Genomic DNA, 72,089 nt, shown 5'->3' with positions numbered 1-72,089 from the left:
CACACATAATCACATAAACCGTATCAACTACACAAGCCATACATATAACATATAGGGATGCCCTGGAAACCCTCCGAGGTCTTACTCCGGGTTCCATGGGAACCCCCACATGGTCTTAAATAAGGATGCCATGGAAACCCTCCAAGATCTTAAACCCTAGTGTCTCGGGAACACCCCTAAGGTCTTTACCTAGGATGTCGTGGAAACCCTCCAATGTCTTAAACCCTAGTGCCTCGGGAACCCCCCAAGGTCTTTACCTAGGATTCTGTGGAAACCTTCCAAGGTCTTATACCTAAGTGCCCCGGGAACCCCCGAGGTCTTTCATGCAAGTATCATAAATACAACTAGCATATCACATACCACATAATCAATTAGCATATCACATAGCACAAAATCAACTAGCATATCACATAATACATACTGGGCCGGCCTTGGTGCCTTCGACCCATTGGTATGGTGAGGAGACTCACATCAAATGCAGAAGCTTTCCGAATCAAATCCTTAGCTTCTGCCATGTCCACTTCCCGAGCTGTCATTAGCAACATATCACCAATTAGCAATTGGGTCTCAAACCATTATCCATGTTCCCATAATTGGGTTAAAATGACTATTTTACCCCTGGACCAACAAAAATCATAACTAAGGCCCAAGCCCAAAACTACAAAATCCATAAAGTCTACTATTGGCCCAATTTTCCAATTTCGGCCCAAACCCAAAATGGCCTACAAAACCCAATAAGGGCCAATCCATCATGGACCCAACCTAAGAAGGCCCAATATCCAAACAGGCCTGAAATACTGAATGGTCAACCCGAGTCAACACCTGGTCAAAGTCAAAGTCAAAGTCAATGCTCCGAGTTGACCCAACTCGTCCATTTGTACCTTAACTTGTCGAGTTCCCCTTAAAGACATAATTGCAATGTCTCAACCCAACTTGTTGAGTTTCCCTACTACTCAACGAGTTGTTGCCTTTTCATCAGAATCAGGATAATCGCATACCAACTCGTTAAGTTCACTCATGAACTCGTAGAGTTCTCCAGTCTGCCAAACCCACTTAACGTATTAAGTCATTTCTCTTGTATCCAAGGACTCCAAACCTCTGATCTCTTCCACATTGATGTCCAGAAGGGTAAAGTTTCCAACTTTACCCTCAATAACCACTCATTAAGCTTTAAACCCAAAACCCTAGGTTCCTTAACGAGGGTCGTGACCCATTAAGCCCTTAAATTCCCACTACAACGTTCCAAAACACAGATCTGGTGTCCCAAAGTGGGAAAATCATGTAAATTTTCCATCTTTACGCTCATGCATGCTAGAACCACCTTCTAGAGCTCGTTTATGGCTTCAAAATGGACATATTGCATGAATAGTACCTTGAGGCGAATAAAGTTTGCAACTTTAAGCCTTAAGAGGTCATGTAGGGGTCAGATCTACTCTATCAACCCCTAGAAACCTCTTCTCTTTGGACAACTCAACCAAATTCCTAAAACTCAATCTAAACTTCAAGAAAGGAGATCTAGTTAACTACAAGTCAAGGTGATGACTTTATACCTCAAAGATGTCGCCATTGGTGAAGAGTTTATGGATCTAGTAGCTCCTTCTTGTATCCCAAAGCTTTATTTTCTTCCAAATGGATTCAAACACACATAAAACCCTCAAAATGGCTCACAGTCACTCAAAAGTGCCTTAGGGTTTCAAGGTTAGATTTTAGGACAATAGAGGCTGGAAATGAGGCTAAGTCATGAGGTTTAAGTTGCTTAACTAGGGTACAAAATCCCATATTTAGGGTTTCCCAAACCTAGTCCAACTCGTCGAGTTGGTTTTCAAATCCCCACATGCCAACATAATCCTACTCGTCGAGTTGTCCCCCCCCCCCTTCCAACTCGGCGAGTTGACTTCTTGATTGGAAAATGTCTTTCCTTAATTAGCCTTCTACATTATGGGTGTTACAATAGAAATTTGCTCCTACTTCCATAGGGGAATCTCCAAAGACTGCAACTGGCAATGGGGGCGCTGGTTCTCTGCCTTGACCTGACGACAAGTCAAACATCTCTCAACAACCCATGCCACATCTCTCTTCGTACAAGGCCACCAATAATCCCTTTTTAAGTCCAAATACATCTTAGTGCCCCATGATGGATCGAGAATCTCGACCTATGGGCCTCCTCCATCAAAATCCATCGGGCTCCAAATGTATATTGCACCCATACTGGCCCATGAAAAGTCATAAGCCCCCGACTATCCGTCTTAAACTCAGAAATCTACTCGATCACCTACTCCCTCTTGCGGTTCTTTAATCTCATGGTTACCACTTGGGCCTCTAGGATGGTAGCCAACACTGGAGTCATCATCGTCATCCTCATACACAAGTTTCTAATCGGAGCACTCAGTGCTCTATGACTCAGGGCATCATCTACCACATTAGCTTTGCCCGGGTGATACAAAATCTCACAATCATAGTCTTTCACTACATCCAACCACCTCCTCTGTTTCATATTCTGGTTAGGCTGATCCATAAGGTATCTCAGGCTCTTATGGTTCGTGTATATGGTACATCGGACACCGTAAATATAGCAGCGCCAAATCTTGAGGGCGAATACCACCGCCCCAGCTCCAAATCAGGGGTTGGATATCTCGTCTCGTGAAGCTTTAGTTGCCTCGACCCATATGCTATCTCGTGTCCTCTATACATTAACACGACACCTAATCCGGATATGTATGCATCACAGTAGACTACGAAGTCCTATACTCCCTCCAGAAAGGCTAGCACTGGAGCTTCGCACAATCTCTGGCGAAGAGTCTCGAATGATGTCTGCTGCTCAGGCCCCCAAGTAAAAATAACACCCTTCCTGGTTAATTTCGTGAAAGGAACCGTAATCTGGAAGAAATCCCTGATAAACCTTCGACAGTAGCCTGCCATACCCAGAAAACTCCTGATCTCAGATGGAGACCTCAGCATCTCCCACTGTATAACTACCTCAATCTTGGCCGGGTCGACCAAAATCCCATTCTGGTTAACGAGGTGTCCCAGAAACTGGACCTCTCATAACCAGAAATCACACTTGGAGAATTTGGCATAAAGCCTCTCCATCCTCAATACCCCAAGAATCTCCCGAAGATGTTACTCATGCTGTTCCCTAGACCTCGAGTACACCAAAATATCATCGATGAACATAATCACCGACCGATCCAACATGGGCCTACACACCCGGTTCATGAACGTTGTTGGTGCATTGGTGATCTCGAAAGGCATCACCACAAACTCGTAATGCCCATAACGAGTCTGAAAGATCACCTTCTAGATATCCTCCTCGTAGACCCTCATCTGATAATACCTAGATCTCAAATCAATATTGGAAAACCAAGATGCTCCTTGCAACTGATCAAACAAATCATCGATCCTCAGTAGTAGGTAACGTTTTTTGACCGTCAACTTGTTCAACTCCCGATAGTCGATGCACATCCGGTGTGAACCATTCTTTTTCTTGACAAAAAGGATCGGCGCTCCTCACGGCGAGCTACTCGGTCTAATGAAACCCTTCCCTAACAGCTCCTGAAGATTTGAGGATAACTCCTTCATCTCGGGCAGCACGAGGTGATACAATGCCATGAAAATAGGCACCGCCCCCGGAATCAGATCGATTCGGAACTCCACCTGCGTCTCAGGAGGCACAACCGGTAATTCCTTGGGGAAAACATCCGGGAAATCGCATACTACTGGAACATCAGAAACAGAAATTGGCCTCTCAGTGACAACCCACGTATCCATTACATATGCTAGAAAGCCCATGTATCCCTGTTGTAGACTCTGCCTTGCCCTGGCGGCAGAGCAGGAAGCTGATCTCGATCTAGTTCCCTCACCATAGACCGTGAGTACTCCCCCACTTGGGTCTCCTATCGCCACCATATGACGCTCACAGCCAATCACGGCTGCAAATCGGCTCAACCAATCCATGCCCACTATGCCACAGACATCTCTCGTCGCTATCGGCACCAGATCTATCTGTCACACCCCAAAACCAAGAACGGTAGAAACGTTCCGGGGTGGAGGACTTCATGTACAGTATCACAACAGTGTAAAGTAGTAAATAAGCAACAACATCATCCATTGCATTATAAGTAAAGTTTTAATACATGTGTGTTCTTTCATTGTAATAAGACACCAAAAATATACAATCAAAATAAAAGACGAGACTTGTCTGTGCTCCGTCTTCTCAAAAACCTGGCCATCGTACCTGTCTACTGGTGACCTGAGAATACAAGTTATTTTGAAAGAGAGTATCAGCTTAAAGATGGTGAATTCATAAGTATTTAAGTGTCCTTGTCTTGTTTTTGAAAAGCTGTTATGAATGCCATGTAAATCTTCTAAATGAAAAGTTGATATAAATATTAAAAACCTAGGAAATCCCTTATTTCCTATTAGTGTGAGATGTAGTGTTCTACCAAGACCCGAATGTTTTATAAGTAAAATGATAGTTTTTCCCTTCTATTGACTAGTACTAAAGTACTTAGTCTAACTCCTCGTTTATGTGAATGTATCACAAAATAAGTAAATAGGAAAAGTACTAATGTAAGTGTTATCCCGAGGTACTAGGGCTAACACGACATCGCAGTAAGCGAAATGTATATCCTATCACAAAATAAAATAAATAGGAAAACGTACTAATGTAAGTGTTATCCCGAGGTACTAGGGCTAACACACCATCGCGTAAAGCGAAATGTATAACCTAATGAACATCCGAAGAATGTCCACTTGTCCTCTGTAGCAGTAGCAGGGCGGAGGAAAGGTTAGTCTCGTGAAGGTACTCCTAGTATAAGTAATAACCGTAGGCATCCGTAGATGTTCATCAACCACTGGTGCTAATCAGTTGGGATTCAGAATGGATAGTCCCGTCTAGATATCCCGAGGTACTAGGGATAGGCAAGTCAATTTACACAGAAGGTACTAATAAATCATCCTCGCAAATCGAGATACAAGTATTAATGTAAGTATACACAGGTAAATGTATCTACGTAAAGGTACTCCTGTAATGTATTCATGTAAGCGTATTCACGTATCATGTAAGCATATGTAAATGTACTCATGTATCAGGTAATGTACTGGCATAGACTCATGAATGAACTGAAAGGTAATTGGTTGGTCAAGTAGGTTTATACACCCTTAAAACACAAGAGTGTGGGATACTGAATGAAGGATGAAAACTATAACATCAATACATATATAAGAACATAAGTGTATAAGTATAGTTTTGTTCAAGAAGGTAAAAATGGTTTTGTAAGACATCTAAGAGTTTTGAAACAATAATAAAGAGTGACTTGATTTCATTTTAATATACATTTCAAAAGTAATACCTTTGATAACAAAGTATTTTTAAGATAGAAAACCATTTCGTGCATCACATTTTGTAGTATGTGAAATCTACTGAATGAAAACACAGTTATAAAATACATATGGATGACTTAATAACATGTTGTTTTCTACTTGTATTCCCCCCCCCCCATTAAAGCATTTAAAATCATTTAAAACATTGATTTAGGGGTATGAACTCATCTGTAGATGGTGGTTTGGATGGACTAAACGGTGTAGGATTGTTAGGTGTCAAGTGAGGACTTGTACACACACTACGATCCTAATGACCATATAATCACACATATATGCACTCAATTGGTCTTAAATTACTAATTAATAATGTTAAGACATCCTAGAACACAATAAACACCTTATATAAGTGTTATAAGCCCTAAGGATTGCATCTAAGTTGTTGTGGGACAAGGCTAGTGAGTTTAGGGTTCCAAGGGACCTCATACTTGAGTTTACTCTCCATATAACCCCACACAAGGAGTTTACGGTCGTAAACCCTTGTGTTTACGGCCATGAACCCCTAAGCTTGGTGTCATTTTGTGTTTTGAAGTTCTAAATGATCCCTAGAAGTATTCCAACTTGGTGGTTTAATTCTTGGAAGGGTTTAGAGCATAGATATACTCCTTTGAGGAGTTTACGGCCCCAAGGCCAATTCCATTTGAGTTTACTGTCGTAAACTCTTATGGAAGGGTGTTTTTGATGCTTTCAAGTCTCATGCACATGTAGGATAGGTTCTAGACTTTTACCTAAAGCAAATGAAGGCCTTAGGCACACTTTGGTGCCTTAATTTGATGTTCACGGCCTAAGCACCCTCTTAGGGCCGTAATCTCTCTTTGAGAGGGGTTTTGAGGTGTTAAAGTCCGTGATTTAAGTGGAAGTAATTCTATGTAAATGTCCAAGGCTTTAGGTGCATTAAAAGCACACTTTGGTCCAAGTTTTTGGAGTTCACGGTCCAAGATCTTCTTAGGCCGTGAACACCCAAACTTTGGTGTTTCTTTGTTGTTTTCTTGTCCCAATTACACCTATATACAAGCCTAAGGTAGTAACATATCACGGGGGAAAGGCTAGGCATCATTCCGGGAGTTTACCGCCTAAGAACACCTTGGGGAGTAAACTCCTAAATCTAGTTGTTTAGCTATCTAATCTATGTTATAAACACATTAAGAGCTATATACCACTACGAGAGAGAGGTACTCATGATTTGGGATGAAAACCTGAAGATCTGTGAGAGAGAAAATGGCTTTTCTCTAGTTGAAAATGTGAATAATGAATGAAATTGGTTTAGAATTCTATTTATAGTCCTGAGATTTTTGGCAGAAAATATTTTATTCCCGAAATGATCTCTAATATAATAGAGTGTTGGAATAACAGTGTTGCAGAAAACCCTAGTGCATCGACTCTCTTGATATTTCCTGAAGTGTAAACCCTGAATTACTCAAACTTATACGAAAAAGTCTGGAAATTTTTCTGTGACTGATATAACTGTTGGATAAGGTGTCTAAGTCCATAACTTATCTGGTATATACTTGACCCGACCGGCATGGTCCATTTGGGTTGCATCTCATCCAAACTTTTATGGATAATTTTATGAGAGTTATACACATATGTTTATTAATATATTATAAGTTATAATATATTAATATGAAGTTAGGTTATTTAATTAGTCTTAGTCTTAAATTAATTATGAATTAATTTAGAGATTAAAAGGAAGACTAATTAGATTATGGGCTATTGATTTTATATGGTGTGGGCTAACACTCATTTGTTAATGGGCTAGGCTTGGATGGAAGTCCATGGATGATCCATGGAGCTTTTAACCCATGGATCCTTGGAAAGGAAAAGACATGGGTTATTAGGGTTTCACCCTAACCATGCACACTATATAAGCATGCTTATGGAGCATGAAAAGTGAACTAGTGAACTAGTGTGTGTGAGCTTGTGTGTGGCCGAAATTATACAAGTGTGTATACTCTCTCAAAGTTTTCCAAGAGTTTGTGGTGTTTTGTGATTCCATTTGAGGCATTCACACTATTGGTGCTTGGCCCTCAAACTCCTAAGAACCAAACTCATCAAAAAGGTATGTAATCTCTTCTAACTCTTTTATGTTGAAATGTTCCCCATGCCATGTTAGATAGGTTATAAACCTTGGAAAATTATTATTTTGCATGTCTTTAGACAAACATAGATCCAAGGTTTATTAGGGTTGCATGCACACTTAGGAAGTGTTAGATTGCTCAAAACCCAACAATAACTTCTATGGAAGTGATATTGTTTGTACCGAATGGAAATTTTGGGTTGTCACACTATCCGAAACTCAACACCAAAAATCTCCAAAACACATCCCCGGAATACATCAGTGGCAAAAATCGCATGTTCTTCTTCTATAGAAACCCTCAATGGCCAACTCAAAGCCTCGCGTCTAACACTAATGTGACGACTAAAGGATAAAGAAATGAAGGATCGACTCACACCCGAGTCAAATAACACAAAGGCAGGCACCAAATCCACAAGAAAAGTACCTATATGGAACACAGTGTAAGCATAAACAAATCTCAAAATAACATGAATAAGGAGATATGTAATAGTAACAACATCAGGTGCTACGCGGACCTCCTCCACAGTCAGATGGAAGGCTCTCCCTCGAGCTCTCGGGGCCTCGGCCTTCACCGAATGGCCATCAGTAATTCACAAAGTAGCAGGAGCAGAAGCATGGGCTGGTCCCTGAGTGAGCTGAGGACACTCGGCCTTTCGGGGGCCAATCTGGTTGTAGAGAAAGCAAACTGAAAATCCCTTGGGGCAGTCCTTCGCTATATGCGCCTCCTTGCCTCATTTGTAGTAAATCCCTGATCGGCAAGATCCCTCATAACTCTTGTCGCAATTGCCACAAGTACGGACCTTCTGGCCTCCAGCTCTCGTATCAACGGGCTTAGCCCGCTTCGTCGTCGGCTATGACTGCATTGGTCTCATGTCTCTCCCTTGAGACTCTCCCTCCTCCTGGCATTGATCTGTAGCTTTGCCAATGTCCGATATGAGGAGGTCGCCACGAACTCCCGAATATATCGCCTCAAAATGCTCAAGTACCAGCTCACACGTGCCTCCTCTGGAGACACGTGCTTAGGGCATAACAATGCTCTCTCATGAAACATATTCATAATCTCTGCCATTGTTTCTGTCTTCTACTTAAGAGACAGAAACTCGTGGTCCAATCATTCCCTCTCCACCTGGGGAACATACTCATCTCGGAATAATTGGGTGAACCTCTCCCAAGTCACTAGTGTATGGTCTGCAGGAGAATAATCAATTGTAACAAACTTCCACCAGTCCTTCACTCCCAAGCGAAGCTGGTTCAGCATAAAACGAACCCTCAGGTGCTCCAGGTATGAACAAGTATAGAAACATCCCTCGATTTCAGAAATCCATCTCATAGCAGCAATCGGGTCTTGGGTCCCGTCAAACTCTGGTGGCTCTGTGTTGCTGAACTCTCGGAACAACATCGAATCAACCCCCCCCCCCCATATGGCCTCGCAGCTGCAAGGCATGCGACAGCTACAACTGCGGTAGCCTCCATGACAGCAGCATAACACTTATCAAAAGTCTCAATCAACATGGTCTTAATAGACCCAAACATCTCTGGAATGTCCTCCCTAATAGTTGAGACCACCTCCTTAGCAATGATCATGCGGATCTCCTCGTCACTGGGACCTCCCCCTCCCCCGGGGTTGTTGCGGGTAATCATCATAGTCTCTCTAAAACACAACACATAAATCATCTGGGACTGGCTAAAATTCTCACACCATTACCCACCCTTTACATGCTCCTTAGTATCCTAAGGTTCTTACTTGGGTCGCATTCAGATATGGTGCTTTCAATAGTACGGGCCCAATACTAACTTCCACACCAATTTGTAGTTGTCCCAAGTCCTCCTCCCAGGATCCTAATTCACAAGTACTCTACCCCTCACAGATATCTAGCTACTCTCTCAGTAGACCTCTTAAAATGAACATCTAGGTATCCCTCCTAGATTACTCGCCACACAGAGAAAATAGCAGATAATATTAATCAATAACATTCTCCTAGGCTAAGGCATCATCAATCAGGCAACTCTAGCTCTAAATTCTTGAAATATCTAGCCTACTATCTAGCATGCAGTTCTAATATCTCAAAAGATCTCATCTTATAATATAAACAAGTAAGGGTATTTTGGGAAATCACCGTTCAGGCTCTGGCTGATTGTACACACTGCTTCGTCTCGTTTCCTCTTAAAATCTTTTGCTCGTTTAGAAAATCATTTTTTGTAGAAACGTTTTCTCAAATCCTCAGTTTGAGTCCAGAAATACCCGAGGGTACATCCGAATCCCTCAAACCAAGGCTTTGATACCAACGTGTAACGCTCAAAATTTTCAAATAAATTTTTCATTCATAAATACACACAAAACACATGTTAAAATTTCTCATACTCGATTTATAAATTGTTTCAAACACAAGACATAAAACTATTTATCAAATATCCCAAAATCCTCAAAACACAAATCAACTAGCTGGTGTGTACAATCATGTCGGCGCCTTCCCGCGATCCTAAGATGTACGTTAAACACATTTCACACAACACTATAAGTACAAAAATTAGTGAGTTCCCCAAAATACCACACAAAAAATAGTTAGCCTCTCATGGATAAATCTCGATAAGGACCCTCTAGTCATGTGTCGTAGTGAAGACCCTCTGGTCTCACGGCTCGGTTTGGACCTGCTGGCCCGATCTCAATAAATGCACAAAATATACAGCATAAATCACAAGGACAAAATGCATAATATCACATATATCGGTATAAGCACATAAGACCCTCTGGTCGATAACACAGATAAGACCCACCGGTCACACAATAATTACCACTCAAGTAAGTATAGTGAGAAGACTCACCTCGTAAGTAAAGCAAGGATGTATCGCACTCGAACTGCCGGTCTAGACTCCACCTAACATATATCGTAATTATCTCTAATTAATAATTAATATTAACAACCCCCAAAAGATGTTAGGCTAATTCCCTTATTGAACCTTAGAAGGGTAAAAGGCCATTTTACCCCTCCATAGTCTCCCAAGTCCACAACTTGACCAAACCCTAAAAGTCAATGGGAGTCAACACATGGAGCGTACGTTAGGCGTACTAAAGACCATGCATGCACCATGGTGGCTCAATGCTATGCTGAGCGTAGCTGACAGTACGCTCAGTGTATGTCCCAGACTCACTTTTCTCACTCTCCTGGTCTTAATCTGTTAAGACCATAGCTAGAATCTAATATATGCGCTAACTAAAGTCTATTACTTCACAAAGTTGATGACTTAAGCCTTAGCATGGCTGGACAAGTCTAAAACTCATAAACTCTCAACATTTACTCACAAAAGTCATCATATCTCATGCATGGGGAGATCTTGACGTCCAAGATCCCATTTTTATAAGTCCAAACAGCTAGAAACACTTAAAAGGGCATGTATGATGCTCTGGAGTTCAACAAACTCAAAAAGCTTCAAGCTTGGGACATAAAACCCTAAAAATGGACCAAAACATGAATTAATCAAACAATGAGAAAGCTTTGAGCTTGATACCTCTGGGTGATGCACCCACCATAGGGAAACTCAGATCCAAAAGCTCGGACACCAAATCTTCTTCCTTCAAAGCTCCTTCTTCACAAAAGAATCCCACAAGATCACTCAATAAGCTTCAAATGACCACTCAAGCTATGAAAATGGGAATTAGGGTTTGAGGGGGGTTGAGGACTGGAAATGATGGCTGGGAATGAGACCATCACGTCCCTTAAATAGGGACAAACAATACAATTAGGGTTTTCATTCTAAGCCTAGTATGCCCAGCATACCCTGTAGTACGCCTATCGTACTAGGTAGCTTCCGCGCCCATATTATGCACATGAGTACGCTGAGCGTACACATGCATACGCCCCACATACTTATTTCCCACCTTTTTCATAATAAGGGCCAGATTTGACAATTCAATAAAAGTAAGGGTCATCGATGCATACCTTATCTAGGGATGTTACAGTATATGTCATCATTCTATCATCTCTTTATCTTCTATCATGTTGTTGCATCATGATATGTTGATTATTCTGCTTCTCTTACTGTTTCTACTATTGATAACCAAAAATGGGCAATGATGCGAATGCGAAAAGGCTTTTCAATTCGACTGGATGCGAACACTCACAAGCCATCGCAGTGTCTAGTCTATTGATGCCACTGGATGCTAAATAGGAAGCAAACCATTTCAGAACTAATCACAATGTATCACATCCAATTGAGGTTTTAATTTTCAAGGGGATAAATTTTTAAAGAAATTGTTTTGACATCATCAGATATGGAGATTTTAAGGCCACACTTTATGATCTGATGAGTCAAACACTTCATATTAATCATCAATGCCAATGCCAACATTAGCGTCAGCGCCAACGTTAATCCTAGTGTATATGCTTTAGTGTGAACTTCATAATATTAGTAATCTTTATATATTAGGAAGTTATATATATATATATATATATATATATATATATATATGTGTGTGTGTGTGTGTGTGTGTAAATCCTACTGTATCGGCTTTAGTGTGAACTTCAGAATATTAGTAATCTTTATATATTAGGAAGTTATATATATATATATATATATATATATATATATATATATATATATATATATATATATATATATATATATATATATATATATATATATATATATATATATATGATCCGTAATCTTGGTGATTGCGATCAGAACTTTAAATAGATCAGTCTATATGTAGATTAGATACAATCCCGGATTGAAATAGTTCATTAGAATAGATTAGTATATATATTCATGTATTCGGGTAAAACCCTAATAATATCTTTGTGAGGGCTTTGTGCCTTGTTCTCTTTGTGAGAACCATCTTTCTTAGTGAAAAGTATCTTTGTGATTATCTTGTTCTTATGTTCTTTGTTTATTATTTATTGTTTATACTTGAGTGTATCCGATCGATACAAACATTCAATAAGAAACCGTAATATTAACTTTTTATGAACAAATTAAACAATTTTAATGCATATATATATATATACATACATACATATATATATATATATATATATATATATATATATATATATATATATATATATATATATATATATATATGTGACATTTCATTACACGACACGACAAAAATACATGATACGAATTGAAATTGGGACGAAACTAAAATTCAAATTCGTGTTTGTGTCAAGTGCAAGAAACACGATGTCGTTTTGTGTCATCTTCAAAATCCGACACGAAATTGACACAAATTAGCATTTGTTTTTCGTTTTTTTAAGGTTCGTGTTACGTATGATTAAATATTAATTAAATAAACTAATTATTATATTATGTTATCTTAATTGTGTCGTGTCGTGTCGTGTTTGATATTATTTAATTGGTTCGTTTTCATGTTAGTTAAAAAATACGGCATTGTGTCGTGTCGTGTTAGACAAAAACACAGCACATTGACCCGATTTGCCTTCCTATATATATATATATATATATATATATATATATATATATATATATATATATATATATATATATATATATATATATATATATATATAGTCAAAAACAAAAAAGATTTGTGATCTCTAAGTTTTTTTTTTATGTATTTTTATGAGTTTTAGGGTTTTTAGTTTACTATAGAACCTATATATATATATATATATATATATATATATATATATATATATATATATATATATATATATATATATATATATATATATATATATATATATATATATATATATATATATATATATATAGGTTCTATAAAAAAAACTAAAAACCCTAAAAGTATATAAAAATACATAAAAAAAAATAATTAGAGATCACAAATCTTTTTTTTACATTATATTATGAAAAATCGTAGTTTTTTGTATAATTTCGCTGATTTTTTTTTTTTTGAAAAAAATACAAAAAAAATAAATAAATAAAATCATTTTTTATTTTTTTTCAAAGAATTTATAAAAAAAGTTGTGATTTTTCATAATATAATGTCAAAAAAAATATGATTTCCAAGTATTTTTTATGATTTTTAGGGTTTTTTTTTTTGTTTTTTTTTCCATATAACCCTTATCTCTCTCTCTCTCTCTCTCTCTCTCTCTCTATATATATATATATATATATATATATATATATATATAATATGATGAAAAATAGAAATATAATTTATTTCAAATTTCAAATTTCAAATCTGGCACATATCTTTATTTATTTGAATTTTAAAAATTGAATTAATTGTGAAAAAATTATAAAACTGTCACGTATCAACCTGGGAATAAAGAATGAATATTTGAACTGATACTCTAAAATAATGATGGCACAAGGTATTTTTATTTATTAGGTAAAAAATTTCCATTATATATATATATATATATATATATATATATATATATATATATATATATATATATATATATATATATATATATATATATATATATATAACGGAAACTATATGTCCTATAAAGTGGGCCAAAAACGAAGTGTAGGTGTGGCACCACCATCAATGGTTGCAATGTATTGATTAGAGTATCTATGTGTCCCTGTGACGTTAATGTTTGCCTAAATTTAGTTAAATATATAGCATTAGAGTGGACGGGTATGCATATGGAATTTTTTGATGACTTTCAATTTGATCCTAAAAAACTGTTTTGATATTCTGTATTTGAGGAAAAGAAAGAATCTCTAATATCCATTACCATTATTTTTAGAAAATTAAAGACGATACCAAACAAAATTTCATATTACATTATGCGGAACAGCTTATGAGAGACAATTTTTTAATAGAAAACAAAATTTGAGAAAACATTGAAATGCAATCCATGATTCGAGTAACTAATACTAGGGCTATTAATCGGGTCAACCCGATCGGGTTTCGGGCTAAACGGGTCGGGTTAGTTGGGATTTTTATAAAAATAATTTCACCCGGAACCCAACCCTATTAAGGTACGGGTTCGGGTTATTCGGGTTTCGGGTTTATAGGGTCGGGTTAGTCAGGTTAATCGGGTTACAATGTAAAACATAAATATTGTGTCATATTTATAATAAGGTTTATTTTTCAAAGGTTAAATTAGGATGTGGTAAATCCAAATGACTTTGAGTGCATATGGTTTATTTTTCTTGTTTGTACTATACAAGTAAAAAAGCTTTATGCATTTAATTTGAGGTTGTGTATTTTTTATTTTAGACCACCTAAACTACCATTGCATATTATTTTACTATTGCATATTGTTTTACTATGTTACATATTAATTTCCAATTGTACAAAGCAATATTTTGTTCTATAATTGTGTTACATCTTATTTTCCTCTTTTTTATGCCACATAATGTACAAAACTAGAAGATGTGATGTGGAATAAAATACATAAATATTGTAGTATATCTTTATTCGGGTTAATCGGGTTAACCCGAAACCCGATTTTTATAAAAAAAATCAACCCTAAACCCGACCCTAACTATAGTTCGGGTTTGTCGGGTTAACCCGAATAACCCGATTAAGAATTTTGACCCTATAAAACCCGACCCTAAATGCCTTAATTGGGTTAGGGTCGGGTCGGGTTAATCGGGTTCGAGTTTTGTTGACACCCCTAACTAATACCATTATATGAGCTACCTAAATAACATTATAATTGCAATTTATTTGCATGTATATATTTTCATAAAAAATTATAAATGTATCCACAAGATTTGTAAAATTTTATAATGTTAAACACATGAAACAGCATGCATTTATAACAAAATATTATGTTGTGTAACGTCAAGAATCCATGATATTATAATCTATAAACATGTTTAAAATATCATTTTGTACCACATGCATTACCGGTTGAATTGTTTTTACCATGTTGGATGTATAAGACCATAAATGAGAATTACGGGCCACAAGGGCTTGGCCTACATTGCCAGTTACTTTTATTTTATGTTTTTTTAGCCATTGTCTATGATTTTTTTTATAATCCCATTAACTATATAATCAATAAAGGCAAGTGATAGGCAAGTGATGGCCAGTTCAACTGGCTTGATGCATTGGGTTTACATCTCCACGTGGGTTTGAGGTCGGGGTTTCAAACCCGATAAAGCACAATTTGTGCGCCTCTTGCAAATATGCCCCATATGTGGGGGAATTTTCCCTGGAAATCCCCTTAGGGGCTGGGTTTGCCCGTTTTGTGGAGCTTGAACTCGAGGTCTACTCTGAAATATTGGATAGAGGCTTTCGTTAATTCATTTGTCGTTTCCAAAAAAAATATATATACATAATCAATAAAGTATTATCTTTTTTCTTAAATGTCATTCATCACATCCACTTGATATCTCATGCCAACTCCGAATTAGCCATAATAATTTCGGTTTTTTTTTTTTTCTAATATTTGTCCAAGTGTTTAGTTGAGTCATTTGCTTTTGATTTGTTGATAAATTTATCGTTTTTATGTGTGATGATGACATCATCAATCAATGGACTTCAAACAAATGAAGACTCATAAAATGTAATATAATATTTATGTACGATTTTAGATATTAAGCAATTTTTTGAAAACACTATTTGAATTTCAACTATGTTGATTCCTGTATTTGAATTTTTTGATCCAACACTACAGAGACGCTAGAAAATAGGGTAGCTGTGAAATTTTGGAGACTCTATGTAATTTAACAAAAAATATACCTTAAAACTAGAAAATCTAAAATTTTAAACAAAACAATTGTTGCTTATATGCCCCATATGTGGGGGAATTTTCCCTGGAAATCCCCTTAGGGGCTGGGTTTGCCCGCTTTGTGGAGCTTGAACTCGAGGTCTACTCTGAAATATTGGGTAGAGGCTTCCGTTAATTCATTTGTCGTTTCCAAAAAATATATATATACATAATCAATAAAGTATTATCTTTTTTCTTAAATGTCATTCATCACATCCACTTGATATCTCGTGCCAACTCCGAATTAGCCATAATAATTTCGGTTATTTTTTTTTTCTAATATTTGTCCAAGTGTTTAGTTGAGTCATTTGCTTTTGATTTGTTGATAAATTTATCGTTTTTATGTGTGATGATGACATCATCAATCAATGGACTTCAAACAAATGAAGACTCATAAAATGTAATATAATATTTATGTACGATTTTAGATATTAAGCAATTTTTTGAAAACACTATTTGAATTTCAACTATGTTGATTCCTGTATTTGAATTTTTTGATCCAACACTACAGAGACGCTAGAAAATAGGGTAGCTGTGAAATTTTGGAGACTCTATGTAATTTAACAAAAAATATACCTTAAAACTAGAAAATCTAAAATTTTAAACAAAACAATTGTTGCTTAAATACACTTAATTTTTTTATAGCATTGTACATTTACTTTTACAACATTGTATTTTTATTCTTAAATTTTATATTAAGCCATTGAACTTTGAAAACTACACTCAATTATGGCAATATATTTTCAGTTTATCTGATGACAATGATGTTATAGGAAAAATAGAAATAAATATAATAAACAATTCAACAAAAGTAAATTGGTGTTTATTACTAAGCCTAAGAAAAAAATCAAAGAAATCTAGATATCTTGATTATTCAAAAAGCAAGAAATTATCATAATTTTAATTAGTCGTTCAAATCAAGAAGATCATTAAACATGATTGTTCACAATTTTTTACTTATACAAGTAAGAATCAAGAAGTCATTAATCTTGACTTAATAAAACAAGAATCAAGGATCTCACAAAATATGATGATTCTTAATCGTTCTATCTATCTTTGAATCCAAACTTTAAAGCTACAATCATAGTTGATGTTTTAGCACTTGTTGTTTCAATGCTTCTGAACTTGAGTAAATAAGAATTAGAAAGAATGAAAGAAAAAAATTGATTCACTTCATATAAATAAAGAACTTATTATAAATACAAATAAAAAAAACAAAACAGAAAGGAGACAACATAAATTGATTTGCTTGTGCCTTCAAACATCATAAATCGATTTCCTTGTAATATTGTTCATTCTGAATTTTGAAACTGATTTAAGTGTCCCTTCAGAAAGCAAAAAAAAAAAAAAAAAAAAAAAAAAAAAAAAAAAAAAAAAAAAACTAAAACTTAAACTAAAAAGAAACTAGAAAAAATTAAAAAACAGAAACTCCTTGTAAGATTGTAAGAAGAACTATTGTAAGATAATAAGAACTCAAAACTGATTTTCAAGAAGACTGTATGATTGTGGCTTCTGATTTTCATGAAGAAAAAATGAAGAAGTAATATTGTAAGAACTCAAAGCTCCTGATTTGCCTTCGAAATTGTTTGATTTTAACCAAACAATGATGTTGAGTCTGTTTGTGTTGCGTCTTGGGCCTTAAGTTTGTATCCGGATCGGGCCTGTCCATCCGTGATTATCTAGATTAGCTAATAGGGTTTTACTATAAATATGCATGCATATATGCATGATAAGAAGTTGATTTTTACGTTTAATATTGTAACCCTAAACACCTCTACAGTCGAAGTTCTTTATCGAGCTCTTTTGAGGTGTTAAAGCATTAATCATTCAACATATAGATATATTATGATTGGAAGATATAACACATTTGATATATTGGTCATTGAGCATGAGATTTAATAGGAGTGAGATACTGATTATTGATTGGACAGGTATTTGATAGATAGATTATTACTAAAGAAATGAATCCTTTGATGAAATGATTACATATGTGATAATTATGTGGAATATACATGATTTACATTATTTGTATGATTTATGATTCATTTGATTATGTTTTGGTAGCTGTTATTCACTAAGCTGTGAGGCTTACATTTTTGTGATGATCTGTTTTGCAGGTAGATTTATTGTGATGCCCGACTCGATCTTGTGCTTGTTGTCAGCGTGATCCTTGTGATAACTTCTTGTATGCCAGAGTGTCATTATACACTAAGATTATTTGTAAAACTTTTAAATGATGTTTGATAAATTTAGGTGTACCTTGGTAGAAAAATCTGAGCGTTACATACTAACTCATTAACTCATATGACAATACTCGATTATTAATCTCAGTAATACTTGCTCCTTAACTCTTATAATAAAATACAATTATATGTCTCAATCATATTCGTTTATTAACGCATCTTTTGATACTCTATTTATATTTCGAATATACATGTTGTGAATATTATATTTAACGATGTATCTCAATCATTCTTGTCTACTTACTCAAATAGTAATAATGTACTATAATTCTTAATTATTCCATTTAATGACTCATACAAAATTAGACAGCTAAAATTCTCAATTTTCACAAATACTCAACTCATACAATATCAATAAATAACAATTCAAATATTATACTCAACTTTGAATATGTACAATAATTATCATATATCTAGATATCATTAATCTAGATAGAGGTAAGGTTACTCAATTGGTTAGTTAGTGAAGACTAACTATTATTTTGGTTTCTACCTCAGTGTTGCTTTCCAATTCATCACTTGTTCAACCCTATTTGGATAATATATCAAGTTCATTAGAACTTGTCTAATCTCATCACCATATCAACTATAGTGATCAACTATCTGATCATTAACCAGACTTGATAACCAGTTGTCACAAACTACTCAAATTTTCAAATATAATCACCTAACGACCCACTCCTATAAGCCGTTAACCCAATCAACAAATCTTGGTAAATTAGAGTATTTACTCTAGAATTACCAAATTAACATTTAACAATTCATCTGGTTCGTAATAACACCATGCCACGAAATCCAGTAACACATACTAGGGTCTAACAAACCTCTACGAAATATCACACATAAACGTAATTATGAAATAACGGGATAAAAGATACCTCAACTAATCTCGTAACTCAACCCTCGTATCCCCCATACACTAGTACAACTCTTTAGTTATAAGCCTCCGGGAACACCTCCCGAGACGCTCCCACGTCATATGTGCCAAAACCCTTAAAACGGCACAAATGACTCCTATTTATATACTTCGATGCGCCACGCCATGGCAAAAGACGTGTCACGTCGCGGTGATGAGGAAACTCCGGTTTACGCCATGTGTTCATCACTCGCCATGTGCCGCTCTGTAACTAACACATGTCATCATGATTCACTTCATCACTACTCCGTGGTGAGTATATCACCACGCCTTGGTGACCTGAGAGTTGGCCGTTTGACTTTGGCATTCGTTGACTTTCTTGAAATAGCAACGTACTTTAATATCAACTTCAAACGACCATAACTTTCTCATACAAACTCCGTTTTTAACGAACTTTATATTCCCGGAATCGTATCATGGTGATCTATCACTTTCTTCCTATGATTCTTGCTCATTCTCACATATTAATACATATTATGAAAATGGGTATCACACGTTATAAATATAATTGGCCATTTTACAAATAAATAAATGGCTAATAAACGTATGCAGGTTGGAGATGAAGAGGAAGGGGGGAGAGAAGGAATTGATGGTGGTGATGGTGATCAGTGGTATAAGGGGAGAAAAGAGACCCATATATTTTGTTAGTAATTTTTCATTTAAATTAATAGTGTAAAAATTTAAAAGAAATCAGTTTGAATGGATCGGGTTATTTTATATCTACTAAAGACAAAAGCTAAAATAAATTAAGAGGAATAAAAAACAAAAGTATAGACGAAATACATAGATTATACCATATCTGAGGGACTATTTGTGTAAATTACTCATTGCAAAATATAAACTTAATATACTATCAACTATACGTTAACGGAAAAAAAGCCCCTCGTGGAACAAAGCAAATAAGCTACAAAGTGTATCTAAGGTTTAGACCTGGATAGCTTTTTGAAAATGGCAAAGAAGTACGTAGATTTAACAACCCAATACCTTTTACCGCCGTACTTTTTTATTTTAATCCATACAAAATTAAAAGTAAATAAATAACTAAAGAAAAATGGTAAACGGTGTTTTGTTTTGCCGTCGTCCTTTCTTTGACTCATGACTTTACATTGACCAACGCGCTGACCCATACGAGGTGTTATTATTATACAGTATACACCACCGATACGCCCATGTGGTAGTTCTAGAACATTCACAACTTGTCTCGCTTCCCTTCATATATTCCATAAACTCACCCTATACTATTCGTTTTTTACATTCTGGACTAATATGTTACCCTTTGTTCTTTAAATCAAGTCTAAATTCATCCGATTTTCTATTCGGTTTTGATTTTAAATCAACATTAAAGCATACATTTATGTTTTCGGCCATAAAATAATTGGATTTTTATTTTAGGGATCGTCGTTTCTTGCTTTTATTTTGGTTCAAAGGTTTATTTTTTATTTTTTTTAACAAACTTTTAGCAAATAAAATCATTAAGTATGTGATCGACACGTATCTTTAGGAGTTTATAGATTTTAGCAGTATCAGAAAAAATTTGAAAACTAAAAAAAAGTTTTGTCTGTCATAAAAGCTTCTAACTTTTTAGCTTAAACAAAAGGCTTCAAAATAAGAAACGATTTCAAATAGCATTTAACAAAAGTTACTTTTATATTTTTTCTAAATGACTAAATTACCTTTTATTTAATTAAGATGTAGGCACTAAATCCATTACCTATGTGAAACTTAGGTATGATCAATTTTTGACGAAATAATAGCCTCAAAATTTTAATAAATCTGTTTTTAGATTTTTTTTTTTTTTTTGCAAGAATAATATGAATTGTTAAGTGATATAGAGGTTACTTGTGGTCATTAGTGTGGAGCTTAAAAGTAAAGGGTCATAAATGTTAAGTTGTTAACATAAGAGTATAACTGTAACACCCGATTCTTAGGTATATTTCTTCATGGTTAAAGATTATTTATTTTTTAGAATTGTGACTCTACACTAGGCTTAGTTAGTCATTTACGCAGTGCGTAACTCATTAATTGGACACGCGGGGGGGGGGGGGGGGGGGGGGGGGGTTATTGCTCTATGCGGGCCCTTCTTACCACCAGCCTAAAACCTCTTGAACATATAACACGAAACCCTAATCCCTTAGAGTAACTCATGAGCCTTATTGTATATTTTTGGTGCATCTTGAAAAGGATAAGTCCAAACTTGAAGATTGTTGAAGCTCAAGCTTCTGGATCCATAACCTACATTTCATTTTTCAACTTCGGGAGGTATAAAGCTTGTAACTTGTTGGTCCATGTGCTATATATCTTTAGATTCTTGATTTACATGCCCTTTTTGTCCCATAATCTTGAGTGTCTTATAAGTATAAAAGCTACTCCAAACCTTAAAGTTGTTGTCTTCTTTTGTTCTAAGGTTGTTAGGGCATAAAAATGGGATCTTGGTTGCTACCTTTTTTCCATGCAAGAGATTTTGGACATTAGAAGAAGTTAGGAAGCTAGGGTTTGATTTTGAATTCCATGTAGCCAAGCAAAGGCATAAAGTCATCAACTTTATCACTCTAGATGTTTATTAGGACCAAATATGAGCATTTGATGGCTTGTCTTTATGGATTAAGAGCTTGAAGTGAAATTGGCTTAACAACTTTCTAAGCGGGGCGTAATCTAAGCTACACCCAATATAGCTCGTTTTTGGCCTGTTTTCTGGAATCCGACCCTACGCCCAGCGTAGAGTATGATGTACGAAACGCGTAAGTCAACGAAAGGTTAACCATTAACATTTTGATCAATTTGAATTTTTGTTAATCGTGAGAGGTTAAGGACTCAGAAGGGAAAAATGGTTTTTTTTCCCAAATAAGGATTTATCTTGGTATTTGGACTTGTTGAGCTGGAGAATTACCTTAACTGCTAATTAGGGTTTGGTTTTTGGATATGTTTAATAGGAGAAACTTCAGAACCAAAGGCTCGTGTATGAGACCTACTCGTTGACCGATTGAGGTGAGTATCTTCGATATAATAGTGGGTCGAAGGCACCAATGTCGTCCCACTGGATTATGTTTGTAGGATGATAGTTGTCTTTGTGACACTTGTCGATATGCATGTATGTGCTTGTTGTCTTTGTGACTCTTTCTGATATGAATCTATGCTAATTGTATGTGGGGTGAAATAAACCCATTCGGTTAAAAAATATTGATTGAGTTGAAACAGACTCGGGGTGAAATAGACCCAGGGGTAAATAGATATGTACGGTTGGAAAACACCGATTAAGTTGAAATAGACTCAGGGGTGAAATAGACCCGTACAACTTCAAGCTGATATGTATGTATGGTATAGGGTATTTTTGGGAACTCACAAAGCTTTGTGCTTACTGTTTTTTGTTTATGGTTTTAGGTACTTCCGGTTCCAAAGGGAAGAGCTCGATATTATTCTACCGCATCCACCAATGTTCTGCATGATTTGACTTGTTTTATACTCTGATGATTACATGGCATGTTTTTATACTATGATGGGATTTTTAATTGAATGAATGGTTTTTTGATTGATTTAAAGAAAAATTTTCACATATATTTTTTGGGACGTTAAAATTTGGTATCAGAGCCTTGATTTGAGGGATTCAGGCACACTCTTGGGTGTCTCTGAACTCAAGGTAAGGAATTGGTATAAAATTTGAGAGAAAACGACTTTTCTAAAAATATTTCTACCAAGGGTTCGATGCGTGCAATCGGCCAAGCTCAATTAAGTATTTTTCAAAACACCCATATAATGTATTATGTTATTATTCTGATATGAGTATTTGAGAATTGCATGCTAGATTAGGGCTAAGGATCTACTCAGGATTGCATGGTAGAATGCTAGGAGAGATGCCTTTATATGCATGTTGTTTGAACTTGTAGAACTAGATGCTAGTATGGATTTTAGATGTTAGATAGAATGGCATGATTAGGTGATGCAATGGATTGGACTAATCGATGCTCGAATACTGCTTGCTTTGTGCTTTCAGAGAGCCCAATGATTTCAGTTAACTATTAAGAGAATACGTTAAGTTACATGTTGTTGGGACTAAATTTTAGAAGATTAGGTTCAACCCTATTGCGGAGCTGTTGTTTGAGTCTAACCGTTGTAGGATGGGAGCTAGTAGTTGAAAAAATATCTAGTGCTGGTGACATATAGTTGTATTCGTGAGGTAGTTAGAACGTATTGGAGGGAGTCTCTTCTGCAGCTGATGGTGGAGAGTGATAGGAAGGGAACCCTAGGAAATCCTAGGAGATATTTTAGCGCATAAGGCGCTCTACGGTGCAAGTAAAGTAATTAATAGTAGGGAAGTGACTTGGAGGATTTGAAGCGATCCTTGATGAAGGTATAGATAGGTGTGAAAGGTAGTATTGGGCCTGTACTACTGAAAAGCACACGATAATTACCCGAGACAAGGAAAGTCATGATGATTCTTAGAAACTTTGGGAGTGTGAACTTCTTCGTGTGTATAATGATTGTCTGTGTATTGTGTTTCAGTATGGTGATGCCACATGGTGGAGAAGAAGGATTTTCATGGATGTGGGGCACCAGAGTTCTCCAGGGTGAAAGACCCCATTGCAACCAGGTGGTAGATTGTTGTAACGTCTGGTTTCCTGGTACGTATTTAATTTAATTATTTATTTATTTTGAAAGAAGGACTCGATGAGTTGGTGGCCCTAACTCGTCGAGTACAAGGCAGAGTATGAACGGGGTTTAAGCTACCTACTCGGCGAGTCGAGGTCCCTGACTCGACGAGTAGCCCGACCAGGGTGAAACCCTAATTTCGGAGTTTTGCACCCCATTTAAACATCCTAATCCCCACCCATTAGCCTCATTTACGACCTCATTGTCCTAAACCCTAATCCACGAAACCCTAGAGTATTTTGGGAGTGTGTGAGCCATTTTTGAGTGGTTTATGTGTTCTTGAAGCCTAGAAGAAGAAGAAGGAGCTTGAAGATTCAAGGAGAAGGTTCTAGATCCATGGATTTTGTTCCATTCTCATCACTTTCTGGTAATCAAGATCTTAACTTGCCATATAGTTCATTAGATCTTTTTGTGGTAACTTTTATGGGGATTTTGTCCAAGTAGCATGACTTATGAGTCATGGATTTCCCAAGTCGATTATACTTTCAGATATGGAGTCATTAAGGGTTGTAAAGGCATAAAGGTGCAAACTTTATGCCATTTAAGTCTCATGCAAATCCTAAGAATGTTGTTATGGCCTTTTAAGCCCCAAAGGGGCCATGAACGGAAGCAAGCTCGAGACTTTACGTACTTAACTGGTATCTAGGACCTAGATCTAGGTTTTCATGCTTTTGTTTGGGATACTAAGGCTTTTTAGACGAGATCTATGTTCTAAAGGAATTAGGGTTTTAGCTAAACCCTTAAAAAAGGGTTATCAACGGGTAAAGTTGGAAACTTTACCCTTAGAAAGGTCATTTCCAGTGAACAAGCGAAGTATGGGTTTTAGATCTAGAGAACAAGGGCTTAATCTGTTAAGACGACCAAATAGACAGAAGGACTTGTCGAGTCCATGAGGGAACTCGACGAGTCGGGTCGTGTTGTCCCGTTCCAGTTTATGGTAGAACTCAATGAGTCTGTAGAGGGACTCGACGAGTTGATTCACCAAGTCACGACTATAAGCAGCTCGATAGGACTCAACAAGTCAGAGGAATGACTTGGCGAGTTGAGTCGTGATTTCAGGATTTCTGATTTAAAAGAGCTCGACGAATTGAAAGGTTGACTCGGCGAGTTGATCAACTCCAAATGTTGACTTTAACCAGAGCATTGACTTTGAACAGGGGTAAAATGGACATTTTACCCTTAGATTGATTTTTTGTTTTCTAACTAAGTATCATTGTATAGAGTTAGTCAGGGAGTCGTGGGAGAAGCCAACAGAGATTCCTCACGCACGATATTAGCATTTAGTTTGAGAGGTGAGTTTTCCTCCAGTAGGAACGGGTCGAAGGCACCAATGTCGACCCATTTATGTATGCTAGTATGTGTCGGGCTTTGGTCCGATATCGGGTCTAGCCCAATGTAGAGTATGTGTTCCGGACTTCGGTCCGATGTTGGGGCTGTCCCGAGAAGTATATATGTATGCTTGCTGTCTTTGTGATTCATGCATGTTATGTGTTATGTTTTCCGGGCCTAGGTCCGATGACGGGGCAAGCCCGATGTATGTTAGTTTATATGCTATGTGTTATGTGTTCTGGGATTCGGTCTAATGTCGGGGCAAGCCCGATGTATGTTATATGTTTATGTTATGTGTTTATGATATATGATATGCAATATGTATGTTGGGGTAAGCCCTATGCCAGGCGAGGCCCGATGCCAGACGTGGTCTGATACTAGGTTGAGCCCGATGCCGGGCAAGAGTCCAATGTCTGGTAAACCGATGCTGGGTTCGTCCCGATGCAGTTGGGTGGAGTCCTAAAGTTTATGTTATATGTTATATGTTATGTGTATGGTATGTGGTAGTTTGGGGGAGCTCACTAAGCTTCGTGCTTACAGTTTTCAGTTTTGGTTTCAAATAATTCTGCTAGCAAAGGGAGGGGCTCGGGATGATCGCATGGCACACACCACAGGTTTATAGTCTGGGATATCACACTCTGATATTTGAGATGATATTTTGATATTTTGACAGTTGATGTGATGTTTTTGGAGATACATGTTTTATGATGTTTACATGATGATGTTATTTATGGATTATTTAATGAATTAAAAACGAAATTTTTGGACCATATTTTTGGGATTTTTCAAGTTGGTATCAGAGCCTTGGTTTGAGGGATTCGGGCACACTTTCGGTTATGTCTGAACTCAAACTAAGGAATTGGTATAGAAATTTTCAAAAGAAAAACTTTTTTTTATATATAAGGATTTTAAGAAAAGAAAAGAGTTTTAGAAAAAGCAAAAAGAGTTTTGAAAATCAGAAAAGGGTGTGGTGCATGCAATCAGCTGAGCTCAAGTAAGTACTCCCAAATTACTCATACAAGTTTATGTTATGATATGTTTATGAACACTGCATGCTAGATTAGGACTAAGGATCTAGGAAGGATGCCTTATGTGCCTGTTATATGTGTATCAGCTTTATGAACTGCATGCTAGTACAGATTAGTCAGTATGATGGCCTAATTAGTATATGCTTGATTTTGTTTACTCAATGCTTGGATGTTGCTTGCTTTGTGCTTTTAGGGGTTCTAGTTGTCTTTTACTAATTAGTAAACGAATATGTTAAGTTACATGTGGTGAGGACTAAATAATTTCAGAAGGTTAGGTCTAGCTCTATTTCACAGCTCTTGTTTGATTCCAACCATTGTAGGGTAAGATCTCTCATTTGAAGAATTATCTAGTCTTAGTGATATGCAATAGTATTCGCGAGCTAATTAGGGGAAGATAACAGCAATTTCTGATGCAGATGATGGCGGAGAGTGGGATGGTGATTACCCTAAGGCAAGCCTAGGATGAGAGTAGCGCATGAAGCAGTAGTAGTAGAATGGACTTTGTGGAGTCAAGGCAGTTCTTGAGGAAAGTACAGATAGATGTGGAAGGTAGTATGGGCCCGTACTTGAAACGACCCAAAAATTTTTGTTTCTAATATAATCAAAACTGTAATCAGAGCATCATATAATAAAACCATACGTGATGTATTCCAAAACATAATAAAATACTGTGCGGAAAAAAACTGTATCATACTACATCAGATCAAACATCTAAATCAATCCCAGGCTAAAGCTGAGGCGGTGGTGTGTGCGATGCCATCATCCCGAGCTCTTCCCTTTGCTTGCGGAAGTACCTGAAACCCAAACTGAAACTGTAAGCACGAAGCTTAGTGAGCTCCCCCAAATTACCACATACCATACAATAATATATCAAGCACATACGAGGCCTTGCCCCCTCCATCGGACCGAAGTCCGAAGCTGACTGACGGGGACCTTATCCCCTACATCGAACCGAAGTCCGAAGCTGACATCGGACCGGAGTCCGAAGCTAACTGAGACCTTGTCCCCTACATCGAACCAAAGTCCGAAACTGACATCGGACCGAAGTCCGAAGCTAACTGGGACCTTGTCCCCTACATCGGACCAAAGTCCGAAGCTGACATCGGGCCGGAGCCCGAAGCTGACTGATCATAGCATAACATATCACTAACATGAACACACATACCCTTGTTCGAGCCACGAAGGCATCAAACATGCTAACTACTGCATCGGATAACATCCGGATACTACTGCTAGCTAAACGGGTCGGCATTGTGGCCTTAGACCCGTTCCTACTGGAAGGAAACTCACCTCGTAATCTGGCGGCTGAGTGTGTGCCTCTGAAGCTACCGGCTGCTGCTCCTGAATCTCCTCGGCTACAAGCCCATGAACACACTCAATCAAATACTAAACACTGCACTTGGGGTAAAATGACTCTTTTACCCTTGGCCAAAGTCAACTTACTTTTGGGGCTGACTCGCCGAGTTGGGCCATCCAACTCGCCGAGTCCTACTCTCACTTCTCAGTTCTACATGCTGCTACTCGTCGAGTGTGGCATCGACTCGACGAGTACCCTCTTGATCCAAAAACTCTGACAATCTTCATCCGACTCGCCGAGCCGTATGAACAAACTCGACGAGTTGTTCATGATCCTAAGAAGATTGCCTTGGACTCGCCGAGTTGTATGAACAACTCGCCGAGTCCCTCCATCACTGAGTCTACCCTCAACTCGCTGAGTCCACACTCTAACTCACTGGATTCACTCGACACTGGTCAAAATGAAGGACTCGGGAACTCGCGACCCAACTCGCCGAGTCGTTCTTCCCGACTCGCCGAGTTGCCGCCATGCAACTGATTTTTACTCGATTTTGTTTGAATCCAACACATACAATAGATAGATCTGAGTCCCATAAGCTGCTTTACCACGTAAAGTTTCCAACTTTACGTGCACAACCTCATGAATAAGGGAAATAAGGCTAAAAGATGCATAAAATGGGTAGATCTATGATTATTATGCAAAGTAACTCCAAAAAGACAGTAGATCTGGGCTCTACAACACCCCAACACTCAGATCCAAAGGTATTTCGACTTATTAAGACATTCATGCAAACATAAGGCTTTGAACAACAACAAATAACTCTTAGAAGAGCTCTAATGGAAGATTAAAACATATGACAAGAAGGGAACTCCGAAAATACCTCAATAAACTCAGATTTGCCCTTGGATCTTTGCAATACAACTCGTTTCCTTGCTTCTTTCTTCTTCTCCTTCTTCACACCTTCACAAAATGGCACCAAATCACTTATAAGCTTTCAAGGGGGGATTAGGGTTTCTCACTGAGTTCACAGGGTGAGGGAGGCGAGAATGGGGCTATAAGATGGTTTAAATAGTGGGCAACCCGGGGATTTAGGGTTTCATCCAGACGGATGGACTCGCCGAGTCCAGGATATGGACTCGTCGAGTCCCCGGCTCACGCGTGCTCCCAGCCGCGACCCCACTCGGCGAGTCAGGCTATGAACTCGCCGAGTTCCTCTTGCAAAACTCACAACAATTACCAATAGATTAACATACCGGGAACGGGTCGTTACAGTACTACTGAAAGCAGAGGATACGTACTCAAGTCAAGGAAGGCTTAGATGAATCCAAGGAACTTGTAGTGTATGTGATCCCTCGAGTTATGATTAGTATTATGATGTTTGTTATCATGTGTTTTTCAGAATGGTGAATTTACTCCCTATACCAGTTGGCAGTTCAGGTGCCAGTGAGGGATTAGGCTCAGACTAAGGAGTCGTGCAGCTAGACGACCAAACTAGGGAGTTCATCTCCTCTGAGATCATGCACAGTATCCTAGATCAGACTCATGTGATCTTTGGCATGATCAAGGAGGGCATTCAAGAGCTTTTAGATGAGAGATTGAGGTGCAACAGCTTGCCAGAGAGTTTCAGGATCTTGAACAGATGACAAAAACAGTGGCGGAGATCACCGCCAAATTTAGGGAGAGCCCTTCTCATTCCACAATACATGGGGGAGGGGGAGATGAAAAACGCCCGGTATCATGAGATGTTGCAGAGTGATATCCACCAGTTTGTGAGCCACTCCAACTGCAAGACGCTAGAGGACATGATTGCTAGGGCAAGAGAGAGAGAGAGAGAGAGAGTTGGATTTAGAGATGGAGAGGAAGAGGAAACCAGAGTGGGGTTAGTCAGGGAGTTCAGGCAAGAAGCCCAAGGTATCAGATCTCGGATCCAGCAGAGCCATAGTTGTTGTGGCAAATGCGACAGGATGCTCGAGGGAACGTGCAAGGCAGGGTGTTCGGGCTGCTACAAGTACGACCAAACTGGTCATGTGAGCCGAGATTGCACAGCCACTACCACCACCACGATAACATCAGATTTTATTTGCTTTCAGTGTAATCAGAGGGGACACAAGCGGTCCCAGTGCCTGAGTTTAGCATCCGTAGGGAAGGTGGCAACACCTTTTCCTGCCACATTGAGGATTATAGATGGTTGTTAGGGCCGCGCTGAGGCGCCTACGGCACAAAGCAGGGCTTTTTAGCTTACTGCAGAAGTGGAACGAATAGCTCCTGACATGGTGACGGGTATGTATCTTTCTCTTATCTCTTTATTGATATTTATTGTTACTTATGATTATATGTTTTGTTATAGGATCATTCTTAGTGAACGGTATATCAACTTTGGTACTGTTTGATTCGGGTGCCACCTGATCTTTTGTGTCGCTCGCGCTTAGCAAGCGATTTGTAGGAGCTCTAGGGGAGCTGGATTGCCCATTGGATGTGGAGATAGCAGATGACAGGACCATCAAGGTTATGAGGGTTCATAGAGGATGTACGCTACAGTTATTTGATCAGTAGTTTTCAGTAGATGTGGTTCCTATTCCCCTGCGTTGGAATAAGGTTATAGTGGGCATGGATTGGTTGATCCCCAATGGGGCAGTGACTGACTACGAGAAGCAACTAGTGAGGGTTTGCACTCCTAGCGGGGGAGGGCTAGTGATCCAGGGCGAGAGGCCACAATGCGGACTGGTTTTATGTTTAGCAGCGAGGGCAAAGCGCCACCTTCAGTAGGTTTGTGCAGGATACGTCGCCTATATCATGGATACCCCGGAAAAGGGTAAGGCGACAGTTGATGATGTACCGGTAATGCGAGAGTACCCGAACATATTCTCGGAGGATTTACCTGGAGTACCTCAGGAGAGACACGTTGAGTTTAGGATTGACCTAGTCCCTGGTGCGGCTCCGATAGCCAAGGCACCATATTGGTTGGCTCCTCCCGAGATCCAGGAGTTGTCTACGCAACTGCAAGAGCTGCTAGACAAGGGTTTTATTAGGCCAAACAGTTCATCATGTGGAGCCTCGATCTTTTTTGTGAAGAAGAAGGACGGGTCACATCGCATGTGCATAGACTACCGGGAACTGAACAAAGTAACGGTGAAGAACCGTTACCCACTTCCGAGGATAGATGATTTGTGTGACCAGCTTCAGGGAGCATCTTGGTTCTCCAAGATTCATCTATGGTCAGGGTATCACCAGATGTGAGTCAAGGATGATGATCTGTAGAAGACAACGTTTAGGACTCGATATGGTCATTATGAGTTTGTAGTGATGCTGTTTGGGTTCACCAATGCTCCAGCCGCGTTCATGGACCTCATGAATTGCGTGTGCAGAACAATGCTGGATCGGTCTGTAATAGTCTTCATTGATGACATCTTGGTTTATTCCAAGACTCAGGAGCATAATGAGGAGCACCTGTGGGAGGTGCTGGAGACACTGAGGAGGGAGATACTTTTCGCGAAGTTCTCCAAGTGTGAGTTCTGGTTGCACGAGGTGCAGTTTCTTGGGCACCTTGTCAACTAGAAGGGTATTCTGGTCGATTCGGCCAAGATAGAGGTCGTGATGCAGTGGGAGATTTCGAGGTCTCCAACCGAGATTCGGAGTTTCCTGGGTCTAGCGGGTTATTACCGGAGATTTATTCAGGACTTCTCCAAGATTGCAGTTCCTTTGACCCGACTGACTAAGAAGTCGGTGGTTTTCTATTGGGGGCCTAAGCAGCAGGCGGCCTTTGAGACCCTTAGGCAGCGGTTATGCGAGGCACCAATTCTGACCTTTCTAGAGGGAGTTGAGGACTTCGTAGTTTACTATGATGCTTCGATCATAGGCATTGGAGAAGTTTTGATGCAGCAGGGCCATGTGATAGCTTATGCTTCGAGGCAGCTGAAGCCTTACGAAGCTAACTATCTGACGCATGATTTAGAGTTAGGGGCTATGGTGTTCGCCCTCAAGATTTGGCAGCATACCTCTACATGGTCCGTTGTACCATTTACATGGACCATAAGAGTTTGAGGTACCTCATAGATCAGTCGAATCTGAACATAAGGCAGCGTCAGTGGTTAGATGTGGTGAATGATTACGATTGTGAGATCCGTTACCACTCGGGCAAGGCCAATGTCGTGGCTGACACCCTGAGCCGCAAGGCGGTAGTGGCCCCGATTTCCGAGTCCTGTCCTATCCAACTCACTGAGTCCCCACTCAACTCACTGATCCGAGTCTTAACTCGAAGGGTTTGGGGTTTCGCGACTTGACTCGCCGATTCCAAGAATAGACTCGCCGAGTCCAAGGCAATCTTCAACAGAGTCACCGAGTTGTTCATCCAACTCGTCGAGTTCAACCCCATCTTCATACTATTCGCCGAGTCCACTCGAAGGACTCGCCGAGTCGCTTCAGTTCTTAATCCGTATAGTGGCTTTTCGAGCCATGCTGGGGCTCCAAACCTTAGATCCACTCTTCCCAAGCCTATTCCTCACGTAAAGTTGCAAACTTTACGTGGAACCAAAGAGATATGGGCTTACAACACTCTAGGGCTAGGGCTTGGGGCAAAGTTGCTTTACCAACACACCAAAAACTGATACTTTATGGGTCTCTAGGCCAAGACACACCTAGAGCTGAAGGGATCCATCTTGAGGACGTCCAAATCCCGAAATGCATCATACTTGATCCAAAATCTCATAAAGAGGGACATGAAGAGATCTAACAAATAACAAGACAAGGAGGAAACTTGGTTACCAAAATGAACAGCAAAAGAGATGAATCTTCTGGATCCACAACCTTCCTCTTGAACCCTCAACTCCTTCTTCTCCTTCTAGGCTTCAAGAACACTCAAAATCCTTCAATATTGGCTCACACACTCAAAGAGAGAACTAGGGTTTCATGGGATAACTTCTAGACAATGGGGCTACAAATGAGGCTGATAGAAGAGGAATGAGATGCTTAAATAGGGTACAAGTCCCGGAACTAGGGTTTTCCCAACCCAGACCAGACTCGCCGAGTCGGTCACTTAAGCCGGGACACGGATCATGCTCCGACTCGTCGAGTTCCTCCTTGGACTCGATGAGTTAACCCCTTGACTTAGGGTTTTCCTTCCTTTCTTGGTCTTTCTGATTATGGGTGTTACAATGGCCAAAGGCTACATACCAGTGCCTAAGTGATGCTTATGTCATATACTTCGTGGTCAAAGGAATAGCTCCTTATCATAATAACATGGGAAAGCACATTGAACATATAACACATAACATACAATTGTCCATATATTGAACTCATCGTGAAATAACCGAAGGAATAAATAATAATTTGGGCAGCACTTCGGCTCTAAATATGACTTTCTGTGATGAAACTGGGGATTTTAGTTAAAAATCGGCCTTACTCGGGCAGAGTTTCGACTTGAAAATATAATTTCCTCGGGAACTTCGGGGCTTCGGGACTTGCTTCCGGCGTCGGGTATGATACCGGGACTTCGGGGTGTTAGAGGGGCTTGAGAGAGGCTAGAAAGTGACAGAGAGTGAGAATTTGTAACCTAAAACACGACAGCCTCGCATCCCTTTTATAGCTGGCCGAAGCCTCAAAGTACACTGAGCGTACGCGGCGTGGCAGCTGCTTGGTTCCCGGGTCTCGGACGTGTCACCTTGTGTGATATAGGGCATTACGCGAAGGAAGGGTCGACGTGGCTGGCTCCGGGTCATATACGTGCGAAGTACGATGGGCGGACCCTTCGGATAAGGCTTCGAATTTTCATTTATTTTTATTTAAAAACTTCAAATATTCATATATTTTGCATACGAACTCCGTTTTTGACGTTCTTTATATCCACGCATAGGTGAGATGATACTCTACAACTTTCGTTTAGACTCTGTCGGCTAACTTTGACTTTATTTTTAAAGTTATATTTTTAACGGGCCGGGACAGGAAAAGTCCGTTAAAAATTCATAACTTCTTCATCCGAAGTCCGTTTTCGTCTGTCTTTTTACCGTGGTACTACTATTGACAAGACCTTTGATTATCTTTTAGGTTGTGTCGGCTAAAAATTACTCGATCTTTATTTTGAGTTTTTAGATGTTTATTGCTATTCCGAAACTTAGAAAAATCATAACTTCTTCATACGAAGTCAGATTTGGACGTTCTTTTAATGAAAATTATCGGTTTAACGAATACTACGACTTTCATATAGATCATAAGGGCTAAAAAGTAGTTTATCGAAAACTTACTTTTTATGTCATATGACGTCGTGCCGGTTCTGTCGCGAAACTTCAATTAGTCATAACTTCTTCGTTATAACTTAGATTTCGATGAGGTTTTCACCTAAATGTTTCTAACGAGATTATTTAAAACTTTCAATAATAAAATCTTACTTATTTCAAATTTTATATGTTCGTTAAATTTCAATATTTGACATTAGATTGGAATCTTATAAGACTTACAATATTTTCCGAGTGATTCTAAACATAGTTTTACTTCAATTCTAATAAAAACTATCTGTTAGAACTCAACACTCAAAATTACATAATATTTCATAATATTATTCTCTTTTAAATTTTACATAACACGATAACTAGACGTGTATGTTATACAAGGGCTGCAATCTCTTCTCAATTTCTCTTTTTCCGGTAAACCTAACCCCACCACTACCATCCCTCAATTCCGACAAACACAACAATCACTTATAAGTAAACCACTAACACCATCACTTCCATCCCTTTTGTTCTTCCTCTCTATTGACATCCGACCCTAACTCTCGATTTTCTTGTTGGGTTTCATGACGATGATTTCATGGTCTATATAACACCATCACTACCATTGTAGGCATATATAAGAAATGATTGATTTTCTAGCAACGGAACAATTATTAAGCTTCCTCAAGCAAGGGAAGAGAAATGGCATCAACAAAAACGAGTTGGGGTCAGAGAAGAAGGTCGAGTTAAGGGGGAAAAGGGGTGGGGTCATAGTACGTAGGGGATATATATATATATATATATATATATATATATATATATATATATATAGAGAGAGAGAGAGAGAGAGAGAGAGAGAGAGAGGGGGGGTGGGCATATTTTTTGTCTTTTAAAAGAAAATAAAAGAAATCGAAAAAATATCCATAAGAGTATTATAGGTGCTGTTTGTTTTTTCGAAGCAAAAATTCAAAAAGTCTGCGGACCACCTTTGCAAACCTCTGCTGCAGAAGAGGTGGACCAAACGGCTGCAGACTGTAATAAGAAGCGTGTTTGTTTTTATTAACATCTGCAGACTGCTGCAGACATTAAAAAATTAAAATAAACTAAATAATAGACACTTATTTAAAAAGAAAATAAAAAAATGAAATTCTAGACACTTATTTAAAAAACAACATTAAAATTAATTAACTTATGTAAATTAAATGAGAGAAAAGAATTAAAGAGATATAAATTTAATGTATTAAATGTTAAAGGGATGAAAAATAGAATTTAATATATAAGTAAAGGACCATAAATGTAAATTTAAATATACTTCATGGAGAAATGTAATATTAAACACGTTGAATTTTTGGAAACAAAAAAACACTGATGGTTTTTTGGGGTTGGATTTTTTTAGTTTAGGTTTGAAGGGGTGAGAAGAGGTGGGAAGAGGTATAATAAGTGTTTCCCCAAGAAGCACACGGGTAGAGGTTTTAAGCCTCGAATACTTCCGAAAAACAAACTGCTGCGGGACAAAAAGTGTTGCGCGTGTGCTGCGCCGCACAGCAATAAGAGTTTTGAAAAGGTTTTTTAAGAAAAACAAACAGCATCATAGTCTTTTTATGTATGATAGGGACGAAAATGCAACAAAATTAAGCTATAGGGACTGTCCGAATGCAAAACAAAAATTAGGGACCAAACATATAATCTTGACAAACTATAAGGACTATTTTTGTAATTTGTTGTATTTAAAAAACAAAGAGATAATAAGACGGAGAATTACAGGATACATAATTGGTAGGGAGCATTCGATATTTACTATGAAAGCGAAGGAGTGAGAGAGACCGGAGAGTGAAAGAAGGGCAAGCAACTAGCAAGGAAAGAACTTTATATTTCGCTTTTTATTTATTTATTTATTTATGATGTACGCATCCATCCATGGCTCAACACTGAAACCCCACCACATTCACGGCTCACCCCCAAAATCAAATAAACATTCCCATGGCGATGGAGGTCAAATGACAAATGCTGATGTATAATAATAGATCAACATAAAAAGGTTTGCTTTGTCTCCTCTTATTTCTTCATCGATTCAAATTATTGTGCTCATTTAATTTCCGCTTCAAATCTCAACTTATGAACAAGATTTCTTCATGCTTAATTTTCTTTCTTCATATGGTTTTACTTTTCTGTTTTTTTCACAAATTCCAAGTTTTCTTGAATATTTGTTCTTGTTATGTTGTTAATTTTTTTTTTTTTTTTTTTTTTTTGGTTTGTTTTTATGTTTCATCATCTGAATACTTAATAACTTGAAGAACCCACTAAAAATGTTCATTTCTGGATTAGCAAAACCCAAGATGTCTTGAAACTGGTTCTTCTAATTTTGTTATTATTATTTTTTTTAATTAACCCGTACTTTAGATCTTAAAGAACCCACACAAAATGTTCATATCGGGATAAAAGAAAACACTAAAAATGTTCATATCTGGGTAATTAACTCGTTTTTATTTACTTTATTTTTTGTGGTGATTAACTTGCTTTTCTGTTTTAATCGATCATTAATTTTTTAATCCACCAAATAATTTTGAACTTTGTGGAGCAAAAAAGACCCAATATTTCTTGAAGACTTGGTATTATTATGATTTTTTTTGTTTTTAGTGCTTCAAAAAACAAATAATTTTTTGACAAAAAAGACCAAGATTTGTTGATATATTTTTAGTTTTTTTTTTTTTTTTTGGTGGTTGATAAAATATAAATGATAATTGATAGGTGAGAGGAATGGTAGATGAAGAAGTTGCACTTGTTATACAATCAAGCAATTTGAATTCGAATTCGAAAGAAGGCAGCAATAATAGTAATGGAGGACCAATCTCTGTTCTTGACACACGCCGGAGCTCTAGCCCTTCCACCTCTACCTCCTCTTTCACCACCAACGTAAACAACATTCACCAAAAATGGCCGGAGGAAATGGGTTTTCGTATTTCTGAGTCTGTGGCAAATCTTGCTGACTGGTCGGCGCTACACCCCATTGCACCGGAATTCTGCCTACAGCACAAAAGATTTGGGGTTGGAGTTGGATTAGACGACATGTTATCCGGTGGTTCTCATGAGCAAGACCACGATCTTCTCCGGTGGATCTCCGGTGACGTTGATGTTACCCTGTTGCAAATTGACGAAAATGCCCCTCCCAGCCCCTTAAATCTCCCCCCTCAAAACCCACATAAAAATTACAATTCACAACATCCGGGTCATCGAAAACCTCCTGCTTTCGATCAGAGTCATGAGTTTCTACTTAAGAAACAGAATCAGCAACTATCACTCCACCAACAGAAATCAATGATAGCAGCAATGGCAGTGGCAAAGCAAGAACCACCATCGCCACCGCAGAAACAGCTTATCTGTGACCAGCTATTTGCTGCAGCTGAGCTAATGCTATCTGGAAATTTCTCTCATGCGCAAGGGATATTGGCGCGGCTCAATCACCAGCTACCTTCAGCAATGTCATCATGTAATTATAACCCCATTCAGAGGTCCGGTTTTTATTTCAAACAAGCTCTGCAAACGCAAATGGCGTTTCTAACACCAATTCCAATTCCAAATCCAAATCCAAATCCGACACTCTCCAATGGCATGTTCAAGATGTGTGCTTATAAACTTCTTTCTGAGGTCTCTCCAATCATACAGTTTATCAACTTTACTTCAAATCAAACACTTCTTGAAGCCCTTGGTGATTCCGATTACATTCACATCATTGATTTCGATATCGGAATCGGTGCTCAATGGGCTTCCTTCATACAAGAGCTTCCTAGGAAAAACAACAATGGTTGTTCCTTGAAGATTACTGCATTTGCCTCACCATCAACACACCACCCGGTGGAACTCGGCCTCATGCACGAAAATCTATCACAATTCGCTCACCAAATCGGGATTTCATTCCAACTTGAAGTTGTAAACTTCGATTCTTTCGATCCTAATTCGTTTTCAGTTTCCGGGAACTATGCAATTGCTGTGAATTTCCCAATCTGGTCAACTTCCACCCGTTTACCCGCCATTCCCTCCCTTTTACACTTCATAAAACAGGTTTCACCAAGGATAGTGGTGGCCCTCGATCGTGGGAATGAAAGGACAGATCTACCCTTTCCACAGTATCTCCTCCAGGGTCTCCAGTACTATGAAGTTCTATTGGACTCCATTGATGCCGCCAACGTGCCGCCATACACCGCCAACAAGATCGAAATGTTTCTATTGGAGCCACAAATCAATAGCATGGTGACCGGAAAACTTCAGTCGCCGGAGCCAATGCCACATTGGAAGACGCTCTTCACAGCCGGTGGTTATTTTCCGGTGACTATGAGTAGTTTTGCAGAAGCTCAGGCGGATTGTGTGGTGAAGAGGAGTCAAGCTCAGGGGTCGGGGTTTCATGTAGAGAGGAGGCACTCCTCACTAGTGCTTTGCTGGCAAAACCGCCAGCTCATGGCGGTTTCAGCGTGGAGGTGTTGATGAAATTCCGAAAGTAACCTTGACAACTGTTTTTAATTAATTTATTACCAATTTCATATTAAATATTTGAATTGTCGTAAAATCTAATTGCTTGGAACTTGTTTATTGTCTTATTGTTTTCTATCTATTCTGGAGTTATATATAGTTACTTGTTATTTTAGATCCTAGCAGATCATCAATACCTAAATTAGGTATTTTTGTTTCATCAAAGACCCTATATTTTGTAGTTTTTTCCATTTCAGATCCAAAATATTTTTTTTTAATTCGATTTTAAAATTGATTATAGTCTTTAAGACCAAATATATAAGGTACTTTTTGATCGGAAGCAAATTTTTGGAATGCTCCAAATTCTACTTGAGCATCCAAATCTAAAAAGAAAAAAAAAAAAATATATATATATATATATATATATATATATATATATATAAATTAAAAAATGTTATCTAATCTATTATCTTTTGAACGAATATAACCTAGAAGAACTGTAAAATTTTATTTTTGTCTAAAATATATAATTAAACTTTATCTTGGATATATATTATATCATTAAACTTGATATATTGTTTTATAAAAAATATTATTATTACCGCTAATAAAAAGTTTGATGTTAATTTGATATTTTTTGGTAATAAAATAAACTTTTTTAGTTCGTCTATTATACTTATTTCGTGAGTTTGGACATATTTTCCTCTCACTTTTCTATATTATTTTTTTGGTTGAATTTTTTAATCAATTTTTTTAGAACAGTTAATAAATGCATTCACTATCATACCCTTAAACCAAAGCCATAGAATATTTTATAGCATTAGCCCATTATTGAATAATATGTCACAATTATATAAAATACATACACAATATTAATCCTAAACATTCGTAATAGTTTTGTTTAGATATATTACATTCAAGTTTAAGACATTCTTAAAAAATATTAACATCACATATAAATACATAAAACTATATTATGGGAATGAAACATTTAAACATAAATTGAAAATCCAAATAACAAAAATGATACTGTACACTTAAATATCCAAATAAAAGGTGTTTGTATATCGCCGTTATTGATTCTTAAGTATAATCATAATACTTACCAAAATAAAATTTAGGATTTCATTTTAATTTAAAAAAGCTTGAAGGAGTTTGGTACTCAATTGGTTATTGAATTCATGATCTTAAAATTATAAAAAATCTCTTTTGTGCTGTTAGGAAATTTGATATGCAACTCCTAGCTTTTGGTGATTATTTTATGTAACTGGAATCGAAAAACTAATTAAACCAATAATATAAAAAAAGGTTTTGGAGCTAGAAACTGTAAATTTTCCCAAATGTGGACAAACCATTTTGTTATTATTTATATTACACTCGTGAAAAAAAAAATACTATACAATTTTATTGTGAGTGTAATGGTTTAAAAAAAATGTTTCATGCGTAAATCAATACGATGCCAAAAGATGCGAAAGTTAAATCGTTATCTATTATTTAAACTAAAAGAATATAAGTATGTTTTTTATGCCTTGGCGAAATTAAGCTACATGAACTTGGTGTAGTGAAAAAATAACTTTTAAAACTACTTTTTTTTTTTATTATTTATAAATATACATGGACAAAGAATTGTCCAATCATAAATAAATGTAAGCATAATAATTACATGGTTTAAATAGATGTCTATGTTTAAACTAAAAGGATATAATCACGTTTTTTATACAACTAGTCTTGAAATAAAAAAACATTTTAGGTCTAAACTGGAAAAAAGTACTAAATGTAGGGTCTTTTATGAAATAAAAATACTTAATTTCCCTTTTGTGACCTGTTAGGGTCTAAAATAACAAGTAATAGGTAAAAATTGAGTTTTTTTCGGAAAAGAAAAAAGTTTTAGGTCTAAAAAGAAAAAAAAGTCAAAATATAAGGTCTTTTATGAAAATAACCCAATATTAAAACAAATTTATGTCTACATTAATAATAAGTGATTAAATACTTATACTCACATGTGATTAAATATATGAGAAATATTATTGAAATGAAAAATCAAAAATGAATATTGTTCATGTAAATCATATGTGATTAGATACATATAAACACATGTGATTATACGTATCTAATCACATATGATTAAAGTTGACAAAAAATAATATATTAAATCGGGAACGCAGTAATGACATATGTTATTAAATATATCTAATCACATTTGATTATATATATCTAATCACATGTGATTATATGTATCTAACCACATGATTTATATGGACAAAAAAGAATATTATCCATATAAATCATATGTGATTTAATACAAATAATCACATGTGATTATATACACATAATCACAGGTAGTGGTGATGGGTGGTGGTGGTGTGTAGTGATGTTTGGTGGTGGTAGATGGTAGGTGGTGGTAGGTGATAGGTAGTGGTGGTGATTATAGTGGGTGGCAGGTGACGGTGGCAAGTAGTGGTGATGGGTGGTGGAGATGGGTGAAAGTGATAGGTGGTGGTGGTGGGTGGGTGGCGGTTGGTAGTAAAGGTGGTGATGGTTTATGGTGGTTTTGGTGGGTGGTGGGTGGGGTGGTGGTGACGGGTGGTGAAGGTGGGTGGTAGGTGAAGGTGATGGTGGTGGGTGGTGGTGATAGGTGGTGGTGGTCAGTGGTGATGGGTGGTGGTTGTAGGGGTGGTGGAGGTGGGTGGTAGGTGGTGGTTGGTGGTAATGACGGGTGGTAATGGTGGTCGGTGGTGATGGGTGGTAGTGGTGGGAGTTGAGTGGTGGTGATGGGTGGTAGAAACAGGTGGTGGTGATAGGTGATGGTGGTCGGTGGTGATGGGTGGTGGTGGTAGGTGGTCGTGAAGGGAGGTGGTTGTGATTGATGGTGGAGGCGGGTGGTGGTGATAGGTGGTAATGGCAGGTGGTGGTCATAATGGTGGGTAGTGGGTGGGTGGTAGTGATGGGTGGTGGAGATGGGTGGGTGGTGGTTTTGATGGGTAGTGGGTGGGGGTGATGAGGGCAAGTGGTGGTGGTGGGTAATGGTGATCGATGGTGGTGGTCGGTGGTAATGGATGGTGGTGGTGGGTGGTGGTGATAGGTGGTGGGTGGTAATGGTGGTGGCGGGTGTTGGTTTTGGTGGGTGGTGGTTAGAGGTGGTGGTAACGAACGATGGTGATGGGTGGTGGTGGTGGGTGGTGATGTTGGTAGGTGGTAGGTGGTTGTGGATGGTGGTGGTTGATGATGATGGGTGATTAAGGTGGGTGAGGATAGTGGTGATAGGTGGTGGAGGTAGGTAGTAAAGGTGGTGGCAGGTGGTGGTTTTTGTGGGTGATGGGTGGGGGTGGTGGTGGTCAGTAGTGATGAGTGGTGGTAGGTGGGTGGCAATGGGTGTGGTGGTGGTGGCGGGTAGTGGAGGTGGTGGTGGGTGGTAGGTATTGGTGGTGGTGGTTGGGTGGTAGGTGTTGATGGTGGTGATGGTGGTGGGTGTTGGTTGTGGTGAGTGGTTGTTTTGGTGGGTGGTGGGTGGTGGCGGATAGTGGTGATGGGTGGTGGTGGTAGGTGGTGATAGGTGGTCATGGTGGTGTGTGTTGTTAAGTGGTGGTGGTTGTGGTTGGTGGTGGTGGCGGGTGGTGATGATGGGTGGTGGAGGTAGGTGGTGATGGTGGTGGCGGGTGGTGGTTTTGGTGGGTGATTGGTGGGGGTGGTGATGGTGGTGGGTGGTGATGGTGGTGGTGGGTGCTAGTCGTGGCGGGTGGTGGTTTTGGTGGGTGGTGATAGGTGTTGTTGGTGGTGGGTAGTGATAGGTGGTGTTGGTGGTGGTGATGCGTGATTGAGGTGGATGGGGGTGGTGGAGGTAGGTGGTGATGGTTGTGCCAGGTGGTGGTTTTAGTGGGTGATGGGTGGGGTGGTGGTAGTGGGCGGTGGTGGAAGTAGTTGGTGGTGATGAGTGGTGGTAGTCGGTAGTGATGAGTGGTGATGGGTGGTGGTGGTGGAGGTGGTGGGTGGTGATGGCGGGTGGTGGTGGGTGGTAGGTAGTGGTGATGGGTAGTGTTGGTTGGGTGGTGAGTGGTTTTGGTTAGTGGGTTTTTTAATTGTATGTAACAATTGATTGATTTTTATGAATATTATTTTATAGTTTTAATTAAAAAAAATATAAGTGGTCCAAATTTGTTCTCAAATATTCTCACAATAAAAAATGTTCTCGATTCAACACTCCCATATATATATATATATATATATATATATATATATATATATATATATATATATATATATATATATATATATATATATATATATATATATATATATATATATATATATATATATATATATATATATTCAATCCACATATCTTTTTATGGGTCCATCCTCAGCTTATTTTCCCCCTATTTTATCAAAGTGGTTTTATGAAATTGTCCTTCTTCTATTTTTTACACCTTGGTCATTTAATATGTCCTCTATATTCCTTATTTTTTGCAATCTAACATTACAAAATTTAAATTCTTCCCATTAAATAAAGAGAATATAATGCGGGTTATTTAAAATTTAAGAAGATATTTGAACTTTAATAGATTATTTACTAAGAACTACTGGGAGCATAGTGACATTCCTAATCTTGTATGAATGAGACATAGTTAATCATAAGAAATTACATTCTAACCATGCCATGCCTTTTCACCTTGACTCAGAATGTATTTTTAAAATGAAAGACTTAGGAAGTACAAGATACATTCTTGGAATGTAAAATCCATAGAAATAGATAAAAATGAATGTTAAAAGTTTTATATAATTATGCATATATTGACAATATCTTGAAAGAGATCAAGATAGAAGATTCCTTTAGAGGAACTTAGCATTGTCACATGGCACTAAGTTTGAACCAGCCGTAAAAGGATCTAACTCATAGGTTTGAACTAGCTGAAATGATTTATATTCGATTTTCTTGGCAAATGAATCCATCATTTATGCCATATTATGCATAACACCTGGTATATATCACATTATGAGCATATCATAATATACCAATTGAATATATGGTTAAGTCACCAGATGACTATAGAAACATTCTAAAAGTACTTTGTAAGAACTAAGAGAATGTATATGAGACAACTAGTTTAGACTAAAATCTTCATGTAAAGAGCTACATAAGATTTTGATTCTAAACAAATCTATATAAGTATGAATTATAATTGGATTATGACTTCATTATGAGATGAAGAGTAAGTTTAGTTGGAATGAGGTCCAAGCAAAACAAAATGACACAATTTACTACAAAACAAAAGTACACTACTATAGAAGTTGAAATTTAATATGAGTTGATGAATGAGTTCATTGAAAACTATGTTGATCTCTGTCATTCAAGGATCACATAGAAATCTTTGTGACTTTGAGAGTATACTTAATCGAGCTAAGAGACTCTATGCTACGAAAGAACACCAATCATATACTCCAAGGTATTTAACTATATACCTAGAGTGAAGTCAAATATGGAGATGATAGTATTCGCAAAATTCACACAAATTAAGCTTAGTCGAACCCATTAATAAAGTCCTTCTTTTAAGCTAAGTATGAATGATCACACTTCAGCTATAAGACTTTATTATTCTAGAAATGGGATTTTTATTTGGATATTGGAACATTATAACAACAAATATTATATAATGTTTAATATACTTAGATATGATCATAACATCAATACTTGTTGTGTTCTATATTAACATGTTTAATCCATGAATAATATTATTATTCAAAAAGTTCATAGTCAGTTATAATTGTGGGATAAATTATGAAGCAAGACTAATATGCATTGGATTGGTTGACTTTCACCGAATGAAGGAAGGCAATGGGTTGTAACCAAGTTTCACAGGTACTTTTCAGAGAACTAATATTGAACCGACCCACATCAAGATCATCTCATGGATCGCTATCATGAATGATACTTGATTAAAAGGTACTATTTTTGTATCCTTAAACCCTGACATACATAATAGGACTTAAGTGTAGGGAATGTTATGCTTAGATATGGTCAAATGTTGGTCCTTAACCGTGCAGTTATAAAAGCCATTTCCAGGTATGGTATGAACTATGCAAGAGGTTTATTTCGTCAAGATGGGATTTGTTCATCTTATGTGTTGAGAGTTAGACATCTAAGGCGTCATACCAAAAGTTGAACACCATATAAGATTGATTGTGATTCGTATCTCATGTTTATCATGATGTCTGTGACAAATGGATAACTGATAAACTTACCTTATATATACTAACTGTAGCTTGGAGCATTCTGGGAATTGGGCATTGATGGAATGACACAAATTTGTATGTTGATGAGGGTAGTAAAATGCTGTTAGATGTTCACCACTGTCTATATCAGTCTAATATGAATCTTACGCAAGTGGGAGATTGAAGGATCTTGCATGCTCAAGAATCATATTAAAGTGATATTGCTAATTAACATATGATACTAAAGGGTAACACTATTTGTATAATTAATTATTTATTAGAAATTGATTTTAATAAATATTCAATAAACTCTTATAATTAAAATTGAAAATTATTTATTTCTAGAAAATAATAATTTTAATTAGCAAGTAACATTATATATAATTCATATGGTATGAATTAATAAGTCATGCACAACATTTTTGGACTAGATAAATGCTTTTGTCTTTTACCAAAAAGTTAAAGTTTATATTTTATAAACTAGCTTATAAAATTTATAAACTTTGTCTTCTTCTTTGTCCTTATTTTCAAAATTAAGCAAGACAAAAGAAGGTATGGCCTTTTAATTAACTTAATGAAAAGCATGGCTAGTCTTACAAGCATGGGGGACATGTTTGTTTAAAGTGATAAAGTTCTATATGGTTAAAGACTTGTGGACTTTGTTCTTACTTTAAATATTGGCATCAAAGGCTTTCATTTTGTTCTTCTTAGAGTATACCAAAACTGTAACATATAAGAGTGAAGTGAGTTCTCTCTATTTTTTTCATTCCTTGAAGATTACCTGCATATTTATTTTGCTCTCTTGAAGTTCATATTAGTTATAAACTTCAAGCTTAAGAGTTAAGAATTTTAGACTAGCATCTACATCAAGTTGGCTTCTTGTTGCTGTCTCTAAAGTTTATCATTCTTCATCAACTTCCAAGCCTCCCAAGAGGATCCAACGAACTACAACGATTTTTATTTGTTGTTCTTCTTCTTCTTTGGTTGTGTTTGTTTTCATTCCAAACTTTGCAAGAAGATCCTTGGTGGGTTATAAACTTACTTGTAACATCCCAAAAATATAGTCCAAAAATTTCGTTTTAATCATTTAAGAAAAACCATAGTTCATAAAACAACATAATAAAATCACATGTCATGTATCTCAAACATCATATCAAAACTATGTATCAAAATATCAGAGTCTAAAATATCCCAGGCTGAAAACTGTGGTGTGTGCCATGCAGTCATCCCGAGCTCTTCCCCTTACTACCGGAAGTACCTGAAACCAAAACTGAAAACTGTAAGCACGAAGTTTAGTGAGTCTCCCCAAACTACCACATACCATACACATAATAACATACATTGGGCCTTGCCCACTACATCGGGCCCTGCCCGGCATCGGACGAATTTGGCATCGGGCCCCGCCCGGCATCGGACCGAAGTCCGGTATACATATAACATATCAACAAACATGTAATATAACACATAACATAAACATATAACTAAACCTTCATCGGGCTTGCCCCCGCATTGGACGATGTCTGCAACACATAACAATACATGCAAGAATCACAAAGATATCAAGCATAGAGACCTTCCTCGGGCTTGCCCTGGCATCGGACCGAAGTCCAGAACACATAAACATATAAACTACATCAGGCTAACCCCAACATCGGACCTAAGTCCGGAACACATAAACATATAAACTACATCGGGCTGACCCCGACATCGGACCTAAGTCCGGAACACATAAACATATAAACTACATCGGGCTAACCCCGGCATTGGACTTAAGTCCGGAGTATGCTAACATACATAAACGGGTCGGCATTGGTGCCTTCATCCTGTTCCTACTGGAGGAAAACTCATTTCTCAAGCTGGCTGCTGAAATCTCAAGTGAGGAATCTCTGATGGTTGCTCCAACGACTCCTCGACTATAAATTCACAAGGAACCCTTAGTCAAAAACCGAAAATCCTTCTAAGGGTAAAATGACCATTTTACCCTTGGTCAAAGTCAACGCTCTGGTCAAAGTCAAAGTCAAGATCAACTTCCAGTTGACCCAACTGGTCGAGTTACCTCCTAACTCGTCGAGTTCCTATACTATTCAGACTCGTGATAAACCGAGTTAGACATGCACACAAAAACTGGTTTGGGCTATAGGATCCGATCCGATCCGAAAACCGGTTTTGACTGAACCGGATCAGATTGAACCGGCCACCGAATTGAAACCGGATCGAGACTTCGGATAGCGAATCAGATTATACCCCCGGATTGAGAACCGGATTTTGTTGAAACCGGATCCAAAACCGGTTTGAAACCGGATTTTTTGTTACCGTTAAAAAACGGGAAAATTTGAATTTTTTTTAACTATCCGTTAGAACTTAAAAAAAACGGCTACTTTGACTTTTTGGCACTTTTAAACACCTATATATACCTTTCATTTGCTACATTTCAATTTTACACAAAAAATTTACTACTTATTTTCATAATACTCAAAAAAATGAGCTCGAGAAATTCAACCGCGGGTCAAGATTCGGATGCAACGGTGGTTAAAATCATACCAACCACTCGGAGTAAAGAAGTGTGGGAACATTACGATTTGTGTTTGTTGTCGAACGGGAAGGAAAAAGCGAGATGCAAGAAGTGCGGAATGTTTTTGGGAAAAGATGGCAATAGCACGTTAAGGAGTCATACAACAAAAACTTGTCCGGCTGTAAAAGGTCAAAGCGATCCAAGTCAACCAAATATTACTCCCGACGGGTCGATCTTCATTTACAACAATGATGACCTTCGTGAAAGATTTTGCAAGTTCGTGATTCAAGAGGGCTATCCTTTCAACCACTTCGACAACCCACGATTAACAAGGATTTTGCTGGAAAAAATGCAACCGCAATACCGGCAAGTAAGTCGCACTTCTCTTAGACGTGATGCTTTAAAGTATTGAGATATAGCCAAAAAAGATATGCAATTGGGATTTTTAAATATAAAAACCGGTGTTTCTTTAACCTGTGACGTTTGGTCCTCTGCCGGTAGTTGTCCCAAAAGCTATCTTTGTGTCACGGCACATTGGATAGATCCCTCTACTTGGGTAATGAACAAACGAGTTATTTCTTTTGAACTTTTTGTGCATCCTCACACGGGGGCAAGATTATTTGCAATTTTAGTAAGCGTTATAGAGACTTATAATTTACGCGACAAAATCTTCTCTATTTCGTTTGACAATGCAAGTAACAATACCGCCGCGGCAAAAAGATTAATTGCAAAATATAAACCTATTTTGGATGGCTCGTTTTTTCATACTAGATGTGTTTGTCACATTATTAATCTTGCAGTACAAGATGGTTTAAAAATGATAGATTTGACGATTGAAAAATTCAAAACTGTGTTAACTAGAGTTTTTGGAAAAAATAAAGCTACAATGGAAAAATATCGAAAGTTTGTCATTCCCATTAACGTAACTCCATATAGTCCTCATTGGGATTGTGACACTAGATGGAGTTCAACATGCATGATGTTTGAAAGTTTGACACGTCAAAGAATCGCTTTGCAATTATTTTACGACACAATTTCAAAAGGAAAAAACCCGGTTTCGGATTATGATTGGGATTTGATGGAAGAGTTTGTGGAAATGTTAAAAGTTTTTAAACAATCAACCACTTTTCTATCGGGTGTGTATTACCCTACAAGTCCGTTGTTACTAAATGAATTATGGTTGATGTCCGCACAATTGGAACGTTTTGAACAAAGAAGTGAAATATTTGTTTTGGTTACGAGACCAATGAGACAAAAACTAGTCAAATATTTCAAAGAAATGCCACCACTTTTTACTTGCGCCGCGGCATTAAACCCATGTATCAATGTTACGGGTGTAGAGGCTTTGATTACCAAAATTGCTATGTCTTTAAATTTGCACAAAGATAACTCAAACTACATCCGTAACCAAATAAACATTTTTAATGATACTTTTACTAATTTGTTTGACATTTACGCTACAAAATATGGCAATATGTCAAACACTTTTGCAAGTGTAACCGACTCTACTAGCAGTGCATCGGGTAGTGGTGGAGGTCGAACGGATTTTCATATCGACCTCTATAACTACCTTTTGGAGGAGCAAAACAAAAGAGCACGCACATTAACGCCTAGTAGCGAACTTGGAATTTATATGGGTTCAAACTTTTTAAAATTCATGAGTGCACCACAATTTAAAAATTTGGATCTTTTGGCTTGGTGGAGAGAAAAGGAAGCACAATTTCCTATTCTCTCCGTCATGGCCCGTGATTTACTAACCGTCCAAGCTTCCACGGTAGCTTCGGAATCCGCTTTTTCTTATAGTGGAAGAGTTTTATCAAAGTTGAGGACGAATCTTACCCCGGTTGCGGTAGAGGTTTGCGTTTGCTTGAAGGATTACTTGGATTCTGTGGAACGTATACAACACTTGGCATCACTAGAAGGCCCACTATCACAAAATGTTGAACCGGAGATCATGGATGAAGAATATGCACAAGGCTTGTCAACACCTCCGGAAGACGAAGACGATGACAATGAAGTCGAAGATGAAGACGGGGATGAAGAATATGGCATTGATGAGACCCCTAGTTACTTACGTGGCGGTTGAAGAATAATTAAATGAAGGCGACACGAAGTGGAAGACCACAAAAACTATTTCCATTTGGCTAAATGTTATAACGCCACTTTATTATTATTATTATTATTTAACTAGTTTAAAAACTCTTTCTAATTCGACGTTTGATGTATGTTTTAACTATTTTAATGTACCCATGTTGCATTTTGTGTTATATTTGAGGTCCAAAAAATGTGTATTTAAAAGAAAAAAAAAAGAGAAAATCGGATCGGATTTCGGATCAGATCCGGATCGGATTAAACCGAATCGGATGCGGGGCTCGGAAAACCGGTCAAATCCGGTTTGAAACCGGTTCGGATTAAAGGTTGAATCGGATTCGGCGTGACATCATCAAACCGGATCGGATCCGGATCCGGATCGGATCGGGTCTTTGTGCATGTCTAAACTGAGTCAACTCGTCGAGTCCCTTCACAGACTCGTCGAGTTCCACCTGGTCAGGAATCGGGACAAATCGACTCAACTCGTCGAGTCCCCCCTCTGGACTCGCTGAGTCCCCTTGTCTGTTTGGCTATCTTGATGGATTCAGCCCCTACACTTTAGATCCAAGTTTTCATACTTCACATAAACCCCGAAAATGCCCTTTTAAGGGTAAAGTTTTCAACTTTACCCATTAATTCCTCTCCTTAATGGGTTTAGCTCAAACCCTAACTCCTTGGGACCTAAAGCTTGGTCCTTAAGCCATCCATGCACCAAACTAAAGCTTATAACCACAGATCTAAACCCCTAACACTACTTGGACACGTAAAGCTCCCACCTTTCTCTTCATGCATGGCCTTTTTGGGCTAAAAAGGCCAAAATGACACTCTAGGGCTTGCATGGGGGCTCTAATGGCATAAAGTTTGCAACTTTATGCCCTACCAACCCTTCAAGATCTTAGATCTAGAAGAATACCCCCTTGGGTCGTCCATTCTCCAAAAGTTATCATTCCTGGGCCAAAATCCTTATAAAAGAGGAAGGAGGAGTTCTAATGAACTAGTGGTCAAGATAGAAACTTGATCACCAAAAAATGTTGCCAGAGAAGTGTAGTTTCTGGATCTACTCTCTTCCTCTTGAGTCTTCTAACTCCTTCTTCTTCAAGCTTCAAGAACACACAAGATTACTCACAAATGGCTCACACACTCACAAAATGCTCTAGGGTTTCGTGCATTAGGGTTTGGGACTTGGAGGCTGGAAATGAGGCCATAAGGTGGGGTTTAAGTTGCTTAAATAGGGTGCAAAACCCTGAAATTAAGGTTTCATTCTGGCAGGCCTTCTCGCCAAGTTGAGGGCTCTCAACTCGTGGAGTAGATGGCTTTAAACCCACGTCCAATCCCGCTTTTACTCGATGAGTCTGGGGCTCCCAACTCGTTGAGTAGCTCCACAAAAATAGACAAATTATAATTAAATGCGTACCAGGAATGAGGCGTTACATTGTTGTATGTTATTCAAATCATTAAGTCTTCCGTTGCTAAATATTATGTTTTTGAAACTAATTTTTGAATAAAAACCAAACATATGATTCTTTATGGTTCTCTTTTATAAAGTCTATTCATAATCTTAAACTTATTGAGGGAATACCTTTAGCAAAAAAATCTATAAAAGGTATTTGGCTAAATATATCTCAAATTGGCATATTTGTTTAAAAGAGTGGTTAGTGTTGGGGGTAAGACTTTTTTTGGAAGGACACATGGTGCGGTGATGTTGTTTTGAAGGACTTGTGTCATAATTTATAGGCTTTAGAAAAAATAAAGATTGTCTTGTCATGAAGAAAGTAAAAAAAAAAATGATGCCAATACGTATTTAAGATGGAATTGGGGTTGATCTCCATTTTAATTACTGTTTGAAATGATTTTCAATTTGCTAATGGTTGTGATGGATGGCTCTGGAATGGTGATTCTTCTCGGTTAAGGCTGTTAGGCTCCTCATTGGAGTCTCAAATGATACAATGTTATTACGCTCAAATGGGTCAAGTGGGTTCCATTAAAGGTGGATTATTTTATGTGGTATCTGATCAGAAATAAAATTCCTCTTTCATCAAACTTATTGAAACGTGGGATTGTTGTTTCTTTGAATCTTTGTCCTTTCTGTCTGGACGACGAGGAGAGTATTGTTTTCTTCTCCTGTTGGGTAATTACCAAACTGTGGAAATGGTTGGTAGATTGGTCGTGTGTTCTGAAAAAACATGTCATGTGATCGGATTTAATGGCAATGATAGACACGGGTGTTGGATGTGAAAAAACTGATAGACACGGGTGTTGGATGTGAAAAAACTCGAAAGTTGCAATTGCCTCTTATTTGTGTCACTTAATGGATGATTTTGGAAAGAAATAAATGCAATTGTCTTTAGATCCAAAAGGCATGCTACAATGTTTTTGGCGGATGACATTAGCCTTAACATTTTTAATCGGATTAAGAATAAGTCAAAAGGCATGCTACTTAGTGTGCGTCTTCTATTTTAACTTTATTTTGTAATATGGATTGAGCTTCTCGCTTAATGTGTTCAATTTCTAGTGATAATAATACTTAATCGTTGTTAAAATAAAAGTTAATGGGTCCTTCGAAAAGCGTAATACATGGTATGTTTTTAGTAAATGTTTTTGCTTTTTCTCAAGTCATTTTTTATTCTTTTTTAATCGTCATTCACCAATTATTATCTTTCAAAATATTATTGTTTTTGTATGGGGTTTTTTTGTATGCATCCCCAAATTCCCTCATCTACACTCCCTTTTTTAGCATTTTACATTTATTATTATTATTATTATTAATTAATTAATTAATTAATTAATTAATTAATTAATTTTAAAAATAATAATAATAATAATAATAATAATAATAACAACAATCGAGCGTGACACAGCCTAAACATACAATGTTATTATTAAACAAATTAAAATTTACATCTCATTAATTATCTGATACATTAACTCTTTCGGTACGACGGTTATTGAATTGTCTATATGGTCGAACGTAAGCAGACAATCGAGCGTGATACAATGTTTTCCATCCAGTAGAACGTGCTGATTTGTGCATGTTCCACAACCAAGAAACAATAGTCAATGGATGACCATCTTGTAAATCAACCTTAATATAATGACAACCGTTAATGAGAACGATATTTATAATTAGATGATTTGGGAAATCTTGTGGACCACTCCAAAGTAGGAAAGACGTTGAAGATTCGTCTTTGCTTAAGAAATGAGCAATAACACCATACTTATTAGCAATTAAAATACCAATGTTAGGCATGATTATCCAATATTTTCGAATCGCGGCGTTTCGTAGAAATTCAACCGGTTGGATGCAGGGAATACATTTGCACATGCATTCATTAAAGCTAATTCTCTATTTGTGACGATTACATATGGCCCATCATATCCACCTAATGTGGTCCTCAGACAATTTAATGCCCAAGTATAATTTGCCTCTTTCTCTTCGTCCATAAGCACGAAAGCTATGGAAAATGTGTTGTTTGTTGAAGTGACACCAACAATTTCAAGAAGAGACATGTTATACTTGTTTGTCTTATACATGGCATCCATCGTTAACCCTTGTGGAAATGCACTGTCATATATTCAATGATGTCTGATTAACAAAAAACAAGTCTTCCAACTCATTTGTCGTATCATTTGCCTCTTATACATGGCATCCATCGCTTCGACATGCACGCATATGTGATCGATATTTTTCTCATACATTGTAAATGGTGTCTATTGTACTTACATTGTGTTTATTTTGACTCTTCAAGGTCGAAAGAATATTATGTGGACAGACATCATTATCTGTCATGTCTTCCACCATACGACGCTCATTTGTAGTCAGCCGTTTTGCAAATGCATGACCATCCATATACATTTTAGGGTCATGATTATGTTCACCATTTATAACTTTCAAGGTCCAAAAATCATCCGTCTTATAATAAATTTTGACCAATTCAAAGGGACAATTTGTTTGTCTGTGTATTTCTGCCTGACGTATTTGTATGTTTATAGACACCACTCCGATCACAAACTAAAATGATTTTTGAAACATAGCCACCACTTGTTTTCGTTTTTTTATCTTTTTGTAATGACCACATATCCGAGAATTCGTGCCACATTGTCAACCCACTACTTCATATTTTCACGAGTGTTAAACACATGACAAATAAAATACATACATGCTCAGTTTGACAATTGTGTCAACGTATTAGTATACGAAAACTATCTAAAAACAAACAAACCTTATTAGTTTGAAAATCCGTTATATGATTCAGTCGTTGTAGAAACGTTGACTTAGACAAAGATATGAGATATGATTTTTTTTGAATGATTTCAATCGATTGATTGATCGTATTATATATATACGTAATAATAGAAAAAAACATAACATCAAATCAATTTCTTTATTATTAAAGATAAAGTTAAAGTGACATCAAATCAACTATTTAGGAAATAATATGATAGACAATAACCGGAGAGGAACATCATGAAACTAAACGAGATATACAGTTAATAAATATTTAATTATTGTACACATCACGAAACTAAACGAGGTATACGGTGAAAGAATATTTAATTATTGTAGTAGGTAAAATAACAATTGAAAAAAAATGAACTTTTTTTATTATTAAATTACTATGATAATAATAATAATAATAATAATAATAATAATAATAATAATAATAATAATAATAATAATAAAAGACAAAAAAAAAACAAAAAAAAAAAAACAAAAGCAAAATAACAAAAAAAGGGTAGATAGAGGAATTTCATAAATCATGGAGTACATACAATACTCTTTCTTATATATTCAACTAACTAGTGTTTATTTGTTGGTGAAATTAATAGAATAAGTTCACTTATCTAACTACTAAAATATGATACGATTTAATTAAAATACATAAACACATGTCGGTTTGGGTTATTTATATTTATAATAGAGTAATATATTAAATATCATCTCAAAATGTATTAAAATGTTTAGACTTCTAAACTCGTTTTAATTATATTACTAATTACAAAATTCAAAGTATAGATTTTATGGTCATATTTAAAATATTAATTATTTATAATTTAAAATAAGCAAACAACATGCATATTGATATTTATATAATTTAAAATACGATACAAACATATTGATAAGTCAATTTAAACGTGGTTCATTTTATTTTGATAGCAAATGAGTTCGAAATTACTCAATTCATCGATTTTAATACTTCTTACTATATATAACACCCATCTAAATCTAAATTAAAGTATAAAGAAATCAAATATCCTTCGGTCTTTTATTTAATTACTCAAAGCTCAAAAACCTACTTTGAGAATAAAAGGCTTTTAACTTTGGTGAATGTGGGGGTTTGCTTTGGTGACCGAGAAGACTCCTCACTCCTTGAATTGCAGGGTGTGGTTTTTGGACATCATTAATGATCTTGCCACACTAGGGCTAATTTGCTACTTTTTACCAACCCATAATTTCTCCATAATGAATTCGTTATAAACCTTCTACTTTTTTTTTTTTTTTTTTTTCTTTTGTTAACATATTTAACTGATCAACATTGCTCAAGGGTCATTCGTTTCGAATTGATCTAATCATGATCCCAACAAACGCCTTCAAACACTCTCATCTTGAGCACCCATATCCTAATACTCTCTATACGTATGAGACATTAAATAGGTAAAACATGTTGGGATTAGATAGTAGAAGAAAAGGCAATAATTTCTTATCAAACACTTGTACTTTTTATTAATCACAGAATCAACAACATTACGTGAAGGAGACACACACACACACACACACAATCATGAAGCAAGTCCGGAACCTAATTCGATCAATCTGATTTTGACCAAAATCTCAAAATTCAAACCTTTTGAACAACCCTGTTACAATACACCATTTTAACAACAAATAATAACTAGGATATAAGAAAATCATGCTACTTTCTAATTCTATCTATATATATCTTCTTCTTGATGATGCTTATTAACGAGCCGTACAGTTTTACAAAAAAAAAAAAAAAAAAAAAAAAAAAAAAACACGTGAAGAAACTGCATTACAATTTACATTTTACATTTTACATTTTACAATTACAAATTCAAATCAATCAATGGATCCAATTTGAAGATTGTTGAGAAAAGGGATGCCCAAACTATTGATGCGACTCAAAACAGCTTGAGCCTTTACTACCAAGCCTGCTGAGCTGTAGAAATGCACAGCTGCACTCATGATGAACCTGTCTTGTTTTACGCCACCAGTAGCAGTAGCAGTAATGGTTTCAAACAAAGAAATGCCTTTTTCCACATATCCATAGTCCAAGTACAATCTAAACATGGTTCCATAACACCCAACATCAGGTTGAGATCCTGTGACGAGTAGCAGCTGATCAAAAAGCCTCTCCGCTTCCCCCACCAATCCTGCTTTTGCATATGCAGAGAGTAATATGTTATAATGAGGAGCACATGATGATGATGATGTTTGTTTGTCCATGAAGGTAGCAATGGCTTCCTCTGCTTCCATATACTTGTGGGCAGCTGCATAAGCTCGAACAAGGGCAAGATACGTATATGAGTCAGGCGACCACCCGTCTCTTTGCATCTCCCTAAATAACTCTTCCGCTTCATTGTAGAATTCCCCACCCCCACTCCCATACACATTCATCATAATATTGTAGCTCACCTACAAGTTTAGATATATTCATTCAATAATCAATACAAATTATATTTATATATATTCTGATTCCATTTTAATTATATAATTGTACCTTCCCGGGTTTTATTCCCTCTTTCTGCATTTGTTTAAACAGGATAGATGCTTCACCAGTTCTACCTACAAAATGGCAACTCACTTAGAAGAGAAGAAAATGGTTTTTTTTTTTTTACTTTGAAAATCCAGAAGCAGTGTGAGTGTATTTTATACCAGCCTTCCCATAGTAACATATCAAGTTGGTGTAGGCTTTCTCATCCAGAGCCACACCCTCTCTTCCAGCACTGTTGAACATCTCTATAGCTTTATCCAGATCACGACTACGCCCATGCACACTGTCATGTCAAATAAATACTCTGTTTATTAATGTTGAACACTCTTTTTATTCCTAATTCTCATAAATGTTGACAACTCCATATAATATACGTACGTAATCATGGTGTTGATTGTTTGAATCGATGGTGCAACACCATTTGCACGCATTCTCTCATAGATGCTGCTAGCAAATTTCAATCTACCTGCACAGTTAAGAAAATGTCATCCCTTTTATTCAAAAGACAAAAAAAATAAATAAATAAGAGGAAGCAAACCAAACCAGCATCTAGCATGGCTTTTATGAAGGTATTGTATGCCACTGTATCAAGCTCCATCTTCTTAAACAAACAATCATTAATCACATTCCCTGCCTCACGATGCTTTCCTGAATAATAATAATCATCATCATCATCATGTATAGTTAGTAAATCCTGAAATTAATTGGGTAACATTTTCTGATTCTTACCACAACTTGCCAAAGCATTCACAAGCATGCTGATTGCAACATCACCAATATCATCACCTTTTTTATTTTCCTCTTGGTAAAACAAGTATGCCTCATCCACTTTTCCAGATTTGGCGTACACATCAATCATACAACTGTACAAACGTTTTTCTGCTGCAACTACTGCTTTGGCTCTCTCCATTTGATTTTGCTTCCCATATAAATATATCATAGATGAGCACGTAGAAATCTCTGGCTTGCAACCCAGCTTCAGTAACAGCTCAAATACAGTTTCTGCTTTCCATGTCAGACCTACAGCTCAGAAACAAACACACATGTCAAACTCAAACTTACTGATTTTTAGTAATTATTAATTAAAACAAATATATATATATATATATATATATATATATATATATATATATATATATATATATATATATATATATATATATATGTCACCTTCTCTGATGAGATTGTTAACCAGTTGACTGGCTGCCAACAAGCCATTACCAGTTTTCAACAGCAGCTTGAGTAGTGTTTCTTCCTTCTTACTTGCAGTTTCACAAAGAGTCAGCAGCAGCTCAAACACCATTGGGTCTAAGGAATCTGAATCAGCTTCTTCAAGTCTTGTAAACTCTCCACATATAGCCATTGAAATGGTTTGAATGAACCTGTCATCATCATCTTCAAACAAACCGTTTTTGGTAAGCTCTTGTATCATTTGCTCGGCATCACTTGCCATGTTTTCTTTGCAATATACCTTCACAACTGCTTTAAGAAGCACCTTATCAAATTTTACTTGTCTTTGTCGTATCTGGGTGATGAAGTCTTTCGCCTTCTCAGTAAGTCCAAGTTTCATATACAAAGTCAGCATGCTGTTGCAAGAAGAACAATCCGGAAAACCTGTCTCTGAAAGAGACTGTAATGTAACTTCAGCAGCTTCTACATCCTTCTTCATAATGTAGCATTGCAACAAAACAATATTGGCAAACCTCGAAAAATTCACCTTTTTAGATCTCATCTGTTCCATTACATCCAGTGCTTTTTCACAATTCCCAGCATTCAGATGGACTTGTGCCATTGTTATATATGTTTTATCCTCACTTAACAGACCCAACTTCTCAATCTCTTCAAATGTTTTCATGGCATCCTCATAAAGACCAAGCTTACCATATATCCTAATAAGCAAACCATATATCACTTCATCCGCTACCACTTTATATCTTTCCATTTCTGAGAAGAGAGATAGAGCTTTAGAGTAATTTCCACTTCTGTAATACAGGGATAGAAGGGAAGCACACGTGAAGTTACTAGGGACTAATTTCTGTTGTCTCATGTCTTGATAGAGTCTTAAAGCTTCATCTTGGATACCCTTTTCCTTTTCCTTTTTAGAAGTTACTGTAATAAGGAGGCTATAAGTAGCCTCCTCAGGTACAAATCCCATAGCCTTCATCTCCTTAAAACTCCTGAAAGCTTCATCAGTGAGACCGATTTTCACCAAGGAGTTGATAACAACTGTATATGTAAAATGATTGGGGGAAACACCACTTGATATCATCTGCCCCCAAATCTGTGAGACACTTTGGTGAAAAGATTTCTTCTGCAAAGACGAAAGCATGAAATTGTAAACTGCAACAGAGAGGAGGATACCCCTTTCTTGAACAGCAGAGTAGAATGACAGCATGGCCTTGTGGCGTCCCCATTTAGCATATGCACACAGCATAGTTCCACAAGCAACCTCATCTGGCTCACACCCACTTTCAAGCATTTCCAAGAATGTTTCTTCCGCAAGCTTTATTTTTCCAGCTTGTCCATAAGCTCGAAGCACAAGCGTATACACAATAACACTAGGTCTGTAAGTTAACTGCAAATTAATGCAACTGTTATGAGTCATACTGGATAGGTCTTTAAGTTAATAGATAATAAGTATTTTATATTCTAGGAAGTTATCTTGTTTCCGTTTTTAATTTTGGCAATTAGGATCTTTTATTATTTGAGTCGATTTTAGAGTATTTGTTTCCTGATTAATGTCTTGTTTATCCCTATTTAAAGGGTAGTCATTCATGAAATAAGATATGCTGAAATTTGAAAACATTCAATAGAGTAATATTAGGTTAATAGCATAGTTTAGTCTCCTGTAAACAGGAGGCTAGGTTACAGGGAAGTTCACGGCTTCTTCAAGCACTAGCACTGGTCCTGTCACGAGGTCTAGATCCCGGGTCATAACAAATTTGGTATCAGAGCCGCTCGTGATGTCGACACAACAGGAAGAGCTGATGAAGAAATTGGAAGCGTTCATGATCCAGCAAACGCAAAGCAACAATGATTTGAAGACAAGTACCAATGATTTAAAGGCGACTATGGCAGCCTTGCAGACCAAGCAAGCAACGATGGAAGAGAGATTGCAAACCCTAACCCAAAACAAATCCAACAGACAAGAAGAAGAAGATGAAAGCGTGGACAGCATGTTCGAGTCTGATAGATTTGATGACCCATCGGAACAGGTGCGTGGAAGAGGACGTGGCGCCACCTTTGGTGCCAATCCAAACAGTAAGTTTTTGTACCAAGGAGGCTTTACTGGAAGAGGTAAGGGTGTGATCCAGGAAGGAGCGGGAAGAGGATCAAGCAAGGCTTTTGAATCATGCCGGACAGGTGAACACCAACCTTTCAAACACCATTGGGACTCCCTCAAACCAGAAGGGTCAAACAGAATGGATCAGGGGGCACCAAAAAACTGGGAAGAGACGGAAGATATGGGATACCGTGTGGGAAGAGTACCGAGATTCGCCAAGATGGAGTTTCCCACCTATGATGGGAAGGGTAATCCAGTCGAATGGCTTCAAAAATGTGAAGACTTCTTTGAAGAACAACATACCCCTACTGAGGCTTGGGTTAGGCAGGCCACCTTTTCACTACAAGGTCGGGCTAGTGGGTGGTACCATAACCTGCAAAGAATGAAGACCCGCTTGAATTGGTTTGAGTTCTCAGAAGAGTGCAAAATCAGATTTGGACCTCCGATGAGCATGAACCCATTAGGTGAGTTAACTCGATTAAGGCAAACAGGTACAATAGAGGACTATTGTGAAGGCTTTGAGTTGCTGCTAGGGAGAACGACGGGTGTGACTCCGGAGCAAAGCATTTGGCATTTTTGTGCAGGTTTGACTAATGCTATTCGTTATGAAGTAGAGTTTGCTAGACCCATCACACTATACTATGCTATGAACCTAACCAGACAGATTGAGTTCAAACTCACGGAGGAGGGACGACCAAGGAGTTTTGGAGCACCTCTATTAAGTGGGAATCAACCCTCGGCAGGAAGCAAAAACCAAAAATTAGCAGGTGGTGGAGCCGGGTCAGTGAAATCTGAAGTGCGGAACCCGGCTTTGAAACGGCTTACGGCTACAGTGAAATCTGAAGTGCGGAACCCGGCTTTGAAACGGCTTACGGCTACAGAAATGACAGAAAGGCGAGCAAAAGGATTATGCTTTAACTGTGATGAGATGTTCTCGATTGGCCATAAGTGTGCGAAACTGTTTGGTATCATGTTGGAGGATGAAGAAGATGTTACTTGGGATGATCGTGCTGTTTTTACCAACACGTACCCAGGTTTTGAGCTTGCGGACAAGCTCAATGCAAAGGAAGGAAGTAATGTTATGAATCATACTGGATAGGTCTTTAAGTTAATAGATAATAAGTATTTTATATTCTAGGAAGTTATCTTGTTTCCGTTTTTAATTTTGGCAATTAGGATCTTTTATTATTTGAGTCGATTTTAGAGTATTTGTTTCCTGATTAATGTCTTATTTATCTCTATTTAAAGGGTAGTCATTCGTGAAATAAGATATGCTGAAATTTGAAAACATTCAATAGAGTAATATTAGGTTAATAGCATAGTTTAGTCTCCTGTAAACAGGAGGCTAGGTTACAGGGAAGTTCACGGCTTCTTCAAGCACTAGCACTGGTCCTGTCACGAGGTCTAGATCCCGGGTCATAACAGCAACATTATCATCATATAAAAAACAGAAAACATAAGAGTGCTTTATATTATACCTGTAATTTCATCCAACCAAGAAAGTCTCTGACTTGTCTCCAGCTCCTTTGCTCTTTCAACACAGTACACATCTCTCTAAAAGTGAGCTTAGTAACGAAAGAAGCCATGACTTGCCTCATGTTGTAAGAGCCATCTGGCAAACCTGAAAGGCTGCGCACACGTTGAATGGCTGCCACCACATGCCGACCATAGAGATGGCCGTTCCTATCGTCTTCCAGATATTGAATCATCTGCTCAGGGGACCTCTTGATCCATTTGGGTGTGAGGGCTTTTGAACCCTGGTTGCGCCTCAACGCGCTTAAATAACGGGCTTTCCCTTTGATAATGCGTCGGGCGTTGTCGTCTGAAAGAGGGTTTTTAGGGTTTTTTGATTTGGGTTTGGGTTTGTTGTTTCCATCGCTCAGAGACCATGGGTCTAGTGAGACCGAGCATGAGATAATGGATGAGGAATTAAGCTGCACGGGATAATTTGAAGGCTGAGGATTTAACTGTATTGGGTTTAGGAACGAAGACTTTAAAGCTTCCATGGATGATGTTCAACAGCACCTCAGGCGCATGGGTATGGGTGTTTCAACATCTAGTAATGAAACTAGCATCTAAACGATTCAGCGATATTACGCAGTTTAACACAAGGCGGACCACCTAATTAGAGATTGTCAACACAAACAAACTTGTATAAATGAAATTGTTGCAGAGCAACTAACGATTAAAGCACTAGCCCTTAAATCAAGCTTACAACAAGAAGAATACTGATTAGAAGGTTAGGCCTCGTATAGAGAAACTATAAGAAAGGAAAAATCAATATACCTAGTTGCGATTGCGACCGAAGAACAGCAGATTCTGGAGTCGTCGGTGGTGGAGGTGCCGATGAGAACTTGGAAGGCGAGGGCAGCCGGTGGTACGAATGGTGCAAATGGTCCCTCTATCCGATTAAGAAAGCGAAACTAAAATCAATCAAAAGCTTTGAATCTAACGGTATCCTCTTAATGAAATCATTAGAGGAAACAACTAACAAGAGTTTTTGATCTACCAATTGTTTTTTAAAATTCTATTTATCGGTAGTTTTTATTAGATGTTGTTTCAAATTTTCATATTTTTCAAAAACTATCTATTTTTATTTTATTTTTAATAATTTTTTTAAATATATATTTTTACTCTTTTTTTATTTTATTTTATTTTCTATTTTATTTTTTTACTTTTTGCTATTAATACAGTTTGTGATAACTAAATTGCAAGTGTTCCATTTACAAGCTTGTATAATGATTTTTTTTTTCACATAACAAGTGCTATATGACATTGAATCAATTCTCACTTCTTAAATTAGTTAAAGGGCGTGTTTGACATTGATAAAATGTACTTAAAATCTTGAAAAATAATACATGAAGTATGTACACATGCAATCAAACATAGGTTTCTCAAATCTTATGCTTTGACAAAATACTAACTGATTTTAAAATCAACAAAATCAAAAATTTTCAAATGATGAGGAGGGCATTTTCGTCCTTTACTCAGACAGAAAGATCAAGAGTCGGTTCTCATCCCACCTTCCACCTTTTTGGTTGGGATATAAAATAGAAATTTGTTTTCATCATTGGATGTGTATGTATACTTCATCTCAGGAACATCCACACACTTTACTTCCAAAATAAGAGGAATAGCATACATCAATATTGGTTTAAATGCAAGAAACATCAATCTACTTTTACTGATTTGTGTATAACAGCATCCTATTATATAGCCTTAAACTTGAAAAAATCTGCATAGAATTTTCATACTGTAATGCCCTTATACGTAAAAAGTTGAAATTACATTGTTGTCACAGAATGAAATGGAAGCACGATGCTATAATGAACAAACTATAAAAACTAACTACAGAGAGAGAGAGAGAGAGAGAGAGAGAGAGAGAGGGGACCTGAAGATCTATTCTAGGGTTTACACCAAGCAATGAGCTTTTAGTGATTTCTTATTATGTATAGAATCCTACTTTCCTTTACTCTTATTACAACATTCTACACTCAAAATATAATGTCACAATAAGAAAAAAAATTGGAAGTACAGTGCTATAATTGGGAATAGTTTTCAAAGATGAAAGTAAAATGCTATAGTCATCTAAAAGTATAAGGACCTAATAAGAAAATAGCTAAAAGTACTAGGCTATAAATGGGTAAATTTTTTGACATACATTTTCTTGATAAGAAAAGGTTGAAAGTACAACACTAAACAAGCTTCTCTTTTTCTCTCAGACTGCAATAATCACACACCTAATTGAGCATCAATGCAACATTAAACAAGCTTCTCTTTTTAAGTACAATATTATCATAATGTGTGTGTGTGTATATATATATATAACTAAAATAAGCATGGATTGGGCAGTATTAGAACAAAATAATAGTGAAACAATTGGCATTTTAACCAATTTGAGACCTTAGAGTTTTTTACACACTTTAGGGAAAGAACATAATTTCAAGAAGACTTCCACCAACAACATTTGTAGGAAAAGGAATACGTTCCACTTAAGATAAGAAAATATTTAATTTTGATAGAGTTGAAAAAAAAAAGCACAAGTTGGAATTTTCTTCCTTCTTCAAGATGCATCTAGTCATTCTTGTTTCAAGTCTTGAGGACAATACTTTTTTTATGGCAGGACTAATGATACTAATTGAGAATTGATTGATTGGCCCAAATACCATTAAAGAAAGAGTCCAATATGTTTTGTCTAGAAGACCCAATAAAGGGTAAAACAGGAAAATAGCTTAAGTCAGTCAGGATAGAAGGAAGAATAAGTAAAGGATTTGATAGTGTTAAGATTTTAATCAATTCCTTGTTCTTTATTTCTTTAAATCCTAATTTATGTTTCTCATCAATATTGTAGCAACAAACATCATCTGGTTTTGGTAGAAGAAAAGGGTGATGGTTAGAAAATAAAAGAACCATGTTGAGACAAAATCTGGCTATAGGGGCAAATAAATAAATAATTTTAAAATGATAAAATTTAAACTCTTACAACTGTGTGTAACTTTCATACAATATACTAATGAAGTAAAAAAAAAACTTACAGATTATTAATCTATACCTTAACATTTGGTTGTCGAAACATTCTTTTGGGGCTAAATGCAATACAACTTCATCTTTTTCTGAAGATAACAAATAAACACAAGTTTTAGGAACAGAGGGGTATTTCTGGAAATACACAAACAGGGACTCGTAACTATAGATACCTGTACACCTGCATATCGTTTCTATGAAGGCAAATAACCCAACAACCTTCTTTGAGATTCAATGGAACTAAAGTTGTACCTTTTAACAATAACCATAACAAAAAAAATGAGGGGATTTATAGAGTTAGGGTAAAAGCATACTCGGGGGCCTCTTTTTTTACTTTTCTCTATCATAAGTTCTTTATTTAGTTTCTAAAACCTTTTCTTGTTGCAGAGTAATGAATGGAATTTGTCAAAGGAATTGAAATCCATCATGAGTATGGTTGAAAGAAAATGGAAAGGAATTCATAACCATTTAGAACAAGTAATGACATTAAAAATGACTTATGGGGGGGTCGATGGAGCTGTTTCTATTTGCTGAATGTGAAGAGGTTGAGGGTAAAATTGGAATTTGTTGCTTTTCTTTACCTCCCAATCAGCCCAATTTTGGGAGAATCATTTTTAGGGGAAAGGGTGATGGCCAAGTTTGTCCCACATATGAGATGCATTATTGCATGAAAGATAATATCACACAAATTACATTTATTACAGTATGGAAGAAACAATTGGCATTTACTTATGGACCAAAAATATAATAATATTATTCTTAGAAGAATGAAATCATTCATAGATTGTTACAGAATCACTGATATTCGATAATGAGAATTATCTATTAAGTACTAACCGTAAAACCAAATTACCTATTAAAGTAATGTCATTTCTTGTACAGATCACAAGAAAGAATGAGATGAAATCCATACTTTCTTACAATACAACTATTTTACCTAAAAGGTAACAACAATAAGATGCTTGTTCAAGCTGAATGAAGTGGTTCCTACAAAAAAAAAATTGAAGTTTTTTTTCACAAAATTCTCAAATAAAATATTTTTGTTCAAAAAAGAGAATTGATTATTAACCCACCATGTGGCATTTCCCTTCCTTGATGTCCCAACTTGCTGAATAAAAAGTACATGTTTTAAACAAATAAAACAACTGACAAAATAACATTATTAACCCACCAAGGGCCCCACCATGGTGTTTTCCATGCAATATTCAGTGTCTTTTTAATAAATAAGCACAGGTTTTAGGAACATAAGGATATTTCTGTACACCTGCATATCGTTTCCAGGCTTTGTCAGCTTGTAATCAGTGGATAAAGCAAGGTATTTGACATACAATGGAAATAAAAAATGTACCCTAACACTTTTGACTCTCCACCAAAAGTTTTTTATTTGGTTTTCAGAACCTTTTCTTGTTGCAGAGTAATGAATAATGAATGGAACTTGTCAAAGGAACTGCAAAAAAGAATAGCAATTAATCTCAAAGTAATGTAAGGGAACATGTGGTTCAAATAATATTTTTGAAATGAATGGAATTTGTCAAAGGAATTGGAATCTGTCATGTGTATGCTTGACGAGGAAATGGAAAGGATTCCGATTCCGTTCATTTGATGTTTTGTGTTATTTTGCAAATCTATCCAAAGAATTGAAGTGAAAGTTATTTTAAATGACCGAAACATCCTTTAGTGATTTTCTTATAAAGCAATAGAAATGTTATTTATGATATTAAATACTAATTATACAAGCATCGAACATACAAACTCTGATCTTATAAACATTAAAAAAAAAAAAAAAAAAGATGACTTATGAAGAAAAATAAATAACTAATAGTATAATATATATGATTGTATAATATATAGGATAAACCAGGGGTGGGAAAAAAAAAATTGCAACCAAATATGTCATTTAAAGAAACAACCAAAAGGCCTTCACATTCTTTATATGTAAAGCCAAGTAACTTTAAAACCTTACATGTAACAGGATGATCAATCAAAGGCTTAAGGTCTGAAAAGGATACAAGTTCTTTATTGAAAAATTGATACAAAATCAGGTTGAGAACTGTATGTATAATTAGGTGAAAAACTTACAGATGGGCATAGTTTCTATATGTAGTGATTGCTTTATGCAGCAATAATAACTTGTTTTAACAGCTTCTTTGTCACCTACTTGAACGAAAAAATAAAAATCTCAGAAAAAAAAACTACATGCCCAACATTGATTTTTATCTGTAGATTTTCATTCTAGATAAAGGATCTCGAATGCAAACTTTCACAAGCTTTACTTCTGAAACAGGAATATTATATATATATATATATATATATATATATATATATATATATATATATATCAATATTGGTTTAAAAGCAAGTAATACCAATGTACTTTCATTTATTCCTATTATTAAAGTTGAAAAAATCTACCCAATTATAGTGATGTCATCAAGATATAAAAGCAAAGTAGACTGGATAGATTTTTGAAAGTTTGTTGTCCTAAAAAAAAGATTAAAAGTATAACGCTATAAATGCATAGAATTTTCATGATGCAGTGTCCTTATAAGGAAAAGTTGACATTACAATGTTGTAACAAAAATAAATAGTATTTATTTGTACTCAACATCCACTTCAATAGCTCCATCAAATATGTGTAGCCTCGGAAGGTTTCAGATACATATGTATGTATAGTAGAAATATGTAAAGCAATGTAATGTTTGATGATGGATGAACCAACAAGTACTACATGTAAACACAAAAGCATCTTAAAGCATCATAAGCCACTAATTTGTGAAATGATACCAAGACAAAGTAGAACATGTGTATCATTTTAGAGATGCAGTTATTATGTTTTACCTGATGGCCATATGTAACCCAAACAGTAAAACGCTAGCAACAATAATCTAGCGTTTAATAGAACAAAAAATTATCGAAATAGAAGATTATGGCTTCATAAAACTTCTTTGACTGGGTGTTGCGTTTAACCCTACAAATGCAACAAATTCTTGCATTGGCTTCGCTTTGATTGATGACAATACGCCACAATTTCCAACAACAGGGAACACTGCTGCGTTGAACTGATCAATTCTGCCATGTCATCCAATAACTTCAACTTGTCATACGCAAATAAATACAAATGAAAATACAAAAGAAATACTAGTAGCAGTTTTGTCATGATGTGATCAAGCACAAGAAAGAAATCTTTATCATGAACTTATTTGGAAAGAACATAAACTTGAAGTTTCTTACTCCCTAATAAAACACAACTGAGCCACCAAAGTACGCCAATATGATCTGGTTGGAGCTTTCAGGCATGTGTGCCAAAAAAAGATAAGATATGTATAACTGAAATAAGAACAGGGAGTATTAGGACAAAAAAAAATTGGTATTTGTTGAACTTGAAAAGAAAAAAAAAGCATAAGTGAACAAAAAATAGAAACCCTTTGGAGTCCACTTGTATAACATATTGTAGCAACATCAACTGGTTTTGGAGGACGAAAAAAAAAAGGTGGGGTGATGGATTGGATTGGTTGTTACTTCCCTAAATAAGCACCAATAACTCGAATCAAAGAAACTCATGTTATTTGAGATGTTTGGGCCTGTTATCATCATGAAAACAATACAGAGTTGCAAAAATTAAATTGTGATTCAAAAAAGGGATTTGAAGTTACACAGTGTAAGGTACCAACTAATTATCACGAAGGAAATCTACTGACTAACTTCAAAAGGAGAGGCAGCAGATCTTCTCCTATCAAAACTAAACACATTCCACTTTCCTTTCTTCAATTTCTCACTGTTCCCTCCTTGTTCTACCACAGCAACAAAATCAGTAACTATGGTGATGAAATGTAGAGCAAAACAAGAGGGATCACATTAAGAGTGTGTAAAACATATCAACTATTCCTGACAATCTTCTCCTATGAAACTAATTATGTTCGGACTTTTTACAAACCTCAAATAAGGACCATAATTGAAAAAATCAGCACCAAAAATGTATCTAAAAAGATTGAAATCATTCATATATTGTTACACAATCATCGATATTTGATAATGAGAATTATCTATTAAGTACTAACCAAATTGCCTATTAAGGTAATAAGGTAACATACCATTGCAATACCTAATGCCATTTCTTGTACAGATCACAAGAAAGAATGAGATGAAATCCATACTTTTTTTCTTACAATACAACTATTTTACCTAAAATTTAGCAACAATAATAATTTTCTTTGTCAAGCTGAATGAAGAGGTTCCTACAATAAAAACAGGATGATCAATCAAAGGCTTCATGGTCTGAAAAGGATAAAAGTTCTATATTGAATAAATTGGTACAAAATCAGGGTTGAGATGCTAAATAAATAATAATTTTAAACTCTTAGAATTGTATGTATAGATTATAATTAGGTGAAAAACTTACAGATGGGCATAGTTTCTATAGGTGGTGATTGCTTTATGCATCAATAATAACTAGTTTTAACAGCTTCTATGTGAATGAAAAAAAAACCTCAGAAAAAAACTACAAGACTAAATTGGCTAGTAAACAAGTTACTAAACAGGTAAGGATTGCAACATCTGATGCAGAAAAAGATCTCAGATGAATGTTGTGAGCATCTAAGCAAATAACTTTATACCTCAACAATTGGTTGTCCAACATCTGATGCAGTTTGAACTTTTGTAGCCTAGCCAGCCTGTAGGATTGGAGTGTATAATTAGTTTCTTGTCTACCACAAACCATGCATCTGTCACTTCTTTATAATAATAATAATAAAAAAAAATTCAATTTAAAAACTAAACAATAAAGACATAGTTTTTTAAATGAATTGGAGGAGAGAGTCCCATACTACTCTTCTACTGGTTTGATGGTGGACAAGAAGGAGCTATAAACATGCTTTTGGGTTTATTTTAACTCATGTGATCCAATTTTTTTATTCAAACACAGCTTAATCTTTTTCTTATCATCTACATATCACACAATGACATTCAGAAATAAATAGCTTGGCTAGTTGAATCTCTAATAGCTCACCCAATAAGTTGTTTGATATTTTAATTTGGCTAGTGATTATTTACTTCTCTCTACATAATATAATCCATGTACTCTTTCACCCTAAAAACAAAGCAAAACAACTTTTTAACTTAATCAAGACATTTCATCAAACACCTAAAGTGCACAAAAAGAACAATCTACAACTAAACATTACTTTTTTGGGTTTCAAAACTATTTAAATTTTTACCGACATCACCACTTGTTGACGAATCACATTTGTTTGATGGATGCTTTGGATTAGGTTACCTAATTCAAAAAACCAACAAGACAAAAAAAATGGATGAGAATAAGAAAGAAACTCAGAGAGGTCGTAGTGTTAATTAAGGTTACAATCAAGATAAAACAATGTCATTAATTTACCTTTGGTATAGTTCTAGTAGATCCTTGGGTATAGTCGTTGATCCTTTTAGCAATGACGACGTATGCTTAGAAAAAAAAAACAGTTTCATGATATAAAAGTTTCCCGTGCACTGAGCCTAAAATGTCACGTCATTATTGAAAAAAAATACAACCAATTAAACAAACAAAGACACTACCTGGAAATCAGAGGGGAAAGATCTGTACTCCTTTTCTTGATCGACGATGACGGTGAACCAAACTGACATCGCAACCAGACGTCATACAACTACAAAGCATAAAGGAACAACCCAATATCCCGATGAATCCAGTAATGAAGAGAGATTTTAAAAATCTTGGCCTAATTGAAAATAACTAACAAAAACAAAAACGAAATCAAATACACACACACACAAAAATCAAGAACGTTACCTTACCTAAGAGACGAAGAGTGAAACGCAGAGGATTCTTGAACGCCGGGGAATGAATTAATGAAAGAAGAAAGGAGGAAACGGTGGTGTCGCTACAAGAAGAAGAGAAGAAGGTGGTGTGAAAGACAGTCCCCTCGAAATAAAACCCTCTTCTTCTTCTTCAAACAAACAAGTCTCCAGCGATGTTTGGAGAGCAATGAGCGGGATGAATGAAGACCGGAAAAGGGGAAAAAAACTAAAATAAAAGGTAGAAGAAAAATTGACAAGAATGAACACTTACAACGATCTTGATAACTTCTTCGGATTGTAGGCATGGTTGGGAGTGTCCGGTGAAGGATGGTGGTGTTTGGGTCTCAGGGGAGCGGAGTTATGGAGATCAGGATGAGCCTCCGGCGGTGATGAGTAAATAGCAGAAGAGGGAAGAAAGAAGAAAAAGGATATATTAAGTGCCAATACACAGACCCAACCCTTTCAACTTCCTACTTCAACGGTTCTTTTATAAAACCAGACATTTCCAAAATTAATACATTTTTAAATTGCGATACTAAGTGGAAAATTCCGGTAACTTTTCATTTTCCTGTTTTAACCTAGCTTCTTATCTTTTATTACGAAAGTTGGTCTCTTACTTTTTTTTTTTTTATATATTATTACAAATTTGGTCATATTTTATATATTTATAAAATCTTAGTTTTTTTAGAAAAAAAAATTATGTTTTTAAAACTTTTTATATGAAATTAATTTTTTATAAATATTTTTCTATTTGTGTTTTATGTATTTTTTAAAGATTTTTTGTTTTATAAATTACATTTTTAACTCATTTTTTAAATTTTATAAAAATATACTTTACATTTTTTTTATCAAATAACAAAACTAGTATTCTTTAGAAATAAAATTACAAAAATTTATATTTTCGTTTTTACATGTATTTTAAGATTCCTCTATACTTTATTTTTTTGGATAATCATTTTAAGAATCAAATGTGCACCATAAAAATAAATAAATAAAAAAAAAAAAAAAAACATTTTTATGTTATAATTAAATGTAATCCTACGTTTACCTGAATTTTAATATTTTGAAGAGTTTTCAATAATACAAAATGATTAATGAATTATATAATATTTTATATTTGAAACTAAGACTTTATTCATAGAAGATTTCTTAAGTTTGCTTAACATGAAGATATAAGATCAAACAAACATTTATTATGTGCTCTTGTTGTATCATGTTTCTTATCACACATTGTTAAAGAAACACAACCGAAATAAAAACAAACAATTATAAGTTAAAAGGTGAACACATTTTTTCATCCCCGTTGCTTAAGAAACAAATCCAAGGGAAAGCGAACATCTATAAATAATTCAGCTAAAATCATTTATATTATATATTTATTCTTTTATGCTTTTGATTATGACTGGTTTAGACATCACTAGTAACATTAAAAGAAAAAAAAATACAACTATATATTTTATTTCTTGAACTTTAATATATGGAAATGTTTCTACAAATAAAAATTGATTAAGGACTTATATAACTATTTGAACTTTAAATGAATACATTTATTAACAGAATAAAAAAGTTTTGCAAGCTTGTTTAACATCATACTGATGTATTCCCTTGACCGCTAATCTTCCCTTGCAAGTTTTACTGTCATCTATCTCATCCTTAACTTGAAACATCTTACTATTATGTAGTCCGCTCAACTTGTCATCCATAGCCTGTTCCCACTGTTTGGAGTTTATCTTCACGGCCTCTGGTTTTGACCAATTATCACACATCAATGTGTCATTGGTTGACGGAGAATACCTCACTAGAGTACTTTGCTTCGTGGTCCTCTGGATAATATGTGGTTTGATCTTTGAAACACCTACAGCTCCACCCTTATAACCATTATCACTAGAACTCCCACTATTTACAGGTTTATCAGAGCTCATATTGCTTCTTGAACATCTGCTTATCCTTTGACCAGAGATAGGTTTTGCATGATTTTGGGATCCTCCCACTAAAGAATCTGAAGTTGAGCTATAAACACCAGAATGAACTAAACCCGACTTCCCAAACTTAGGTGCAAGGTTGCAGAAATCGGGATTAATCGTGGATTAATCGTAGATTAATCGTTCGGCGTTCTACAACCGATTAGGATTAGGGGTCCTTGGAGTTAATTGGTCAATTTCGGTCAACGACGGGCTTGGCGGTCAACGACGGTCAATGAAAGTCAAAATAAGTCAAAGGTCAAAGTTGGTCAAAATTAAAAAAAAAGGCTCCAAAATAATTTAAAAAAAAAAGCCTCCAAAAAATTCTTCTAACCCTAAAATCATCATATTCATCAGCCGTTTTTGTGCTCTCTCTCAAAGATTGAAGCGACGCAAGCCTACCCCGACGATACAACTGATGCCGACGCACACCATTCTCCGACGAACCTCCAGTGGCCACCGGTGACCCTCCAGGGACAGCGGCGTTCGTATTTCAGGTTAGCGATTTCTTAATCTGAGTTTGTTTTTTCCCAAAAAAAAGGTTGAGTTCTTGTTTGTTCATTGAAAGTCCACTTCCGATAATGTTATAAAATTGATTTGTTCTTTCGTTTTAGAATATTGTATAGAATTTATTACATTTGTTAATTCTTGAATTTAATATTCGTATATAGTCGCCGCCCATGTGGGTTTATGTAGAACAAGTAAAAGCCAATATTCATGGCTTCTTGTTTGTTGTAA

At 36.5% G+C, this 72,089-nt stretch overlaps 3 protein-coding genes across 4 annotated transcripts; 1 reads left to right on the top strand and 2 right to left on the bottom strand.

Moving 5' to 3' along the window:
- The first annotated feature begins 35,568 nt into the window (after positions 1-35,568).
- Positions 35,569-38,415, top strand: LOC111892896 (scarecrow-like protein 6). The gene is made up of 2 exons (XM_023888978.3): positions 35,569-35,814; positions 36,525-38,415. The coding sequence occupies exon 2, from the start codon at positions 36,534-36,536 to the stop codon at positions 38,253-38,255; it is 1,722 nt and encodes a 573-aa protein (XP_023744746.1). The 5' UTR covers positions 35,569-35,814; positions 36,525-36,533; the 3' UTR covers positions 38,256-38,415.
- A 16,651-nt stretch (positions 38,416-55,066) lies between these two features.
- LOC111892876 (pentatricopeptide repeat-containing protein At5g27270) lies at positions 55,067-63,846 on the bottom strand. Of its 2 annotated transcripts, none has more exons than XM_023888940.3 (11): positions 63,762-63,846; positions 63,617-63,677; positions 61,351-61,465; positions 60,543-61,185; positions 56,952-58,356; positions 56,511-56,801; positions 56,325-56,429; positions 56,160-56,247; positions 55,943-56,064; positions 55,788-55,852; positions 55,067-55,702 (listed from the first exon to the last, which is right to left on the bottom strand). In XM_023888940.3, exons 4-11 carry the CDS (start codon positions 61,068-61,070, stop codon positions 55,127-55,129), a joined length of 3,180 nt encoding a protein of 1,059 aa, XP_023744708.1. In that variant the 5' UTR covers positions 61,071-61,185; positions 61,351-61,465; positions 63,617-63,677; positions 63,762-63,846; the 3' UTR covers positions 55,067-55,126. The 2 variants fall into 2 exon arrangements, with proteins under 2 accessions (XP_023744708.1, XP_023744709.1); XM_023888941.3 differs by having other exon boundaries at positions 57,003-58,356.
- A 1,905-nt stretch (positions 63,847-65,751) lies between these two features.
- LOC111892878 (uncharacterized) lies at positions 65,752-69,875 on the bottom strand. The gene is made up of 7 exons (XM_042899922.2): positions 69,662-69,875; positions 69,388-69,473; positions 69,151-69,239; positions 68,975-69,039; positions 68,202-68,258; positions 66,820-66,915; positions 65,752-66,657 (listed from the first exon to the last, which is right to left on the bottom strand). The coding sequence occupies exons 3-7, from the start codon at positions 69,217-69,219 to the stop codon at positions 66,513-66,515; spliced, it is 432 nt and encodes a 143-aa protein (XP_042755856.1). The 5' UTR covers positions 69,220-69,239; positions 69,388-69,473; positions 69,662-69,875; the 3' UTR covers positions 65,752-66,512.
- Between the last annotated feature and the right edge of the window lie 2,214 nt (positions 69,876-72,089).

Source organism: Lactuca sativa, chromosome 3, assembly GCF_002870075.4.
Source record: "Lactuca sativa cultivar Salinas chromosome 3, Lsat_Salinas_v11, whole genome shotgun sequence".
Taxonomy (NCBI): Eukaryota; Viridiplantae; Streptophyta; class Magnoliopsida; order Asterales; family Asteraceae; genus Lactuca; species Lactuca sativa.
This window is presented reverse-complemented; position numbering and strand designations above follow the sequence as displayed.

Bases quoted from the DNA above. Each gene is read 5' to 3' on its own strand.
- LOC111892896 (XM_023888978.3), top strand. From the start codon at position 36,534: ATGGTAGATGAAGAAGTTGCACTTGTTATACAATCAAGCAATTTGAAT.
- LOC111892878 (XM_042899922.2), bottom strand. From the start codon at position 69,219: ATGTCAGTTTGGTTCACCGTCATCGTCGATCAAGAAAAGGAGTACAGA. The intron at 69,040-69,150 runs GTAGTGTCTTTG...TTTTTTTCTAAG, and splicing joins CTTTCCCCTCTGATTTCCAG to CATACGTCGTCATTGCTAAA. The intron at 66,658-66,819 runs GTAAGAAACTTC...ATGACATGGCAG, and splicing joins CAGTTGTGTTTTATTAGGGA to AATTGATCAGTTCAACGCAG.
- LOC111892876 (XM_023888940.3), bottom strand. From the start codon at position 61,070: ATGGAAGCTTTAAAGTCTTCGTTCCTAAACCCAATACAGTTAAATCCT. The intron at 58,357-60,542 runs GTATAATATAAA...ATTAATTTGCAG, and splicing joins TTGGTTGGATGAAATTACAG to TTAACTTACAGACCTAGTGT. The intron at 56,430-56,510 runs GTAAGAATCAGA...ATTATTATTCAG, and splicing joins GAATGCTTTGGCAAGTTGTG to GAAAGCATCGTGAGGCAGGG.